The sequence below is a fragment of the Pseudorca crassidens genome, chromosome 14 (genome assembly GCF_039906515.1).
Source record: "Pseudorca crassidens isolate mPseCra1 chromosome 14, mPseCra1.hap1, whole genome shotgun sequence".
In the NCBI taxonomy this organism is placed as follows: domain Eukaryota; kingdom Metazoa; phylum Chordata; class Mammalia; order Artiodactyla; family Delphinidae; genus Pseudorca; species Pseudorca crassidens.
The window spans coordinates 12,039,231-12,111,319 of NC_090309.1; the positions used below are offsets into that span (position 1 = coordinate 12,039,231).

At 37.0% G+C, this 72,089-nt stretch overlaps 1 protein-coding gene and 1 long non-coding RNA gene across 4 annotated transcripts; one reads left to right on the plus strand and one right to left on the minus strand.

Moving 5' to 3' along the window:
* Positions 1-1,061: 1,061 nt before the first annotated feature.
* On the minus strand, positions 1,062-6,943 carry LOC137205947 (uncharacterized). 2 transcript variants are annotated; one of them, XR_010934381.1, is made up of 3 exons: positions 6,548-6,943; positions 5,710-5,930; positions 1,062-1,341 (listed from the first exon to the last, which is right to left on the minus strand). It is a non-coding gene; the product is annotated as an uncharacterized lncRNA (long non-coding RNA). The 2 variants fall into 2 exon arrangements; XR_010934382.1 differs by having other exon boundaries at positions 1,062-1,504.
* Positions 6,944-6,948: 5 nt separating this feature from the next.
* Positions 6,949-60,028, plus strand: ZC3H6 (zinc finger CCCH-type containing 6). 2 transcript variants are annotated; one of them, XM_067704388.1, is made up of 12 exons: positions 6,949-7,352; positions 26,252-26,432; positions 33,227-33,349; positions 39,244-39,520; positions 41,993-42,126; positions 47,083-47,199; positions 47,825-47,936; positions 50,176-50,285; positions 51,287-51,540; positions 53,387-53,898; positions 54,220-54,462; positions 57,562-60,028. In XM_067704388.1, exons 1-12 carry the CDS (start codon positions 7,321-7,323, stop codon positions 59,028-59,030), a joined length of 3,564 nt encoding a protein of 1,187 aa, XP_067560489.1. In that variant the 5' UTR covers positions 6,949-7,320; the 3' UTR covers positions 59,031-60,028. The 2 variants fall into 2 exon arrangements, with proteins under 2 accessions (XP_067560489.1, XP_067560491.1); XM_067704390.1 differs by having other exon boundaries at positions 6,950-7,352; positions 54,220-54,453.
* Positions 60,029-72,089: the final 12,061 nt, after the last annotated feature.

Genomic DNA, 72,089 nt, shown 5'->3' on the forward strand with positions numbered 1-72,089 from the left:
GGAGAGTTTGCTTTTAAAATTCAATGAAGCAATATCAATTTATTTGGATTTTCTTTCATCAGAGGTCTGTAGTTTTCCTCATATAGATGATGTACATATTTTGTTAGCTTTACGCGTGAGGGTTTTTTTTGTTTGGTGCTAATGTAAATGATTTGAAGTTCACATTTCAGTTGTTCATGGCTAGTATGTAGGAAGGCAATTGACTTTTGTATATTAACCTTGCTTTAATTGCTTGTTAGTTCCAGAATTTTTTGTCAATTATTTGGAATCAGCAGTCGCCAAGTGTTGGGTTGGGGGTAGGGTAGGGAAGGAGGAACGAATAGGTAGAGCACAGCAGATTTTTAGAGCAATGAAACTATTCTGTATACAGTAATGAGGGACACGTGTTACTATGTATTTGTCAAAACCCATAGAATGTACAACACAGAGTGAATCCAATGTAAACTGTGGATGTTAATGTATCAATATTGGTTCAACAATTGTAACAAATATACCAAACTAACATAAGATGTAAATAACAGGGGAAACTGTGTTTTGGGGGGGCAAGGAAACTTTGTACTTCTCAATTTTTGTATAAACCTAAAACTGCTCTAAACAAAGTCTATTAAAAAACAGTTGATAGGGGCTTCCCTGGTGGCGCAGTGGTTGAGAGTCCGCCTGCCGATGCAGGGGACACGAGTTCGTGCCCCGGTCCGGGAAGATCCCACATGCCTCGGAGCGGCTAGGCCTGTGAGCCATGGCCGCTGAGCTTGCGCGTCCGGAGCCTGTGCTCTGCAACGGGAGAGGCCACAACAGTGAGAGGCCCACGTACCGAAAAAAAAAAAAAAAAAATACAGTTGATAGGGGGCTTTTCTGAAATGAAGATGCCTAGGGTTAGTTGGGGGAAAAAAGGGTGGGTACTAAGTGCCAAGAGGATTCAGAAGAGAAAAAAGCACATTGGTTGGGAAGGCTTCTTAAAAGGGGTATATTTGAGCTTGGTCTTGAGGTAATTTCCATTAGAAGAGATGAAGTTAAATGGGCATCACACGTGGAGAGAAATGTGTCAAGGCAGGAAAATAAAGTACAGTTTGAAAAATGGGGAATTATTTAGTTTTGCTTAATGTAATGCCAGTATAAGGGAATCATGGGAAAAAACCCTCACAAGGTAGGTTGGACCAATGATAGAGAGCCTGACTTGCTTCTCTTAGTGAAGGACTGTTTGACTCCTGGCAGGAATCAGGGTCCACTTCACAGATAAGACAACGGAAGTTCTTTGAAGCCAGACATCTTCCCCAGAGAAGTTGTACTTTCCCCTGTTGTTTCTATTATTGGCAGTCACCTTCTTTTGTACATGAATCATTACTAAAAATTAAGAGGAAAATTGAATTAAGCTACCTTTAGTATCCTTTCATTGGAGGAAAGTGCTGTATTTCCAAACTCAAATTATAGGACTTCTTGGCAGTCCAGCGGTTGAGACTCCATGCTTCCACTGCAGGGGGTGTGGGTTCCATCCCCAGTCGGGGAGCTAAGATCCCAAGTTAAAAAAAAAAAATTATTACCATACATACTTTTTCACATAAAACGTCCAGCATACAGCAAAAGATAACCAGGCAACCAAAGGAAATTAAAGTGATAGGTTAAAAAAAAAAAATACAGGGGCTTCCCTGGTGGCGCAGTGGTTGAGAGTCCGCCTGCCGATGCAGGGGACACGGGTTCGTGCCCCGGTCCGGGAAGATCCCATGTGCCACGGAGTGGCTGGGCCCGTGAGCCATGGCCGCTGAGCCTGCGCGTCCGGAGCCCGTGCTCCATAACGGGAGAGGCCACAACAGTGAGAGGCCCGCGTACCGCTAAAGAAACAAACAAACAAACAAACAAAAAGCACAGCAAAATCATCAAGCAAGAAAAACTGACCTGCAAAGGCATCAGATACTAGACTTTTCAGATAAAGACTATCAAAAGCTGTACATGTTTGTGGTAGATTAATTCCCAAATGGCCAGTAGCAAAAATGATTGTAGTGGTTATGAATATTTCATCCTCAATTTGATATGTGTATGTGTACACATACATGTGTGTGAAACATAAATATGTATATTTTATATAATATATGAAATCTTCCCCCTCCCATTCTCCTACTAACACATGATATATTAATAGTAGTTAACTTTATATCTCATTACTCAAATATTTGATATGAAAGGAGTGTGACTGAGCTAAAGGAAAAACTAGAAGAATAAACATCACCCAAAGATGGAAAAGAGAGTTTTTATCCTTTTTAGGGGAAAGGGTTAACATGTTTTTGGCTAAACATTGTGTAGCTGCATCATAATAGGCAAAGGCATGACTTTGCTATTGTTTTTATTCTGGATGGAAGTTAAGTATGAGTTAAAGTGGTACATATGGGTGCCTAGTTGAAAAGTGTGTACTTGGTGGTTTTCTAGTGTGTCATCTCGGCTGGGCTGCTCTACGTTTTACAGGATTCCTATCCTTGCATGTTTCCAGTTAGAATGGGCTATCAGAGAGATTTTTGCACAAAATTTGGAAGGTGGAAGTGAAACAGCAGTCATATTGTTTTTATACTCAGGAAGTTACTGCAGGGGTGACAGATGCTGGTGCAACACATGCACATAATCATTTATCTGCTAGTTCACCTTGCTGAAATGGGGCAACAATCAGACCTTCAGCTGACACACCTTGTCACAGATCTTCCTTTAGCTTCTCCAAATTCTGGGCAAGGTATGTTTAGCTCCATGGTAAAAGGCACAAGATTCTCCTTCAAAGCACCCACATCATAAAAGTTGGATGTGGTGAGAGACTAATACAGGTTCTAGTTTGTCCTTAAGGATTCCAGTTCATTTCTACTCTCCTTCTTTACATCCAACTTCCCTTCCTGAACCCTTGCCTTGAAGATCTTAAGTTCTAGACTCAGACAAAAACTCTACAGAGATTATTTTAAACAGTTCCCACAATTGCATAAGACCAACTGCCTGTAAATCTATCTATCTCTTAGTGATTCTGCTTCTCTGACTGAACCTTGATTAATAAGACACTCTTTAATAGAAAACTAGACAGGGTGGAAGAGGAAATTAGTGAACTGGAAGACAAGTCAGAAGAAACTATGCAGAGAGACCTCCCCACCTTTAAAAAAAGAATCTATGAAAGGGACTATTAGAAATAGCAATAATAACTCAAAATGTCTAAATATAATTAACTTTAATCACAAGAAGAGAAAAAGAACAAGGCAGAGGAAATGTTTGAAGAGAAAATGCTATGATTTTCCAGAATTGATGAAACATACCAATCCACACATCAAGACACTCAACAAATACCCAGCAAAATAATTAAATGAAATTCACACCTAGACACATCATAGTGAAACTGCAGAAAAGTAGAGAAAAATTTTAAATCAGCCACAGAAAAAACAAGTAAATGTGTCAAAAAATTAGATGGATTGATGGATGGATAGAGGGAAATATAGATAACTAGTAGTACACTAAAGCAAATAGAGTAAAATATTAACAAAGTAACAAGAAACAGAAAATTGTGAGAAACCACTGGGGATCCAAGGGTAATGGTGGAGTTTGCGGGAGGAGTTGCTACTTTGAAATGTTGTCCATGGTGGGTGTCTTGGGCTTGTGATGGGGGCAGCTTGGGAGGTTCACGGGAGGAGAAAATAAAAAATAAACTTTTTTGAAACAGAATCACGAACATTTGAGAGAATTTATATTTTCTTAAGCATGCATGGAGTATTTATAAAAATTAATCATGTACATAAAACATCAATACATTTTAAAGAATAGATATTATATAGACCATGCCCTAGAACACATGATAGTTGAGCTAGAAGTTAAGGATGAAAGCTTTGGGCTATGAATTTCAGAGCAAGAAGCCAACAGGAGCCTGTGTTTATAATGACTTCTGTGAGCACTTGCATCAGTCTTGGACTCCTACCTCCAGATATATTGTTATTAAAGAAACTCAAAACCTGTTTTTAGTTAAGCCATATAGCTGAGTTTTCATTATATGCAGTCAAGTTCAATTTTAACTGAGTAAGCACCCGTGACCCCAATTAGTATCTTGATAAATGCAAACTTCACAAGTGCAAATTATTAGACGCTAAGCTCCATGAAAACAGACGTCCCAAGTAGTTTATCCACAACTCTGTGCTCAGAAAATAGCACAATATCTAAAGCATACTGACATGATCAATAAATCCTTGCTGAATAAACAAATCAGTGAATCAATACTTCTAAGATTAAAAGGTGAGGGTCAGGGATATATAGAGCTCAGCACATACCATTCCTACTACTGGAAAAAACAAACAAACAAACCAACCCACATTTCTACTGCAGGTGTACATAAGTGATATCCTAAAATAAAGACTATTGTTTTTTTGTTTTTTGCATCAGAAAATGCTTTCACAACTGCTGAGAGCTGCCTCTGAGTTCATTATCTTTGGGGAAGAATAATAAAGAATTTGGAGTCAAGTATTTAAGAAACAGGCTTAAGGAAGTTCTGATGACTTTTTTTTCTTTTTTTTCTGCACTGTGGACCTTGGGAATCTTAGTCTCCCAACCAGGGATTGAAGCCTCACTCTTAGCAGTGAAAGCTGGGAGTCCTAACCACTGCACAGCCAGGGAATTCCCCTGATATGACTCATTGACCTCTGAATTCTATGTCTGAGACAGACACCTGAAGTGTATTATGGACCAATCCTGACCTTTTCCATCTGAGGCTATCAGAGAGCATGAACTAGAGAAGGGACCACCGCCGTCTTTTCTGGAGATGGAGCCTGCCATCTGTGTCAGTATCTTAAACTCATTTGGAGGCAACATTTTGAAAGCACTTTTGCAAAGCCTGGGCTAATATGCAGGTGCTTGTTTTTCTTTGGAAAATTTCCGAAGAATGTGATTAAAACAGGTATTTATTTGTAAAGCCCACCCCACCCCACCCCCCGCCAGAGACTGGGAGACAGGCTCTTATCTTCCTGATGATTACATTTCAAAGGAATGGCTTTTAGGTCCTTGAGAAAGACAGTCCTGAATTGGAGGAGAAACAAAAGTACAGGGGGCAGGGGCCTGTGTCAGGTGTTGGCGAGAACAAACAGTAATTCTCCTGGCAGCATTGAGCTTTCTCAGACGGGCGTTTTAATGGGAGGTGGGAGTCCTCCTAAGGGTCTGGTCTTATGCTGCTAGAAGTCATGCTAGAATATAGCTATCTCTTGGGGCAGAGGTTTCCCTGGAGTTGTTATGCACAGAGAGTTCTGCAGTTCTTATGGTCCATCTTTCAATGTTAGGTAACATTTACGAGGTTGAAAACTAATGATCTGTTTTAATCTGTGATGAATGCATGCCTTCTTAATTTAGGCAGTTAAAGGTGAGGAATGCTGAGCTTGGATTAGCCCTCAACTTAAATATATTTTATCTAACATCTCTGAGCACTTTTAGATTCGAAACACAGAGCTTCAAAGGAGCACCACCCCCCGCCCTCCATACCACCCACATTGTCACTCCCTTTCAGCTACCCAAGGGAAAAGAAAAGACCAGGGCCTGATGCCCTATTAAGTGGTGTGCATCAGGGTTAGGAAGGAGGCTTTTCATCTAGGGAGAACTGTATTCATTGTTCCACACCACAGTAAACCAAAGACCCTAAAGTTCGAAAGAGATCCTGATGCCCCCAGATACAGGGGAGAGGAAAAACTGAAGTGCAAAGAAGGAACAGCAACTGTTTACCTCAAACGTCCTCGGAAAACTGCAAAGAAATGTCTCTCCTAATTAGCTACAGTAAGATCTAAGTAACACAGCTACAAGAGACAAAGTAGAGATTCTAATGCAACTCCAAACGCTCATATAGCTGCTTTTGAAAGTTTCCTAGAAATGTATTATGTCCAAACGTGGCAGGTGCCTCCAGAATTATCCATCAGTGTACATCTCCTGTCAACGGCTGCATTCAACTTAGAAAAAAAGAAAGAAGTGCGATTTTTTTTCAATACACATAACCACATTTTTTAATTGAAAATTTAATCTAATTGCATTTGCTTCTAAATGCACTGCACTTATGCATCAGCAAAACACATTTACTCAAAGGAAGTCAGATATTTGAGAGGATTAATCAATCCATCACGTTAATAAAAAACAAGGACCTTCCTTCAAAACTAAGGTAGCGCACTACAGGCCAAAATGTTGTCATTAAAAATTCTTTCTCTGAAGATCACGTTCATAAGTGCAAAGAAATGTAATAGCTAGTTGTTTTTATTTATAAAATATTCGTATGTATTTTGCATATCAACGTTTTTATGAAATCATTGAAAACCTATGATTCTTTTAACGATTTTTCTGTCATTATTAACAACCGGGTAGGTAAATTTAGTATTAAATAACAGAAAAAGTTACATGCCAAGTTTTCCTCACAACGTGATTCTGAGTATTAAACATTACAAAAAGAGACATTCGCTACAACCTTGAACGAGAAAGTACATTTCCCCGTTATTTAAGCAACCAAGGTTTTTTGTTTTTTAATGACGACTCAAAAAAAAGAATAAATGACGACCCAGCAGCCGCGAGTTATTACCCCACCCGGGCTCACAACCGCTGGCTTTAAGGGCCCGTTTGTTAGGGCACGTTTGAAACTCCCCATCACTGGGAGGCGTCGTCTCGCAGGGAAAACCTCGGACCGGCGCGGACCGGCCCCGGAGGCGCGGAAGGACCGCAGGTCCCGCGGAACGCCACCCCCACCCCCTGAACTACAAGCGCCGCCCGGCATCGCCATCAGAGACTGCCTCCTCCGCCGCTTCGCAGGGGAAGCGTGAGAGCTCGCCCCCGGAGGTGATTGACGGGGCGTCTCCTCCAATGGGCGCCGCGCTCGGCCCCGGCGGGCTGGGCAAGGGCCGCGGCACGCGGAGGAATCTCTCCTGCCCTTTAGTCCCGGGCTAGGTGTTGCGGCAGGCGCCATTTTACCGAGTCGCCTGTCGCGGGTGCCGCCATGTTGGTGAGGAGAAATCACCGTTACGGCCACTGTCCAAATCCCCGCGTCGCTGCGCGCCGCCCGCCCGCTCCCAAGCCTCAGCCACCGGCGGCGAATAGAGACTAAAGCGGCAGCGCCGGCAGCGCGGGGCCGTGGCCCAGTGTTTGCAGTTAGAGCCCCACCTCTCTGGCGTGGTTGTTAATAGACTGGAAAGTCTGTGTCTGTGTCGCTCACTAGTAACCGTGAGTTTTTACCACTTCGTCACCTCCCGGCGGCGGCCGGGAGCAGGTACCCGCAGGCGGCGCAGGGATCCTCCCCGCGCCCCGCCGCCGCCGGCCTCGCAGACCTGCCCTCCAGCCCCGCCCCGTTCTTGACCAAACATGACAGACTCTGAACATGCAGGGCACGACAGGTCGGGAACCCTTCTTGTCTGTCTTTCTGTCGGCTGAGAGGAGGGGTCTGGGGCGGCGGGAGCGGGCCGGGGCCGCGCGCCTCCTGCATGACTTAGACGTCTCTGTGTGGCTCCGTCCGTCCCATGACGTGCGCCCGGATGGAGAGCCCGGGCCCGCGGCCGCGGGGAGGCCGGCCCGGCCGCGCCCGCCTCCCCGCGCGGGGTCCTTCCCGGCCGGCCCCGCCCCCGGCCGCACGTGCGAGCCCCCCGCCCCCGGGCGGGCTCGGCGGCGCCGGGCGGTTCCCGCGCGCCGGCTCGGGGCTGCGGTCCAGCCCGCGCTCGGAGGAAGCGGTTCCCGGTGCGGGGCCCGGCGTCCCCGTCCGACGAGGACCCGCCAAGAATTGTCAATAACTGGTGATTTATTTGACTACTACCCTAGTACACTCCTAAAAATAAACATGAGTGGTTTTTCGGTCTTTTTCTAGGAAAATTTTAAGCAGCTCCTAAAGGCCGTGTATCTGTACAGGCTTACCCCTCGCAATTTGAAATGGCAAGTTTCAAATGTTAACACAAAATAGTTAGACTTTGCAAACCTGAGTGTAGCACAGATCTCTCCTAAAGTAAAAACTCCATGGATTGTCCAGTCTAGCCCGATTTTCTAAATGCTGTGATGTATCATTTGAACATTTAACTGAGATTCTGATTTTTTATCTTTACTATGGCTTAAGAGACCCATTCTTCGTTCCGTTTAACGGTTTGCGGGTATTTACTATTTTAAATAGCGCAAGTAGCATCCTTAAGTTTCGGTTAGGTTTTGAATTCATATTGATATCCATCTTAATCGTTAGAAGAGAAAGGGTGGGCTTTCATTCATTAAAATTGCTGGAACAAAATCCATTGCATCTGATTCTTATTTAGAATATTTAAAAGGTCCAGAACCCGGCAGTTACTCCCTTGTGAATAGCATTAATCAGAAGTATACATTGTACTCTAGGCTGTATACAAATTGCTGAAGTTTTACCTGTGAAGTAATGTGACCTGCTTTGGTAAAGTATACCAAACACTTTTTCTTTTTTTTTTTTAAATCCAAAAGCAGAAATCACAAACATTACTGAAATTTGAAATATCGAAATATCTGGCAACTTTGAGAGGGATAAAAATGTTATTTTAACAACCTTGGTACCGTAATAATAAATGTAGACGGCCAGAAGGCAAGTTAGTTAAACGTGTCGTAATTTTTAGAAAGTCAAAAATGCTCTTAAAAAAAATTATGGGTATGTAAGCTTGCACTTGACACATTTTTCATGATTATTTTACATTATCCTGTTATTAAAATGAGAAAATTCTTGGAATGGGTTAACTAATAACCTGCGAAGTTTCCCACTCTGAGTATCTGTGGACAAACCAATGATGGGGTTTTGCTAATGCAGCCTAAAATTCATTCTTTTGTGTGAAAGAAGGAAATCTGTTCTCTGTTAGTTCACAGAGAAACTTCAATATGTAGAATTATGTATTCTACTTAAGGAAGCAACCATGTTGCCAAATTCAGATATCGAATTTTCTAGTAAGGAACTGTGATGCTGGACTTTAAAAAGAATTTGAAATTTTAAAATACTGAATTAGAAATTAAAAATAAAAATTTAAATAATTCTTTGTAAGATATATAACCAGCTTGGCGATAGGAAGTAGGGATTAAGCAGTAGTGTATTTAGTCTTTTTTTGTTTTATATTAGGAGTAAGAAAACTATTTTCTGGTGATTTCTGAAGCAAAAAGATTAGCTCTGTTTTAATTTATCCATTTGTTAAGTGACAGTATTATTCTGAGGCAAGAAGGTTTATCTTTTTCACACTTTTTTAAGTCAACCTACATGAAAAACAAAACAACTATATCTAAAAACAAAGTGAACTAGGATTCAGGAGAAATGGTTCTGGCTCCAGCTTTGCTACTACTTAGCTTTGTGAACTTGAGCAGGCTTAGTTTCTTAATTGTTAAGAGGGTTGTATAAGAATTTTTCGACTTCTACAGGATCAGTGGTTCTCAACCTTCTCTGGGGAGGTTTTTAAAAAATGTTGAAATCGTTTCCATTGGTCTGAGCTTTAAGATTTTTTAAAGCTCCTCAGGTAATTCTAACATGTATCAAATTGAGAACCACTATACTAGGTCAATATTAGCTAATCATCAGAATCACTTTGCGGAATAAAGATTTTTGTCCTGTCCAGAGCAACTGAATCAAAATCTCTAGGTGGGAAAAGAAATCTCTAGGGGAGGATTGTGGTAATCTGTATTTTTAATGGGCTCCCTGGGTAATTTTTAAGAAATTTGGGAAAAAATGGACTAATCTGTGGAATCCCAAAATATTCTGTGCTTTCATACTATAGTTACTTTATACTGTGATAAAACTTTCGATGAGTTAAATGGAGAAGATATATGAATTCTGGTATTTGGAGCTTGGCATTGTCTCAAGGATATTCTTTTTTTGTCATTTTTGAAAATTAAGATATTGGAAAAAAAGATACAGGAAAAAAGTTAAATCTATGATTTTTATTTACAACTGCTATAATTATACAAATTAAAATATTACTATGATGGTTTACATGAGAATGAGATTCTACATGTAAATGGAAATTCACAGAATGAACAATTTTTTCTTTTAAAAAATTGTTTTCTTGTACGTGTTTTATATGGTGAACATTTTGCATAAGATTTGTTTGCCAAATTAGTTAACTTAAAAAAAAATACCCATTTGTACTTTCCTTTAAATATTTTCATGCCTGGAGTGAAAACATTGTATTTTTATAAAGTGTTATTAATATAAAAATACCTATAAATGAACTTGTGACTATGTAGACTGTTAGAAGAGGACTTATGCATAGATCTTTAGAATTAATAGAGGTGGAGAAGGAGTTGGAGCAAGTCAAAGGGAGATAAAGGTCTTGTCTCTCTTTGCATTCAGTTCTTCCCTTTCAGCCAGTTCTCTTAGGCACAGCTCCAGCCACCTAGCTTTATATTTCAGCTGGATGTTGACCTAATTAAAACAACTCACAGATAACTCTTAAAGGCTAAATAGTATGAGGCCCTGCTCTGGACACAATACAGTTGAGAAGGAAAGATAAATATATGCCCAGGTAATTGTTACATATTTTTTGAAATATGCTAAAGGTCAAAAGTTTTAAGGGCCTACACTGGGGAAAAGGATAATTTTAACATGATCAGTATGAGAGCTTGTGATTCTCAGAGTCTGATAGGAGGTATGGGTAATACTTTCCTTTGGGAGGAAGTTATTCTTTGCCCATGATGAACAACCTTCCCACCTTCTTTCCCTCCTCTCCCCGCTTTCCTTCCTCATGTAAACCGAGATCACCAAAACTCCAGCTAGTCAGAATTGTAGTAGTTTATATTTCCCCTTCCTTTCCCTCCCCTTCTTTTCCCTCCCCCACATAGCGATTGAAACCTTACACGGGAGAGTATGAAGAGGTGAGGGTGAAGAAGATGATTACACTTTCCATTTGTAACAGGGCTTTCCTTTGATTCGCACATTAATCCCATGAGGTAATATCGTATTGCAATGTTCAGTAATTTCTCTGAGATCCCACAGATAGAGCCTAGGTAAGAATCCAGAATGCAAACTCCTACCTGCAGTGTTAGTTTTAACTCTTCATTAAGTTTGCATGGGGAAGTAATCCAGTAAATTCTAGCCTTTACTTCTTGAATTGTTTGGGATTGAAATGTGGTATATTTAAGAGAGCTCCGTTTTCTGAATGAAACCTTGGTTGTGATCCTAGTTTTTCCTCTAGCTTGGTTAATGCTCTCTTCTTTTTCATGATTATTTTTCTTATTTGTGAAATGAGGTAGTTGAACTAGATTACTTCCAATCTCCCTTCCTACTTTAAGAAGTCAATAATTTTCATTTAAAAAGTTGCAGATGCCTTTTCTTACATCAGAGTTCACTTTGATTTCCTACACAATGTCTGGTTTTACAAACAACCAGTCAAATCATTATGCTGTACCCCTTAAACTTACACAGTGCTGTATGTCAATTATATCTCAATGAAACTGGAAGAATAAATTAACTAATTGCCTAGTGAGGGAAGGCATTGACTCCAGTAAAGGAGAGATTGGTAAATTTCCAAAATTCACAGAGTAAATCAGTGGGAGCTCAAATAATGACTCCAGAGCCCACACTTTTATGGTAGAATAGACATCTTCATCACATGAGGATGTATATGTATATCAGAATGCCAATTTATTCACGTAAAACGAGTTTTTAAGGTGTCCTAAGTTAATTATCATTAAAATTATAACGTAAAACCACATAAAAATAACAATCTGTTTATAAAAGTGGTACAAAAATAAAGAACCTAGATTTAGAATTCATGATACTCAATATTATACATATGTTGCTGTTTATAATTAATGTACTTGAATTCATTTGGTCCATATAGAAAGAACAGATATTAATGTCTTCATTTTATAGTTTTGGAAATAGATTTAGAGGGTAAATAACTTGACCAAGGTGGCTAAGCAGCTGAGAAGCACAATCTGTGTCTTACGGCATTCGGTTTCAGTACTCTTTATGTTGCCTCCATTTTGTCATAAAGATAGGAAATCTGATAGCAGATGCTGGGTTGGATTTGGGACACTTAAAAGTTTTTTTTTTTTTTGAGGTATTGATCACAGGCAATTTCATTGTAGTTCATTATAAATTCATCTTATATGACAAAGGGTTTTTCTAAATCTTAAAACATTAAAATGGAATTTATAAAGAATATTACTTTTTTCACATTATTTTAAAAGGGATTATGAAATCAATTAAATTAACTTAAATCTACAAATTTTTAACTATAGAAAACACAAGTTTCAAACTGTTAAGGGAATTCATTGAAAATTCGTAAGAGGTCAGAAGAACCGTTACCTCTTTGCTTGGATTTTCCTTGAATACTTGCAGCTGACAATAAAATGTTAGCTCACTGGTACTTGTGTGTGGGGTTAAGTTCTTTATAACCTCTACTCTTTGGCCTATAAAGGAGGTTGTGGGTTGATTTCTTTTCTACACCCTTGGAGTACATAGGAGTCTGTTTTAAAATTATGTTTTGTGCAAGCAAATGAAAATGAAATAGAATAACGCATCTAAGTTAGAAATACCTACATATTTGACTTTATATATATATTACATATATATATATATATATATATACACACACACCATTTTTTTCCCCGAATGCCAAATGTCCAAGTGTGAAAACCAGTATTTGACTAACGCTAGGGCTGAAGCCATAGATTAAACTTTTGAAATATGTGAATAAATCTGAAATATTGTCCCTCAATTTATTATTAGAAATTTTAGAGATCTGATTTTTAAAATAGGACATTACAGTACAGTAACAATAATTTTCAGCACTGCCTCTTGTTAGGTGCTCCTGTGATTACTGTAATGCACATGATAGTGAATGGAGGGTCATTTTCAACTGAGATTAGTGGAATTCAAGATAGTTGAGGGAATTTTTTTTCCTCTAACGTTTTCTTTTTTATATATTTTTTAACTCTCTGGGGCAAACATGATTGATTACGTTGCACATAACTGGAGTTTTTTCTCCTCATGAAATTTTGAGGTAGCAAAGTTAACATTCTGTTTTTCATTTATCCATAAAAGATGTGAACTCCCAAATGGCATTTTTTTCTTGAAAGATTTATGGAATTAAATAATTAAAAACTAAACATAGTCTTTAGAAGTTATTTTGTTCAATGATGTCGATATTAGTATGCCAATAATTGAACAAAGTTAGAATTATGACATAATTTCTATTATTCTACTTTGCATTTTTTATTTAAATTTTTATAATTATTTGTCAGTTCAAAAAGGATATAATATTCTTTCTAAAGTCATCAGCTAACTCTTGCAATATTATTACACTATTTGACTATTTGAAAATTCGTATGTAAAATAGCTTTCATAATCATCAATTGTGACATTTTTCTCTTGCATTAATAATGTACGTTTATACTTCATCTAATTCATAAATTGTCAATATATAAAGCACACAAGGAGATTCTAGTTCTAAATTGCACCTAAAATATCTTCTTAACTTGGAAAGTGAATATTCAGATACTAACAGTAAATTCACTTGATACAGCCTTTTAATATATGACCTTGTTACACTAAACTAATGATCACACAATCCCTGATCATGTCACATTCAGGGATACCAGAGCTGACTTGAAGCAGGCCAAGGTAGAACGAAGAAAGGTACTTTAGTTGGATACTTCAGGCAAAGCCTATTTTGGATTTAAACAATATATATACTCCCACCACATTCCCCAAATCCTGGAGCCCCAGTTCCTCATATTATAGTTAATGTGGTTATCAGTTAATTTGGGATATTGGACACTTATATACCAAGTATCCTTTTTGGATATTATTGGGTCACAGGCAGTTTTACCCAGCTCATTATAGATTCATTCAAGACTTCTTCAACTTTTCTTTTGATATCATGATGCCTAGAAGATTGTTTTCTGGCTTTCAAATTCTAAGGGTGTTTTATTTGCTGAGATTCGTTTCAGTTGGATTTCTAGCTTCTCTGGTCAACATCAGAGGACCTAAATCAAAAGGATAAATTGAAAGGGAATGAAAGTAAATGAATTTTAGCTTAGTGAGATAGCAAAGATAGTGAATGAAATATAAAAAAGAATTTTAGGGAGAGGCCTAGTGGTTAGGATTCTGGGCTTTCACTACCGTGGTCTGGGTTCATTCCCTTGTCGGGGAACCAAGATCGTGCAAGCCACATGGCGGGGCCAAAAAAAAGGAATTTTTTAAATGTAGTCTCAAAAAAAACTATGGCAAGCTAATTCAGTTTTAATTATGTTATAGTCTCTGCTCATGGCATAAAGGATGTTTGAGGAATAGTATGGTTTTCCTTCATGATGTTAAACATACAAGTTTAAGGATGCGTTAAATAAATTTAATTTCATAAATTGATACACAGCAGTACCTATTCTAGCTGGCATTGGATGGGGGCAGGGAATTAAGCATTAGCAAAGATTTTATCAGAAACCAAATTTGTGAATTTTTTTGAAGGAACTCTTAAAATACATGGCATGCCTTCCTGTCTTACTAAATAGTTACTGATTTAGCTTTTTCTTAGTTACTTAGAATCATCATGAATATGTATTGTCATCATAATCCCTCTGAATACTAGGTATTATACTCCATCTTGTGTCTTGCTGCATTCAGGAGACTTTGGAAATATGGAAGCTTTCACACAGACTGTCATTGCTAGGTGTTGCTTAATGATAAGTAGAAATGCCCTCAGGAACAGACTCCAAAGTTAGTCTACCCCAGATTCCTTTCTGCTTCTACTTGTTTCAGATAGTTTTTCATTGTTATTCTCTGAAGGAAAATAAGAGAAATTTCCCGTTACAATCCATGCCCCTTGGATTTATAACCTTTCCCAGTTTCTGTGGAAGTACCTGTAGTCTAGCATACCCATTTTATTCAAATGCATGTATTTCAAGTAGATCACAAGAAGAAAGGAAACTTGTTGAGGGCTGTCTCCTAGGTACAGTGCTAAGTAATTACCTAACTTTATCTCACTTACTCCTTAACTCTGTGCTGGTAAATTGATTCATTACATTTTGTAGTTGAGGAAACTGAATATTAGAGGTTGAGATCATTTGTTCAAGGTTATATACCTAGAAACAGAATTTGAAGCCACATCCTTCTGGCTCTAGAACCTTTCTTCTTCTGCCCTACTATGATTATTTTTAAGTATTCAGTTTTAACATATCACAAGTTTAAAGCATTATATAGTCCTTTTAAGAAATCTGTTGTTGGTTACTTGTTTAACACTCCTACTTTAATTTCCAGGTTCAGGTGACCTCACTTTGCCAGAGCCCTGGGTCCTCATTAAATAAGAGAGGTTTTTTGCCTGTTTGATTTTGGTTTGGGTCAAAGCCAACTACCTTATTAAGTATTACACATTCTTTTCTGGATGTTGGTGCTTAGCCCCGTCTTGTTTTAATTGAATGGCAAGCCTTAGTAATAACATAGCAATTTTCGTTTCTTGCAACATTCCTCTCTTTTCTTCCCCTCTCTGACTTTGATGTAGAGAATTTCATTTGGTAGGCGGTTACCTGGACTGCACCCCTTTTTATCAGCTTGCTTGGAACCCTGAAATGAAATAGGGAGACCCATTTTCCAGCTCTCATGATTTGATCGAGTCTTTTTTTTAATCTGTTCAATAAAAAAATTTTCCTTTGAGCACTTAAAAACAGACTGTTCATTAAAAAGAAAACCCTATATCATCAATCCAACTGGTCTAGCCTGGTAGCTCTGTTTCCTGACAGATCTTAAAATAACTCCTGTGGAATTTAAGTAACTCACATTTACTCTTTTTTTAATTAATTTTTATTGGAGTATAGCACATTTACTTTACGTGTCAGAAATGCAACTTCCAGACCGCAAGTTTCTCTGTATCATCTCTTAAAATACCACCCAAATCATGTGTTGATGAAGTTTTTTTCCCCAAATTTTATTACTTTAAACATACAAAAATGTTGAAAAAATTTTTACAGTAAACACCCTCATGTGTTAGCCACCATTTGGTATGATTCTTAATCTCTATATCAGCTACTATTAAGGGGTTTAGCTATTTGCACTTTCTTCCTAAGACTAAACACATGTTGTGACTATTATAGCAACAGGGTTAAGAAAGATGGGCCTGGGAATCAGACGGCCTAGGCTGGGTTCTAGCTCTGTCATCTACTAGCAGAGGTAGTTAAGCTTTTTGTCTCCTTTCTTCACCAGTTTAATGGGGATAATAATAGTTACAGTTGACCCTTGAACAACACTGGTTTGAACTGCCTGGGTCCACTTCCACTTGGATTTTTTTTCCCAATAGGAAAGACTACGTACTACACGAACCTGGGTTGGTTGAATCTGCAGATACGGAACCATGGTTTTGAGGAACTCAGATATAGAGGGCCGACTATAAATTACGCGTGGAGGGTCGGCACCCCAACCCACATGTTGTTCAAGGGTCACCTGTATTTCATAGAGTTAACATGAGGGTAAAATGAACTGACCCAACATGCCTGGCAGCCTAGTAAGTGCTCAGTAATTGTTGACAATCGTATTATATGATGATATAAAAATAATTTTATTTTTTGACTACCAATTTGGATTGAGATGTTATTTTACTTCAGAATTAATATTAGTTTATCATGAACACATTAGCTGGAATTGAAGATAGACAAATAGTGAAATAATTAGATGACGAAAAGTATAGACGAAAAATTGCTGAGGAATTTTTTTTTTTTGCGGTACGCGGGCTTCTCACTGTTGTGGCCTCTGCCGTTGCGGAGCACAGGCTCCGGATGCACAGGCTCAGCGGCCATGGCTCACGGGCCCAGCCGCTCCGCGGCACATGAGATCTTCCCGCACCGGGGCACGAACCCGTATACCCCTGCATCGGCAGGCGGACTCTCAACCATTGCGCCACCAGGGAAGCCCTGAGGAATATTTTTAAATTATTTGTTTAAGTCATATATCCATAATCCTCTGATGGCCCCAAGCTTTTGAAAGTTTCCAGGCAATATTTTGGCCTTTATGGGGAAACAGAGTTAACTTACTACAGCTAAAATTGAATCATTTACACTTTCTGTTTGTTCATATCTAGATTTGAATGCTTGCAGGACTAAGACAACCTGGTACTGTAGTAAATGGGGACTTGTAATGCTTCTTTAAAAGATAACCTTTAGTTTTATTTGTATCCTCTATTGTTTTTCTCTATTTTGTTGATTTATGTCCTCTTATGTATTATTTTCACTCTTCTTTTCAGTTTACCCATTTGCAAGTGCTTTAGTTGAATGTATAGATCATTTGTTTTTAATCTTTGTTATTTCCTGAAAATGTGTTTAAATAAAAGCATAAATCTCCCTCTAAGGACTCCTTTTCTTTGTTCAAAAGGTTTTTAATTTAATAACTTCATGGTGTACTCTGCACAAAATTTATACTGGGAAGTTCACCAGGAAGTTACATTGCTTGAATTTAGATGTTTCTTTATTATGCTACTGATACATTCATTACTGCATCAGGTAATTATAATGCCTTCTTTGAATAATTTGAGGCTTAAATGATTGGGATTACGTGCTGCTATGATAGAGAATATTAACATATTATTCATTCATATCCTTACTATTTTTAAGGGAAATCTTGACCCAATTCAAAGGAATGGTCACTTCAGCAATAATGAGGTGACATTTTAAAGGTATAAATCATGGGAATGTTTGTAATATTCACAGAGGATTGCCTGAAAGATAATAGTCTATTCATTTCTCGATATTAGTAGCTTTCAGCTAATTTTTTTTTTTTTTTTTGCCTCAACACTGTTGGAGAAAAAACATTCCTATCAGTAACAGAGTGATTGTATTCGAGTGGAGTGCGTCTAGTATCAGCATCTCCATATCTGTTCCATTCTTCTTTTGGATTGTTGCAGTGGCATCCTACTTTTGCTGTATCTGTTTTGTCTCTCCTCTAGATCTGTTTTTCACTCTCAATTAAATTTGTATTTCAAAATGGAGATCTAATTACAATGCCAAAATTTGTATTTCAAAATGGAGATCTAATTACAATGCCTCCTTTCCTGGAAAAAACACGTTCAGTGTTTTTTCATTTCTCTAGGATAAACTCCAAACATGCCCAAAGCCCTGCATGATCTAGTGCCACCCATCACTCCAGTATAATTATGAACCAGCTTCTCCCCTTTCCTCTATGATCCAGTGACACTGGCCTTGTCTCCGTTCCTGCCTCACTTCTCATACAAAGAAATTTTGCTCATCCTATTTTCTCTGTCTGCCAGAGGCCCTTCCCTACCCCTATTCTCCTAGGCTAACTCATCATCTCAGTTCATTCATGACTTCCTCAGGGAAAGCCTTCCAGACTTCCCTGACATGACTTTTCCCTATTGTGTACACTCGTAGCACTTTTACCTCCTTCGTATATGGTTGTTATTTTATATTTATTTGTGTGATTCTTTGATGTCTGTCTCCGCCATCACTAGATTGAAAACTTCATGAGAGAAGAAAGCCGTGTCTTTTTTGTTTACCATCGTATCCCCAGTTAGTAGTGAATAAATACGTTAAATGAATGAATGGCACTTTTTTTTTTTTTTTGCTGGGAGGGCAGAAGATTCTTATAAACATATAGTTTTTGAGAAATGCTGCTCTAGATGCTGTGGTTTTCATCCCTGGATTAAATCAGAACACCAGACAGTTGTGTACTTGGACAATATTACTTTGTTTCCTCATATAATTGCTTCTTCTCAATTCAACTTTGGCATCATGCCCTTGGTTCAAATTGGGGTATGCTGTAAGTGATAAACTGTTGTATGGACACTATTGAAGATAGTGTCCATTGTATCAAGTACTGCCCATTGTATCTGATAATATTTATAAGGACTCAGAGGAGAAATTTCTCTCCCTTCTTCCAGAAACAAAATTGTGCTTCTCTTGAGCAACTGATCTGTTCTTGTCCTAAAAGCACTGTTGTCTTATACCTTATCCTGTTTCCTAAAGCTCAGGGTCAAATTTGCAGCTTACATCTAGAAGTTAGTCCGGGATTTCTGGCATGCCGCTATGTAAACTAATCTTAGTCTTAGCACTGTTTTAAGCTTTAGAATTTTAACTGTGATTTATTTACATATTTTACAGTTTGTTCAATAAAAGTCTCTATAAATAGCTTCCAAGGAATAATAGAACTCTATCAGAACCTTAAAAAAAAAGGCAAAATTAATCTGTTAATCTGCTTGCTGGCTAAGAAACAAGTTCAGTGGGTCTCTCCATGCTGAAAGTGGAAGGGATAAAGAGGAGTATAAAATGTTTATTACATATTGGGAGGAATTCGAGATATTACGTTCTGATTGGTTCATTTGGGAAATAGAAATTCTTCCTTTTGATTTTTTTCTGCTTCTGTCACAAAAGCACAGGCATTGCTTTATGACGATGTCTGAGGAGGGATATGAAAGTGTCTGTTAGGCTCAAGGACACACAGCACTTTTTTTGTATGCGCATGTTGGGAACTTGGCAGAGCTTTAACAGTCTCCCCTTGTCCTACTCACGTAAACAGCAAGTTAACGTGTACGCTACGATCTTGTAGGAACTCTGATTAAAAAGGCCTTGGCTTAACTGAGTCCCTTTGTTCTCCTTCTGTTATAAAAATAAATTTTTGTACCATCTCATGAAATAACAGCTGTGCAGTAGCATATCTGACTCTGGAGACCAGGCATTGAAAGAAAAGTAAGAGTAGCCGTGACTGTTAAAAGGAGAAACTGGAAGGCACTTGAGAATGATGACCAAAGATTCCTCACTTGACCAGGAGGTTAGATGTTAAGGCTCCTGCTGAGTCCACATTTGATAGCCAAGTTGTCTTTTAGTTTGAGTATAGATTGGTCAACTTTCCTTATGGAATTATTCCATAAGAAGCAGGAAGTATCAACCATATTGTATATTTTTCTTGGCTTGCCAGGAAGAAGTCCAGGGCCATGCTGTGATCTACAACCACGTGGATCAATGACTTTAGTTTGTTGTACTTTTAGGGCTTTACAGTATTATTTATTCTTTCAGTCAATGTTAACAACACATTTTTGATATATTTTTCCAAGTTATATGACCCCCTTAGTTGAAGATAGAGCCCTAAGGATTCTAGCTTTAAGGGAGCAACAGTTTTTGTTTGTTTTTTTTTTCTCTAGGGAGATCAGTGTCCCTTCAGACACTCCCAGAGAAGCATGGTCTCCTGAAGGAGATAGGAAGGAAATACCTAAAAATGTCTAATTATTACATTGTTATATATACTTTTTATTTATATATGCAAGTTAGGTTTTGATGAAGTAAATATGTGAAACCATGTTGTTGATTCAGGAAATAAAGATTAGAAGGGCCACATATAGTTTTAAAAACAAAAGAGCAATTACTTGTAACAAAAGTAACAAAGGAATTCTGTTATCTCTGGGGTACAGATAACATACATAGAATTAAACAAAATTTGCAAAGATTGTCATAGGACTATGAAGGCTATTAGGCTAGTTAAAATATATAATTTTGCCCATATATTTGTACAAAATCCCATTCCTGAAGGAATTTGTATTTGGGTTGAGACTTTGACTAAGTTCTAAGACAGGCGTGGGGAGTAAAACAAACCAAGTGAAAATTGCCGTGGCTGTAGATAGTCATTTTAAAGGGATAAGCTGAGTTTCTGCAAACCAGTACATTCCAGAGGGTGTAAGAATGTATTGGGTAAAGGATAAGGATAAAAAGTGATTTGAAGGCTGGTAGGTATCCAGATTTTACCACTGGTAATTTGTAAAGACAAACTCTCTGAAACAAATGCTGATAAACCATCTAGGATGTAAATGTTCAAGGTCCAGTTTGGGATAAAAGCACAGAAACTCAAGTTAGGTAGCTCTTCCATGACCCCAATATGGCCAGCCAGTGTTTTCCTTGAGGGGAAATACCTAGTTTGGGAGGTATAAGGTAGGGAGTTAGGTTAGGGCTTAATCAAGAGGATCACACATAAGCTATACAGATTGAGGGAAACAATCAGAGCAGGTGTGGGCAAATCCTAGACCCAAGCAAGTTTTTTGTGACACCTGCTTACAGGTTCAGCGAGTAAGATTCAGAGAGTTTATTTCATACATAGACGACAAATTCAATATCAGCATCGGGTCAGCTTCTCGTGTCCCTTGTCCTACAGGATAACACTGAAATCAAAGAGACCAGAGGATCATAGGTAATGTGAGTGGTAGGGCACTCTTGTTGCTGAGGAACAGTTTCCATACTGCAGCTATGCAGTTTTTTTCAGCCTGCAGCTGTACACTTAGGAGTGGGCAAGGTGGAAAATCTAAGTCCTCACCGGAAGCAGGGAAGGTGGGTGAGAAATTGCCTTATAGCAGCCTCCCACGAAATAAGGAGGTGGGTGAGAAATAGCCTTGCAGCAGCACCTATCTTTCCATACTTCGGGGGGACCACAGGGCATCTGCTAAGGTTTAGGTCAGCCTGTGGTTGAGCCTTGCCTGTGTGGCCTATGTGGAGACATGTAGGGTTGCCAGGGCACTGGTACAGAGCAGTTCCTCTACATTTATCATCCATGGTAAGGGAGAAATGACAGGATGAATTAGAACAAAGCATGAAAAGTGCTACAAGCAATCATTTTCAAGCATCTAGAAAATTTGTGTTCTCTTGGTTTTAGGATAAGCAGTCTACTTCTATAAACTTGTCTACTCTGAAAAATGTCTTTTTTGTAGTGATCATTATCAGCTTATCCCAGGAAGCTTGTGTTCATGAGTAATATCTTTGTAATATCATCCATCAGGAGCACTTGTATAGTCTTTTTTTTTTTTTTTTGCGGTATGCGGGCCTCTCACTGTTGTGGCCTCTCCCGTTGCGGAGCACAGGCTCCGGACGCGCAGGCTCAGTGGCCATGGCTCACGGGCCCAGCCGCTCCGCGGCATGTGGGATCTTCCCGGACTGGGGCACGAACCCATGTCCCCTGCATCGGCAGGCGGACTCTCAACCACTGCGCCACCAGGGAAGCCCTGTATAGTCTTTTATTGAGGCTTTTGTGTTTCTTCCAGAAGACTCAGTTTCTGATCTATAGCTTGTAACAGGAGCCTTTAGGCAAGCATAAAGAAAAAGCAGACACTACCTGTGGAGGTAAGACTGAATGGTTCAGGTTAATTTATTTTAATAGCCAACAATATCAAAATGGAGAAAAGTAGAATTCTCTATTGAGGCGTATCAATTTGTAAGGATTTAGTGACTAGTTACCTCAGAATAAGAACAGTGAGGGCATTGACCAGTTTCAGAGTCTTTAATTTATACTACAGTGTATTATGATTTTCTCTAGTTGTCTCCAGTCTAGATATTTAAATCTAGAGATAAAATCTTTTAAAATTTTATTTTATTATTTTTTAAAATGACAGCTTTATTGAGATAGAATTCACCTTTTAAAGTATACAATTCACTGATTTTTAGGATGTTCCAGAGTTATGCAACTGCTACCACTATCTAATTTTAGAACACTTTTCATCACTCCTAAAAAAAACTCTGTACATATTGGCAATCATTCCCCATTCTTCCTCTAGTCTAACTGTCTTTATGGATATGCCTGAGAGAAATTCTTTTAAAGATAATTTTGTTTATTAACTGGACGGTTATGTACATGTCTGTGACATGAATATGACTCCTTCTAAAAAGGACATAATCATTCTATTATTTTTTAAAATTTATTTATTTATTTTTGGCTGTGTTGGGTCTTCATTTTTGTGCGAGGGCTTTCTCTAGTTGGGGCAAGCAGGGGCCACTCTTCATCGCGGTGCGCACGCCTCTCACTATCGCGGCCTCTCTTGTTGCAGAGCACAGGCTCTAGACGCGCAGGCTCAGTAGTTGTGGCTCACGGGCCTAGTTGCTCCACGGCATGTGGGATCCTCCCAGACCAGGGCTCGAGCCCGTGTCCCCTGCACTGGCAGGCAGGTCCTCAACCACTGTGCCACCAGGGAAGCCCCCTATTTTTACATTAATAAAAAGTCACCCATATATGGTTGACTTAGGAACTTTTATTTTTTATTTATTAAATTAAAACAAATTGGGCTTCCCTGGTGGCGCAGTGGTTGAGGGTCTGCCTGCCGATGCAGGGGATGCGGGTTCGTGCCCCGGTCCGGGAAGATCCCACATGTCGCGGAGCAGCTGGGCCCGTGAGCCATGGCCGCTGAGCCTGTGCGTCCAGAGCCTGTGCTCCACAATGGGAGAGGCCACAACAGTGAGAGGCCCGCGTACAGCAAAAAAAAAAAAAACAAAAAAAAACAAATTATCTTGGGTTTAATAACCACAACAGCTTTCATAATAGTGTTAATTCAAAATCTAGAGAATGGCAAGCACTCTTAATTACTTCTATTATCTCTTCTATTTTTGATTTTTCACAGAGCTGGATTAGTATCTGATACATTGGTAGGTGCTCAGTCAAGAAAGCTTTATTTTATTTTGCTGACAGAGCTAGAATTAGAATCCAGTTTTCCTCCTACTAAGTCTCCTTTTTCCATTATGCCACACATGCTTTCCATCTGTGCCCAAAGGTGATTTTTTAAAGCATTGGAAGCAGCTCATAGAAGTGTGGATCATTGTTCTTCATTTCCTTTTACTCTCCTTTATGTAACCAAACATAAATTTACAAATTTAAATGTGTTATTGTATGAATGTTGAAATGATAAAGAGGCTAAAGGAAAAGAAAGAAAAAATTTTAAACTTTCAGTGTTTTATGTTTAATAACAAATATAAATTCCCGTATGTCACAGGTAAAGAATTTAAGTAAAGTAGAACATAATCATGTGCAGCATTTTCAGCTTGAGTATTTTATTTAAATAGCTCTAGTCAAAAATGCTAATTATGAATTAGTGGTTTTAAGGTATGATTTAAGGAGCTCAAACTGGAGGAGAATGATGGTAAAAGAAAGGATGAACACCTGTAGATTTTGTTGTTGTTTGCATTTAGATTTTTACATGTAGACAGTAAAATGCACAATTCTTAAATGAATTTTTAAGAATTGATGAATTTTTACACACGTGTATATGTAGTAATCACCATACCCATCTATAGAGAATATTTTAACAACCTAGGAGGCTTCTTAGTACTCCTTTTTTGTCAGCTATAACCCTCCAAGAGGTAATCGCTGTTCTAACTCACATCACCATAGATTAGTTTTGCCTGTTCTTGAAGTGCATATAAATGGAGTCAGACAGTAGTCCCTTGTGTCTGGCTTCTTTTGCTTATGTCTGTAACATTCATCGTATTATGTGTAGCAGTACAGTAGTTAAGTTTTTTGGCTTTATAGTATTCCATTATGTAAATGAAACACTATTAATCCATTCACGTGTTCATGGAGATTTGGGTTGTTTACAGTTTTTTACCATCATGACTAAAGCTGTTAAAAAACTTCTTTATACTTGTCCTTGGGTGAATATATGCACTCATTTTTCTTGGGCCATAGGTATTATAGTGTTATGAAAGCTCAAAACTTTTTAAATTAAAACAGCCAGTATGCTGAACCTGCCTCACATGAAATTTTCAAGTCCACCTAAATAGACATATACCTCTGATTTTATGATGGAAACTGGAGAAAAACAACATTGACTTCACAGTCAATACAGGGTGATATTGTGTGCCTGTTCTGTAATGGCAAGGGTTATGGGTATTTTACATTCAGTCATTCAGTAAAAAGCAGGGCACCGTGCTAGGGATTAGGAGATACAGCTGTGAAAGACAGTCCCATACCCCGCTTTCACCAACCAATAAGCAAGTCATTCAGACATAACGTGTAGAGTGCAGAGATAAAGAAATGAGAATTATTAGGGGAGTGCTTAGGATGGAGCAGCTCACCTAATCCTGAGTAGTCAGTGGAGGCATCTTGCAGGAAGGGACATCTAAACCGGGTCCTAAAGATTGAATTGGACTTAGCCGGTGAAGGAGGTGAGAGGGTGGATGTTGAGAGGAGCAGGGCAATGAGAGTTTTTAAGGCAATGTTTAAGGCTTGGGGACTTGAATTGAAATTAGCTGGTGAATCAGGGACTCAATTATAAAGGGCCTTTTGGAGTCAAGGAGTGTTGACATCATCCTCAGGTCAGAAGGGAATCACTGATACTGTCTTTTTTATTATGGAAAACTTCAAACACATATTGATAGAATGGTAGAATGAATCCTTATATACACATCCCACAGTTTCAGCAATTACCAACTCATGGCCAGTCTTGTTGAGACCACTTCCTTCATCCTCAGTGGATTGTTTGAAGCAAATTTGAGATATCACATCATTGAAGATTTTTAGCAGGAGAGTGCTACATGATCAGTTTTGCATTTTAGAAATCACACATTTCTAGTAATTTAAAAGTATCTTTAAAATGCACACACCATAGTTTGTGTGCTTCTCATTTGCTTCCAGTCACAAAAGACATTTATCTTTCTGTATCACCATGTAATATTTGTAGTTGTTTGCATTTTTTCAAACTGTATGGAAACAGGATAAAATGTTAAAATTATTTTATGTATTTATCTTCCCATGTAGATCAGTTGGTTAATTTGCATTTAAAATACTGTTAGTGAACGTTGGGGCTTCTATAACTATAAAAATGTCATAATTAATATAAAGATTTGTAGATTTGGGGTTTTACTCTGAATATTTTTTACAGATTCAAGTTGAGGAATTTATTATTCTGCTTTTGTGGTTCAGGTTTCAGTAGGTAGATTACTTATCTACCTATTGAAATTTGTCTTCTTATTGAAGTTTACTCTTATGGTGAGAATTAATATATTACATTGCTTTTATTTTAAAGCTATTTATAGCTGTCTACAGGTCACTAAGTTAAATTCCTTCCTGTAGTTAGAATGTTTGCTTCCTAAAGTGTTTTAATTTCTTTCTTCCTCCCTTTCTTCCTCCCTCCCTCCCTCTCTCCCTCTTTTTCTTTCTTTCTTCTTTCTTTCTTTCTTTCTTTCTTTCATTTTTATGGTAGCTTAGTATTATAGATGGTAACTATTGCTGTATTACCTTGGGATACTATTGCATTCATGCATTCATTCGTTTACTGAGTGAGAGTCAATGCTCTTACTCTAAATCAGAGGTTGGCAAACTATGGCTGCTGAAATTGCTTCTTATGTTCTTGAAGGGTGTTGTAAAAAAAGAGAGATTTTGCAACAGAAACCATATGTGGCCTGCAAATTTAAAATGTTTACTATCTAGCCCTTTATAGAAAATTGGCCAACCCCTGATCTAAATGAGTATAACTTAAATTCTTGGCTCATGCTTTTTTTTTCTTTTGGAACTGTTTCTGTAAGATTCTCTTTAGAATTGACTTTTGAAAATTAAAATTTTCATTGTCTTTTACAGAGAAGATGGTGAATTAGAAGATGGTGAAATAGATGATGCAGGATTTGAAGAAACACAAGAACAGGAAGCAAAAGAGGATGAAAAGCAGAAAAATGAGAAAGCCTACAGAAAATCAAGGAAAAAACACAAGAAAGAAAAAGAGAAGAAAAAGTCCAAAAGGAGAAAACGTGAGAAACATAAGGTTAGTTAGAATCTACTTTTTATTCTTTTGGTAAATTTTTATGAAATATAAAACACTGAAAATTACAAAGTATAAATCATTGCCTGTTTTCTTATAAAATATATGGATTAGATCTTTTTATGTGCTTAAGAAATTTTATGAACATAAAGATTATATGAAATGTTTTAAAGATTTAAAAAATATTCTTGAGAACCTTACTGTATAGCACAGGGGAACTCTACTAGGTTCTCTGTGGTGACCTAAATGGGAAGGAAATCCAAAAAGAGGGGATATATGTATACGTATAGCTGATTCACTTTGCTGTATAGCAGAAACTAACACAACAGTGTAAAGCAACTCAACTCCAATAAAAAAATTAAATAATCAAAGTAACTTTTAATGCAAATTAGAATAAATCTTTTAAATTGATGGAAGATTGTATGCAAGAATACTGAAAGCTTAAGGAAAGAAAGTTTCATTCTCTACAGATGTAGATTAACAGCACTGGCATTGTCCATCCATTCATTTATTTATTCATTTGTAAGTATTATTGCGTGCTTGCTGTGGAAATCTCTGTGCTGTATGCTGGGGGTTATAGTAATGAATGAAATGGTCTCTGCTGTTATAGAGATTACATTGAAAAGGGAAGGAGAGAGCTGTAAACAATTGAAAAACAAATGCTATCAAGAGAGCACTTGGGTGCTGGATACAGAATAATGTGGATTGCTGTTGAGAAGAAGGGAAACCTATACTGACAGAGAAATCAGAGAAAAGTTGGCAGCAGTGGTGGGGTAGTTTTTGAAACTCCCTGAATTTCCCCCATAAAAACAGAGCAATTAGAATAGCAAAACCAAAAATTCATTGGCAGCATCTACCAAAAAATGAACTAACAAGTTATCTTCACAAACCTCAAAAATAAAAAACCACAGACAGCAACCACAGACAGCAACAAGACCAGAGTAGGATCAGCAATTGTGTGAAATGAAGCAGAAGAAAGGTAAAAAGAACTTCCAGAAAACAAACTACCAACAGGTATTCATCTCAATGCAGGAGTCCCCAGTGAACATGGAAAGCCTGTCGGCCAAACTGAGAAACAGCAATGGAAACTGAGAGGGGGCTTTACTAGCTCCCAATTCCCACATGAGTATAAGGTGACCACGTAAGATTGTATGGTGCTAGAATGGTCTGTGCCTGATGAATACTCATCAACTAAATCTCTTCTAGGACAGAGTCCCACCCTGAGGAGAAAACTGCTAGGAGTAGAATCTAAGTTGAGAGGACAAGAATACTAGGGCCAAGGAAAGAAAATGGGGGAAGGGAGCAGGGGTGGCATATCTCAGAAGATACACAGCCATGTTTTTTAATACCTCATGTGCTAACGACAGAAGAAATAACCCTAGAGAGTGAAGCTAGGAAAGTTTTCCTGGCTCCTTCCTCCTTTGACACATGAGCAACAAGATTGGACCATGACCACATTCCATATACGTTATTCTTATTAAAAAAAAAAAGAGGAAACTGGGGAGAATAATATTCTTCCAGAAAGGAAAGAATGCCCACAAAACATGAAAAACTTAACCTAACATTTCAAAATGATTTTTAAAAATTAAGAAAATAATACAGACTATGATCAAACAGCATCAGCAGAACTGGGGGAAAAGGGAATCCTTTGGTCATTTAGGCAAAAAGACCAAGCCACTTATTAAGAAAGGAAAGTCAGATTTATAGAAAAATTTTTGATATCAACATTTTATGCCAGAAGATAATGGAGTAACGTATTTGAATAAAATGCAAGCCAAGCATTTTATATCCAGCTAAATACTGAACTTCAAATATAAAGTCCTCAGAAAAGCTGTATATAATAGAAGTCAGGAAATATTATCATAAGACTTCTCATAGAATCTCCTAGAGCACACGTTCAGATAACCAAAATGACTGGTTGAAAAAGTGAGAGTGATCTACATACACTACGTATTAGTCTGTAAAGCTAAGACTAAATGATGGACATGGGGGGCAGTAAATTATGTATCGAAACATTACAGCTGTAAAAAACGTCAGGGAAAGCAGAAGAATATATGGTAAGCAGGATAACCTTCTTGGTAGTTTTTTAGTTATTAACTGAGACTTTTTAAATATACTTCAAATTATTATCCTGGGAATGAAAGAGAGGAAGTAGAAGAAGAGGTTACTGCCTAATTTCAATATTGGTCCTACTAGTAAACAAATAGTATGCAAAGAAGGGATAGGGACTAAGGTTATTGGAAAAAGACAACTTGAAAGAAATAACTGAAACAAAAATATAATCTTTCTAATACCAAAAGATATACCTCCCAACAATGCAAAATCCAACTCTAAGCTATGTAAAAGAGAAAGATTTAAAAAGTGGGTAAAACCATTGTAAAGCAATTATACTCTAATAAAGATGTTAAAAAAATAAAAAAATGAAAAGTGGGTGAAGCTATACCAGGCAGATGCAAAGAAAGAAAAGGCAGAAATCACAGTGTTGATATATGAAAAAGTCAAATTTAGGTCAAAAAGGCATTGAAAGAAACAAAGAAGGGCATTTTATAATGTTAAGGTTATAATTCACAGTGAAGATTTATTTATTTATTGTTATTTAATATCCCCTTAAACATCAGTTTTCATAAAGCAGGAACTATAGGAACTATGAGAAGAAATAGACAGGAATACAGTAATAACAGGAGATACACCAGTATACCTCTCTTAACCCAAGGAGATTAATCAAATGGATGAAAAGGTGGTAAGGATATTAAAGAAATATTATAATATTATATTATAATATTATAATATATAGTATTATAAATATTATAAATATATAGTAAGCTCTGAATCCTGAGACTATATCTTTCTCTCAAGTATACTTGGAATATTCATAAAAATAGACCATGTCATAGGCAACAAAGAAAACTCCAATTAATTTGATGGAGTAGAAATAGTACAAAGAGCAATCTCAAACCACAATGCAATAAATCTAGACATAAATAACAAAGTCGAAAAACAGAAACACTTTTGAATGCAGACTAAATCTGCCGAATTACATGAAAATAATAATAGAATTTGACATATGGAAGATAGCTAAAAAATTATCAGAAGAAAAATTATTATAGTATTAAAATCTAGAAAACAGCAAAGTAAGACAGAAACAAAAAGGAAGGGCTTAATAAAGTTATAAGTAGAATTTAACAAATTAGAATGAAAAGTCAGTAGTTTGTTTTTTTTTTTGGCCATGCTGCACGGCACGCAGGATCTTAGTTCTCCCATCAGGGATCGAACCTGTGCCCCCTGCAGCACGGGTTGGCCAAACTAATTAAGAAAAAAGGGAAGCACAAAAACAAAGTTAGATATTTTGAGGCTAAGAACTTTTAAAACCATAAAGTCCTGGTTCCTTTTTAACAGTTCTTCCTTTAATTCATCTATCTTTCCTCATAGATAGGTACTTTCAACATTTTGCTTGAAAATCTTAACTAGATCACCTAGTTCATTAGACACGTTTTCTACTTTCCATATTGCTGAATGTAACAGTGTTGCTAGATTTCTGCCACTGCATAACAAGGATCTCCCTTTTTCCAGTTTTAATAAGATCTCTCTCACTTTCCTTTTAAGTCGCCCCAAAGTCCAAAATTTTACTAACAATAATTCAGGGTGATCTTAGGCTTTCACTAGTGCCCTCTTAAAATCATTCCAGTTTCTATCCACTGTCTGGTTCCAAAACCAGTTCTACCTTTTAGATATTTGTACTGGCAGCACCGCATTTCCAGATACCAAAACCTGTATTAGTTAACTATTGCTGCGCAACACATTACCCCAAACTTAGAAGCTTAAACAACAAAAGTTTGTCTCCTAGTTTCTGTGGGTCAGGAACGTGGGCACGGCTTAACTTGGTATTCTGGCTCAGCGCTTCCTGCGAGGTTGCAGTCATCTCCTGACTAAGGCAGGATCCTCTTCCAAGTTCGGTCATGTGGCTCTTGGCAGGCCTCCGTTCCTCACCATGTGGACCCCTTTACATACCACTTCTTTGACCTCGTGCTTTGGCTGGCTTCCTCCAAAGCAAGAGAGCAAGAGAGAGCACCCAGGATGAAAACTACAGTCTTTTTTATAACCTAATCACTTCTGACAAATTCTGTTTGCTAGAAGCAAGCTTCTAAGTCTAGTCCACACTCAAAGGGAGAGGAATTAATCTCCACCTCTTGAGGGTAGGAGTAATAATGAATTTGTGGACAATTATTATTAGAGAAATGCCATTTAATTGATTTTATATTTTGCATTTTCACTTAATAGTACAGATAAACATTTTGTTGTTTCTATAAAATCTTCTAAAATACCATTTTAATTGATTGCTCTGTATTGTATTATACTTTAGTATCATTCTCTTACTATTGGACATGGAGATTTTTTGTGATAAATCTTGAAGGACAGGTAGGAATTAGCTCGTTGACCAAAGAGACACAGAGAATACAAAAGCAAAAAGGTGTGAAAAGGCTGGCATGGTTTGGGGAAGTCACTGAAGTCCCTAAATTCTTTCTGTTACTGTTTGAATATTTAAAGGGGTCACTAAATGTCTATCCTGTTAATTAGTTCTTGACTATGTCTTTTGCCCTCTTTACTCACCATGTTGTGGTGTCATGTTTGTTAAGAGTTCTATAGAAAGCATAATCACTGAGACTTGAACTTTATTTATTTTTAAAACATTTATTTATTTGGCTGGGCTGGGTCTTAGTTGTGGCATGCAGGATCTTCTTTGCAGCATGCAGGATCTTTAGTTGTGGCATGCGGACTCTTAGTTGCATCATGAGGGATCTAGTTCCCCAACCAGGGATCGAACCAGGGCCCCCTACATTGGGAGCGTGGAGTCTTACCCACTGGACCACCAGGAAAGTCCCTAGACTTGAACTTTAGTACTTACCAACCAAGTGTATTGAAAGAAATAATCCACCACTGTATTATAGGTAAAATAACAAAATTAAGGGAACACTTTCAAACACCAAACAGATGCCAAACAATAACCAAAAAAAAGAAACTCAAAAATTCTGAAATAAAAAAAGTATACTATCCTTTTCACTTAAAAATTTAATAATTTTTAATTACTCTCTACTATTTCCAGCTATTTTTAATGTAGTCCAATTTGCTAATTTTGGGTTAATAATTACTTATTACTGTAGGTGAGCCACATACATATTTTTTTATAATAGCCTTCCTAATGACTTCTTAACGTCTGTGTTCTAGACTCATTTTGGGGGGCTAGCCTGAAGAATCTTCTCCCTTAAACAGAATCTTCTCTTCTCTGATGGCTCTTCCTGAAGCAATGCCTCTGTTTGAACTTCTTCTTAAGCAAGCCTTACCCCTTTAGTGTTCTTCAAGGTAAAGGTTTTCTTTTGAGCCAGAGCTGACTTCTGCTAGTAACAGAGCAAACTTGGCTTTTAAATGGACAATATTTATTTCAAGTCCTAACCAAAAAGATTAGGTAGTTAAGCTTGAAGCGTTTCATAGCATAATTATAAAAAGATCTTCATATCACCTATCAGATCAACAAAAGCAGAATTAACAGCACCCCAAAACTAAACCCCAGAACATTTAAGAACAAGGTGGAGGAAAACAGTTTGTCTTCTTAAACCAGCATTTAAGAATGGAGTAGAAGAAAACAGATCCTTCTACTGTAAAAGTATCAAGAGGTCAATTTAGTTCAGCACATTTTTACTGAGTTTGTTCTAGTCTTAGATGCTGGGAATGCAAGGATGATAAAATACAGAGTCAGTGTCTTTGTTGATAAGAACTTCAAAAAATTTTTTTAAAGAGGGTGCTCAACCTGGGAAGGTAATTATTTTGGCTAGATGGAGGATATTTCATGATTTTTTTTTTTTGAAATTGCATTCATACTTGAAAAAGCTTATTCTTGATATTTGTCAATCACTGTCAATTACTTGTGGTTTGTATTTCATCTTTGTTCAATTTTGTGGGTTGGATTTATGTTATATTTATAATTTGGAATGTTTTGATATCTTTTAGATTTAGGGTACTTATGCAATAGATTAAGAACTCTAAAGCTGTTTTAGGTAAAAATAAATTACTTCATACTCTATTCATGTTCTAGGACTCTTTTTGGTGATGAGGAACCAATTTTATTTCCTTTAAGATTAACTTAGGGGCTTCCCTGGTGGTGCAGTGGTTAAGAATCCGCCTACCAATGCAGGGGACGCGGGTTCGAGCCCTGGTCCAGGAAGGTCCCACATGCCATGGAGCAGCTAAGCCCGTGCGCCACAACTACTGAGCCTGCGCTCTAGAGCCCGCGAGCCACTACTGCTGAGCCCGCATGCCACAGCTACTGAAGCCCGCGTGCCTAGAGCCCATGCTCCACAACAAGAGAAGCCACCACAGTGAGAAGCCGTGCACTGCAACGAAGAGTAGCCCCCGCTCGCAGCAACTAAAAGCCCGCACGCAGCAGCAAACACCCAACGCAGCCAAAGATTTTAAAAATAAAGATTAACTTAAATTTAAGATCACTTTAGAGCATAGAGGTGCAGTATTTTCTATTTGAAGTCCTTGGGCCAAAGGGATGATGGGGAAAATGCTGCCATTAAAATCCCCGAGAAAAGAGGAAGATGTACTATTCCTCAGAAAATTTCAGAGGAGTTGGGGTGGAGGTGGTCTTTGGAACAAGAATTTTCCAGTTAATACTTCAGAACCTACTAGGATAATATAATCTGTTGGTTGGCACCTCTGGCTGAAACAAGCTTATCTAGATACTAGTTAAATTTTTTTCCTTTTGTAAATGTAACATTTTTGGTTTTTCCTTCTTTTAGCATAATTCTCCATCCAGTGATGATAGTTCAGACTACAGCCTTGATTCAGAGGTCGAACATACAGAAAGTTCCCACAGAAAAAGAAGTGGTTTCTACAGGGATTATGACATTCCATTTCCTCAGGTATTGCCTTTATTTTTATTGTCATAAAATATACAGAACATAAAATTTACCATTTTAACTATTTCTTTTTCTCTCTCTTTTTCTTTTAAATTGGAGTATAATTGACCTACAACACTGTGTTAGTTCCAGGTGCACAACATAGGATTCAATATTTCTGTACATAAAATGATCACCACGATAAGTTTGGTTACCATCTGTCGCCATACAAAGATATTACATTATTATTAACTGTTCTCCCCATGCTGTATATTTCATCCCTGTGACTCATTTATTTTGCAACTGGAAGTTTGTACCTCTTAATCTCCCTCACCTATTTCATCCCCATTCCCCTCTGGTAACCACTTGTTTGTTCTATCTGTGAATCTGTTCCTGTTTTGTTATGTTTGCTCATTTGTTTTGGTTTTTAGATTCCACATATAAGAGAAATAATAGTGATATTTATCTTTCTCTATCTGCCTTATTTCACTTAGCATAATGCCCTCTAAGTCCGTCCTTATTGTCACAAATGGCAAGATTTCATTCTTTTTTATGGCTGAGTAATATTCCATTGTATATATACTGCATATACTGCATGTATATATATATATATATATATATATATATATACTGCATCTTCTTTATCCGTTCATCTGTTAATGGACACTTAGCTTGCTTCCATATCTTGGCTATTATAAACAATGCAGCAGTGAACATAGGGGTGCATATATCTTTTCGAATTAGTGTTTTTATTTTCTCTGGGAAAATACCCCAAAGTGGAATTGCTGGATATTTGGTAGTTCTATTCTTAATATTTTGAGAAACCTCTGTACTGTTTTCCACAGCGACTGCACCAATTTACATTACCACCAACAGTGTACAAGTGTTCCCTTTTCTCCACATTTTCACCAACACTTGTTATTTCTTGTCTTTTTGATGATAGCCATTCTGCCAGGTGTGAGGTGATATGTCCTTGTGGGTTTTTGTGCTTTTTAAAAATTAATTACTTATTTTTGGTTGCATCGGGTCTTTGTTGCTGTGTGCTGGCTTTCTCTAGTTGCAGGGAGCGGGGGCTACTCTTCATTGCGGTGCACGGTGGCTTCTCTTGTTGTGGAGCACAGGTTCTAGGCACACGGGCTTCAGTAGTTGTGGCATGCAGGCTCAGTAGTTGTGGCTTGCGGACTGTACAGCGCAGGCTCAGTAGTTGTGGCACATGGGCTTAGTTGCTCTGCGGCATGTGGGATCTTCCTGGTCCAGGGCTCAAACCCGTGTCCCCTGCATTGGCAGGCGGGTTCTTAACCACTGTGCTACCAGGGGAGCCCTATCCTTGTGGTTTTGATTTGCATTTCCCTGATGATTAGTGATGTTGAGCATCTTTTCATGTGTCTGTTGGCCATTTGTATGTCTTTGGAAAAATTCACTATTTTCACCATTTTAAAATATACAGTTCAATGACATTAAGTTTATTTATGATGTTGTGCAACCATCACTCTGTCCATTTCCAAAACTTTTTCATCTTCCTAAACAGAAGCCATGTACCTATCAAGCAATAATACCTAATTTCCCCCTCCCTCCACTCCTGGTAACCACTATTCTACTTTCCATCTCTATGAATTTGCCTGCTCTAGGTGCTTCATATAGGTGGAATCATGCTGTATTTGTCCTTTTGTGTCTGGCTTATTTCACTTACCATAATTTTTGCAAGGTTCATCTGTGTTGTAGTACGTATCAGAATTTCCTTCCTTTTCAAAGCTGTATAGTACTCAATTATATGTATATACCACATTTTGTCGATAGATACTTGGATTGCTTCCACCTTTTGCGCATTGTGAATAATGCTGCTATGAACGTGGGTGTATAGGTATCTCTTTGAGACCCTGCTCTCAATTCTTTGGAGTATAGACCTAGGAGTGGAATTACTTGATGATATGTTATTTCTACATTTAACTTTCTGAGGAACTACCAACTGTTTCCCACAAAGGCTGCACCATTTTACATTTCCACCAACAATGCATGAGATTTTTCTGATTTCTCCACGTCCTTGTCAAGCTTGTTATTTTCTGTTTTTGTTTGTTTGTTTTGTTTTGGATAACAGCCTTCCTAATTGGTGTGAAATGATATCTCACTGTGGTTTTGAGTTACTGCTTTTTAAAGAGAAAAATTAAACTTTCAATTTCATTCTTTGCTTTCTGATATTAAAAAAATATTTTATAAGACATATGCTACAAATTTTAAACCTTTGAAAATAAAGACTATGTCATGGATTTGTCTGTTAGGGCTGCCATAACAACATACCACAGACTGGTGGCTTAAACAACAGAAATTTATTTTCTCACAGTCTGGAGGCTAGATCTGAGTCCAAGATCGAGGTGCTGGCAGGTTTGGTTTCCTCTGAGGGCCACAAGGGAAGGATCTGTTTAGGTCTTTCTCCTTGGCTTGTAGATGGTCACCTTCGTGCTGCTTTGTCCTCACATGGTCATTTCTCTGTGCACGTGGACTCCTTGTGTCTCTGTGTGTCCAAATTTCCTCTTATAAGGGCAGCAGTCAAATTGGATCAGGGCCCACCCTAACATCCTCATTTTAACTTAATCACCTCTTTAAAGGCCCTTTCTCTAAACACTGTCATATTTTGAGGTACTGGGGGTGAGGGCTTCAGTATATGAATTTTGTGCCACCTACCTCTTCAAGTGCAAACATTATTTGATGTGTTTTAAACAGAAAAAAAATTAAAACAACATGATATACTTTATGTCTTCCTTAAATATGTTGCACTGTATGAACAGAATCTTCCATCTGAATATTATTTTGTGCTAGAAAAATCCTAATGCTCTCAGGAGCACTGAGGAGTATTCAGGTCAGTGTGCATGTATCTGAAAAACCCCAGACTTTCTGAGTTCTGGTGGGTGGGGGTCGCTAAGGCTTCCGCTTTTTCCAGACTCTGGACTCCTTTTGTTCCCAAAGATTGAAAGGATAGTCAAAAGTGCTGTTGAACCTTTTCAGATGATTTTTCATGCTGGGCTGATGCTTTCAGAGCAAAAACAGCTCCAAGTACTGCTCACTTCTGGGGATTTTCATCTACTCCATGGGAAACGGTTCAGTAATCCTTCACTAATTTGTTAGCTCTCTGATGTCTACAGTGGTCTGAAAAAAATATCTTGTCTATCTTTGCTGCATTTTTTTAGGAGGAGGACTGATCTGAATTAAATTACCTAGTCTGCCATTAGAAGAGAAAGTTCAGGATCATTTCCTTCACATATGGTTTAGTGTTGACTCACTGAGGTTAGAAAGTATATCCTAAAAATCTCATTTGATTAGATAACGAGTATCTACTGTATGACACTTCTACAGTTATAGGCCGACAATAGAATATAGTATTAGCATCTAGCTATTAAATTAGCTATTAAATTAGTACTTAATATATCTCCTTTTTCCTCATCCTTGTTCAGGGTCTCCTGTTCTCTTATTTCATGCTTAGAGTGACAGCCTGTGTAACAGAAACCAAATCTGCCCCCACAGACATTCTAGCAGGTAGATAGCCTAATAATCAATAAGCAAAGTGATTGGAGAAACTATATCCTTCAGTAAAATTTATAGTCTTTTTCATTTCTTTTATCTTTAGGAGGGCTTTTAAAAATACTTGCTAGATCCTTGCTGGTGAGTACATTTTGTTCATTCCAAATGGTGAACATGTGAAGCACGAGGAGATACTCTCCTAGAGAACTGGGGCTGCTCTGTAACCCCTCATTCATTTAGCGCTTCCTGGAGAGCTTGCACCGCATGGGTGGTGCCCTGATGCAAACACTAAGCACTGCAGCAAGCCACATTAGAGTCTGTCACTGCAGAAGAAGCCCTGAGGTTTGCATAATTAGAGGGCTATTAGGATTATTTGCAGTTGGGAAAACAAGGGAGGGATGGATTGAAAGTTTAGGGATAATTCTGCTTGAAAAAGTAGGAATTATGGAGATTATTTTTGTAAAGGATGTGAAAAATCAGAGAATTGGATTAATATTAAGACTTAAAGCTTTTGTGAAAAGCATCTAATCTCTAGAGAAAAATTCATACTCGCCCATTAACAGAGAGTAATCCTTGCTAATTAGGCATTGAAATATATTTTTGAAGAATTAATGTAATCACATTTTTTATAAAAGGAAATGTAAGTACCACTCAACTAATAAATCTTCAACTTAATCAAAGCAATTATTTTTTGTTTTATTTTCATAGTGGCTTTTTTTTAAATGTAAGAAACAGTCTTTTGGCTATAATTGTAGATCCCCTTCTGAATTTCTGAAGTGCTAGACTGAGAACAGTTTATAAACTTTAAAAATGTTGCTTAAAAAAATTTGGAAATCTAATATAATGTCTTCAAAATTTAAAACTGATGAGTTAATTGATTTTCTTGATTGCTTTAGTTATATACTTTTTCTCTATTTTATAATTGCTGAAAAGGACTTAATATTTCTCTGAATTTTACTTTTTTTTGAATTTTATTTTATTGTTATTTTTTATAGAGCAGGTTCTCATTAGTTATCTGTTTTATACATATTAGTGTATATATGTCAATCCCAATCTCCCAGTTCATACCACCACCACCACCACCCGCCCCCCCCCCGCATTCCCCCCATGGTGTCCATACGTTTGTTCTCTACATCTGTGTCTCTATTTCTGCCCTGCAAACCAGTTCATCTGTACCATTTTTCTGGGTTCCACATATACGAGTTAATATACGATATTTGTTTTTCTCTTTCTGACTTACTTCACTCTGTATGTTCTCTGCATTTTATTAAAAACACAGTCTCGTGTTGGTATTCTGCCAGGGCAGTATTTTTATATCACATTTAAAATGTACTAAACTGAAAATGAGTCATGGTCTGACTTTTTCTAGATCCTCAAGCTGTAATTATGTGCAATTTTTTTTGCGGTACGCGGGCCTCTCATTGTTGTGGCCTCTCCCATTGCAGAGCACAGGCTCCGGACGCATAGGCTCAGTGGCCATGGCTCATGGGCCCAGCCGCTCTGCGGCATGTGGGATCCTCCCGGACCGGGGCACAAACCCGTGTCCCCTGCATCGGCAGGCGGACTCTCAACCACTGCACCACCAGGGAAGCCCTATGTGCAATTTTTTTCTTGCTTTCTTATAAAAAAATTGACAATAGATATGATAGAAGTAATAAAAATATTTCAGTAAATAGAGATATACTTGAATACTATCATTAAATGAACTTCTAGGACTACAATGTATTTTTTGTTTTTACATGCTTTAGTAAAAAGCAATAAAATTAATAATGTATAAGTGCAAATAAATAGTTTCTAATGAGCAATTTATTCATTAGATGTTTTTTACTATTAGGGAAATCTCTGTTTTTTCTATTAGACCTCAAATATAAATATTTTCTTTTTACAAATTTGACTTTACATATAGTTTTTTAATTAAATATAATATGCTTAAACGTGTCATGTGGGAATTTTTGAATCTTAGGAGACTCTATATATTTTCTACCCTTGCTCCAAGCTATTTCACTATTTTTTTTTTCTGTTTTCAAAAAGACCTCTTCAGTTTTTTGGAGACGGAATTTTTGTATGACAGTATGGATTTTAAAGTACTCTTATGTGTATAAATATCGAGGCATGGAGCATGAGAAACATAAGACATGGGCATGGAAAACAAAAAGTGAGCAAGACACACTCTCCAGCAATGTTCTATGAACATTATAATGTTTAATAACATCAGAGTAGCATTTAGCTTTTTGAACTTAGTTTTAAATAGTGCCATAGATAAGTTCTAACCAAGAGGCAGAACTAATAACTGTCTTTTCCCCTTCTTTCTCCCAGCTTTCTGGGGGGGGAAAGATGTCCTGTGTTACTATCAATTCCTATATATAACTGAAAAATCTTGATAATGGTTGTGCGTTTTCACTTAGCATGGACATATATCAGGAAGCTACATGGCATCAAAGAAGAGTCAACATAACAGAAAATTTAAAAGTAAAGAATATGATGAGTACAGTACCTACAGTGATGATAACTTTGGTAACTACAGTGATGACAACTTTGGTAACTACAGTCAGGAAACAGAGGAAGATTTTGCCAGTCGGCTGAAACAATACAGGCAAGCTAAAGAAACCTCAAATACTGCTTTAGGATCATCCTTTTCTAAAGAACCAGGGAAAAAACAAAGATTGAAAGGGATCCAGCAAGGTAAGTTTGAAATTGTCTGTTTTTTAATATGAGAACCTTATTAAAACAGGTAAATATGAAGTAAAATCTTAAATTTCTTTGCCCTTTCTCATGATCAGCTTATTCCTGTGCTTCCTGAATTCGTTTTTTTTTTTATTTGTAGACCTTGAGGACAAAAATCTACAAATATTTCAATCTGCATGATATTTTAAAATTTGAATCTAAAAGATTTCTTAATATTTTTAAAGTGTATAAAAATGTAAAACAACTTTCCTGTTATGTTTTTCCCCTCCCTTCTATATGGTATCAGTATACTGAAAGAAATAACCTACCTTTTTCAGCTGTCTCTGTTACTCTGGGTTACTTTATGTTTTAGACCTGTTAAGGACAGAATCCTGGGAAGCTATTCTTTTATTAGGCTTTAAAATGTAGTGATCATCTTCACTATGTAAATGTACTCAGGACTATAGACATCCTTCAGGATCAGAAATAAGAACATAATCTAAAGAAATTTCTGGAGTGATAACCTATTCATCTGCTATATTGAGGTACATCGTCCCTGGAGAGACCAGTACAAGATTGCCATAGAAATTATGGGTAACATCAGGGTCAAATCAGCCTTAAGAACTGTCCAGTCAATATGTCTGCTTCAAGAAAACTGGAGCGAGATGAGGCTGAGGTGAAGTAGTGAGCACCAAGCCCTATGTAACTATCATTTAATTATCATTGAAAAAAGGAATCAGTTACGAGTAAATTTGGTTATTTTTATGGCTTTATTTTTTCTTGATTTCCAAGCAAAATTCCTTTGAAAAATGTGGATCTAGGCTTTGTTGAACTAAAGAGACAGGAATTTGTCTATGCATATGCTATTGTAATTAGTAAGTTTGTTCCTGGAGTCCAGACATAGTGGTGTCAGGGATCATTCCACTTGGGGAATAAGGGGAATGTAGAGGCCTTGTTCATCCCTTCCCACCTGGGGTTCTTCCTTTCAAACTCTTTCTGTTTGTTCTGTTAAAGAATTGAGTATTGCATTTTATTTTGACTTTCATTTTTCCCCCAGAATTATGAAAATAATATATGGTCAAATGTAGAAAACTTTTTCTATGTGTAGAAAAGATAACCCAGCAAAGATCAAAGATAAAACAAAAGCAGTTTGAATCCCTACTCCCAGAGACAATTACTATTAATATTTTTGGTATACTTTGTTTTTTTTTTTTTTTGGCTGTGCCACAGCTTGTGGGATCTTAGTTCCCCAACCAGGGATCAAACCCAGGCCCCCTGCAGTAGAATCACGGAGTCCTAACCACTGGACTGCCAGAGAATTCCCCGGTATACATTCGTCTAGAATTTTTTGACAATTATTTTTTAACAAAAAAACTATATACACTGTTATAACTTGTTTTTCTCCCTTAACTGTGAATTGTACCTCAGTCATTCTGATGTTAATGAGTAGATTTTAATGTCTACATTCTATTCAATTAAGTAGATAGGCCATAATTTGTCTACTAAACTGTTAGGTTTGTTTGTTAGTAATTATTTGGGATTTAAGTTGCACCCATTTTTAAAAATTCTGTGATTAACCCTGCATATTTATACACATCTTGGCAAACATTTTTTTTTTTGAGAGTAAATGCTGAAATATAGAATTGAGTCAAAAGACATAGCTACATTTGAAGATTTTTGATCCATATACAAAGTTGATATCCAAAAAGGTGATGTAGCCATTTATAACACCCCTGCCAGTGTGTGCAAATGCCAATTTCTCCAAATCCCTACCAACATTATTCTATGAGGTGAAAATAGTTATGTTATCTTTAAATTTTTAATTTCTTTGATTTCTTTAATGAAGTGAAACATTTTTCTATATATCTATTGGCTATTTTGTAGGTTTAATATCATTAGAAAACTTATTAGTTCAGTATGACTTTGATATAATGAGAAATCACTTTGTATTGTAACTTACTACCCTAATATATAATTTTAGTCATTTGAGTATCTCTTTAGAGACTTTTAAATATCAAGTTTTTCAAAAGTAAAAGACAAGTATAAATTTTGCTTGGAGATATATGTGATGTCTGTTCAACATTATCAGTAGAAACTCAATTTGCCACAAATTAATCACGAATACCTACAATGTCTTCCTTAGAGGTGAATGTAATATTTAATTCTCTTAAAAACAGAAAACATTGTTAATTGCTTATTCTAAGGAAAATTGAGAAGAATAAAACTAGATTTGACCTCTCCAGCCATGTATATGTCCTTGTTTCTTGCCTTCCTTATGTTGTTAACATCCCTTAAGAAACAAAACAATAAGGAGCAGTACCCACGAAGTAAAATGTAAAGACTGAATTAATTGTTTTCACTGAATCTAAAGGGAAAAAAAGAATACACTGTACATTATAGACTATTTAAAATAAGCTATTCCCTGTAAACTAGTAGATTGTCTAGTGTGCTGTTTTTTTAACTATCTGAAGTACATTTTAACTTTTTTAGGTATTGAACAGAGGGTTAAAAGTTTTAATGTTGCTCGTGGACGCGGCTTGCCGAAGAAAATCAAACGCAAAGACCGTGGAGGAAGGGCCAATAAAGGGCCTAATGTGTTTTCAGGAACGGATGACTTTCAAGAGGTACTGAGAATTTATATATAATGAGGAGAGGAGCTTTTCCGTTTTGTAACTTATTTGGCTGCAAAAGAAAGCATTGTGATTTTTAAAAATTTTATTTATTTAATTTATTTACTTTTGGCTGCACTGGGTCTTCGGTGCCACGCGTGGGCTTTCTCTAGTTGCGGTGAGCGGGCTTCTCACTGAGGTGGCTTCTCTTGTTGAGGAGCACGGGCTCTAGGTGCGCGGGCTCAGTAGTTGTGGCACGTGGGCTCAGTAGTTGTGGCGCACGGGCTTAGTTGCTCCGTGGCATGTGGGATCTTCCCGGACCAGGGCTTGAACCCATGTCCCCTGCACTGGCAGGTAGATTCTTAACCACTCTGCCACCAGGGAAGCCCAGCATTGTGATTTTAATGCTACTTTCCTAGTAAATGAAAATTTTCCAGTTCAGATCGAATGAGTATAGATGAACTCCAGAAAAGAAGTATTGTTTTAATTAGTTTTGATAGTAGCACACAGATGCACGTTTTGGTGCCCTCGAAATAAAATCAGTAAGTTGGAAAGCACCTCAAAATAAAATTGATATGTCTGAAAGCAAAAATGTTTGTTCTGTTAGTTCTCTGTTGTACTTTCCTTTCCTAGGAGTCACGGTCCCTAGATGCAAATGGCAATAAAATGCTAATAGCTCAATACGTAGCAGGACCAAGAAGGGAGATAGCAGTAAATTCACTTACTTATTACAGTTGAAATCATTAAAAGAGAAAAAAGGAGGTATAAATGGTTGGAAAGATGAATTTATGAATTATGTGTATAGTAGATATTGAATAAATACATGTTGAATTGAACTGAACTCTGAACAGTACATTTCAACCTTGTAGCGACTTTCTGGATTAGAGTGGTCCAATTCCTGTATTCTGCCACTGTTCCAGTAAGATTTGATTGAATTGTACAGAGCAAGGGTGGGTTATCAGTAGCTGCAACCTTGATTGATAGAAAAGGGATAGTAGGGGCTTCCCTGGTGGTGCAGTAGCTAAGAATCTGCCTGCCAATGCAGGGGCACGGGTTCGAGCCCTGGTCCGGGAAGATCCCACATGCCGCGGAGCAACTAAGCCCGTACGCCACAACTACTGAGCCCACGTGCCACAACTACTGAAGCCCACGCGCCTAGAGCCTGTGCTCCGCAACAAGAGAAGCCACTGCGATGAGAAGCCCGCGCACCACAACGAAGAGTAGCCCCCACTCTCCACAACTAGAGAAAGCCTGTGCACAGCAGCAAAGACCCAATGCGGGCAAAATTTTTTTAAAAATTAAAAAAAAAAAGAAAAGGGATAGTAACATATTGTAATTGGAAAATGCTCAGTTTTCTCATTTCTGGGTTTAAAGATAATGGGCAAAGATTTCTTAATATGTACTCATTAAGGTACTACTTAGGGAGTTGTTAACAGAAAAAAGAAGTTTGGGCCCAAATGAATTTGTGAAACCCAGCACATGCTACGCTGCTCTTGGGGATTCTCAGTCAACATTAATGTATTAAACACTCTGAGCAGGTTAGGCATAAAGAAGTCTGTTTTACTTTGTTCAACCCATCATTTTCAAAATTTACTTGACCATGAACTCTTTTTCCTACACACCTACTAACATTTACTCTTAACTCACCGCTCCATGGAAACAAACTTAGAATTTCTGGGTGACTATAACCTGCCTGTCCATCTTTCTAGACACGTGTAGATGTCTAGGATGTGCTGCTTTCACTAGACGAAATTAATGTGAATGTTTTCTAAGTAAGTCTTCTTCTATATTCAGTACTTATACCCTATAAAATTATTAGTTATTAGTTATTAAAAATATTAGCTTCCAAGAAAGTGTGGCGTTGATCATGTTACTGCCTATCTCTGAGCTTCAGTTTGCTCGATCTGTAAAATTAGAGTACAGTATTAATTCTAATGGCCTCTTCAAGCATTTTAGATGTTTGCAGATCTGGGCTGCAACTAAAAGATTTCTTTATCATGTAGTAGAAAATCAAAATAAATTCTTTCTTTTACACTTATCAGATTTAGAATATGTTTCCTTTCTTTATCAAGATTAAAATATGTTATTAACACTATGTCAGTTTATTGGCTCTCATGAGAGATTTCTTCTTACGGTTCCAGAAACAAGCAGGAGTGTGTCAGAGTCCAAGGAAGCAGCTCTTGTTCAGGAGTGCTTTGGCGGAGACCCATCCAGGGTAGAGTGAACATACCTGGAGTGGCCAACATAGATTCATTTTTACCCTTGCCTTTTCAAGGAGTATAATATCCTCCAAAGGCCAGATAAATTTAGGAATACCTGCATGTCCACACTAATTTTCTTGAACACTCAAGTATAGTCACAGAACATACAAACTTTTGATGGATTTTAAAGCCTTATTCAGTCTTTTGGCCATAAAACTCCTAAAATTTTTTAGTCTTTATAGTAGCTATTAAATTTTTTTTATAAATACATACTCTTTTCCCAGTAGATCCTTTAATTTCCTCCTCCTTTTAGTATATTTAAAAAATCTTTTATGCTCTTGTTCCCTATACCAATATAATACATCCTCTAGAGTAAATAAATTTTAAAATCACCAAGTCGGTAGTTTGGTTTTTCCCTCCCTTTCTCTGTCTTTTCCTTCTCTCTCTTTCTTTCTTTTTTTTTTTCTGGCCACACCACACAGCTTGCGGGATCCTAGTTCCCTGACCAGGGATCAAACCCATGCCCCCCTGCGGTAGAAGCGCAGAGTCCTAACCCTGGACCACCAGGGAATTCCTTCTCCCTCTTTCTTGCATTGTGTTTTCTTTGAAACAGTGTGATATAGTGCAAAGAGTTCTATCTTGATTCTCCTAACATGAAACGTAACCTTTGGCAAGTCACTAACTTCAGTAATCTTCAGTTTTCATATTTGTCCAGTAAGGGTGATGAACTAGATTACTTCTGTCATTCTTCCAGCTCTTATAGTTCATAAAAGATCTTAAGGATAGAGGACAACACAACATTGTGAATCAGCTATACTCCTATATAAAATAGAAATTAAATTAAAAATTTTTTAAATGTATAGAGGACATTTGTGGTTCTTCTGTACGCTCAAGCTTAAAAGACCTTCTAGGCACTTTATTTTATCCTGAAATTTTGTTCAAGTTGCTTTAGATTTTCTAGAATACCTTGATTATAGTCAGTTTTCCCATAGTTATGGGTACTGCAGTACTTGCTACTTGTTTAAACAGAACTAAACTGGAAAAAAACAGCCCCCAGCGATCCTCCGTTAAGACAACGAGGTGTATCATTAGAAAGTAACATAGACAGAAAGAGTAAGTTATTAATGAAACATAGGTACAACTTGGTACATTTTTCAGCGTTTTTTTTGGGGGGAGGGTGATTACCTAATATTTTTACTTTTTAATTTCAGAGTTATATTCCTCAAGTTGGCTCATTGACTTTGCACAATGCACTCTCTTTGGCTGCCTATTTTATTACAGCCACAGTTCCTTGTACAGAAGGCATATGTGAACTGGTCATTTATATCTACCTGTTCTAAGTGAGCCTAGAAATAGAAAATGTTTGTAAGTAAAATTTACGTAGATTTAAGACATTTTAAATGATCCTATCAGAGTAGAGTATAAGCAGTTTCTTTGCGTTTTCCTTGGGCAATTTGGGTATATATATGTATTTTTTTAAAAGAACCTCAAAGATTCTCTATTTTCCTGGTATTCTTGTACTTTTTTTCAGAATCCTTCTAGTAAAATGTATATTTCATCAGTTGGGAGCCCTGAGGGTCAGATTTAAGTTTAGCCATCTATTTCCTTAAGTGTTTGCTGAGAGGCAGTTTCCTGTTTTCAGTAGATTGTGCTTTGTTCTCCATCTTCTAACAAATTGAGGGAAAAGGGAAAACTGATATCACATCAGAAGAGCAAATATCAATAGTTATTAAGCTCCTCGATGTTCAAGGCACTGTGCATGCTAAGAGCCTGAAAAACAGTGATATTTTATAGCACTCATGAGTGGAAGTCCTTAGCTTGGCTAAGCTTCATACTCTCTTGCTACTCCACCCTCTTATACTTGTAGCAAAAGTTGAATAGGAGACTGAGCAGAAGAACTAAGAAAAACAGGTAGGGCTGTGAGATTTTCTACCACATACTAATTTTTCTTAATTTTCTTAATTTAAAAGTTAAAGATAATGCATCCTCCATTTTTTTCCTATAGAAAGTACAAAATAACCACACACGCAAGCAATCTATAATTTTTTAGAGATATACCTAGAGACATACACTGTTAAAGGTAGGGGTATATTCTTTTAGTCTTTTTCTTTGTCTTTATTATTATAAACTGGGGTCACATTTTCACTTGGTAAGGTATTGTGAACATTTTCTTATGTCCCCAAATTGTCTTTCCATCCCATGATTTTTTAATGACAGTATAATATTCTACCACCTAAGTGTATCATAATGTGTTTGACTTGTCTCCTAGTTTTGGATGGGTACAGTATTTCTAGATTTTGTTTTGTGTGTTTGTTTTACTTGTAAATAATTCTGCAGTAGTTATTTTTGTGAATAACTCTTTGTGTGCCTTCCTGATAATTCCTTCAGAATAATCCTGAAAAGTACAAATTTTGTGTCAAACAGTATGGATATTGTACGTCTTCCATCAACAGTACATGAGAGTAAATATTTTATTGTACCTTTGCCAAAGTATTATTGTTAATTTTCAAGATTTTCATAATTTTATTTTGAAAAATGTAGTTGTATGTCCTCATTAAATTAGAAATAGCGTTCTTTGCAACTACTAGTATAGCAATAAGCACTTTTCTAGAAGCATATCTCTCTCCAAGTAAATGAATAGCATCAGAATGTCCAGTCTTCACTACTTTTAATAATCAATGTATACTGCTTTCTAGATTCATTTGACTATACATTTTAATACCTTTTTACTACTTCATATGTTTTATTTAAATAATTTTTTTTCTTGCAGTATAGTAAACCAGGGAAAAAATGGAAGGTTATGACTCAGGAATTTATTAATCAGCACACAGTGGAACATAAAGGAAAACAAATCTGTAAATACTTTCTGGAAGGGAGATGTATTAAGGTAAATTTATAGGGGTATCATAAATCATTTTAACTTCTGAAATAATCTTTAAAATGTAAAGTCATTTTAGGGGGTGGTTAGTTTTTTCATTTCTCATATAGTTGTAATAAAACTGGTTCTTCAAAATGTATCTTGCATTGAATACTGTATATCAGAACTCATTTAATTATATTCTGGGGCAGTAATATAACTTGTTGAAATGAGATTTTATTTAACAAACACATGATGCTGACTGTATGGCAAGTACTGTTCAAAGTAGATTACTAATATTAAATGTTTTAATCTTTACAGTGACACAGTGAATTGTAGTCACTGTTATTATCCTCATTTTTAACATGGCCAAACCAGGAGGTTAAATAAGTCCCCAGAGTAGCTCAGCTACAAATGGTGAGTGCTGGTGGAGCCAGGCAGTATCCTCTGAGGTCATGCTGACTGTGCTGGCTCTCTGCAAAGAGCCACATCCACTGTCTTGGGCAAGAATTCTAAGGACTGTTTGAATTATTATTAGCTCATTATTTAAAGACTGGAGATATGACCATAGTTCTACCATGAAACACCATGGAGAAAATTCAATTCAGTGGTTTCTTTTTTTTCCCTCTTTCTTCTTTTCTTTTTTTGTTAACAGGGAGATCAATGTAAATTTGATCATGATGCAGAGTTGGAGAAGAGAAAAGAGATCTGCAAATTTTATTTACAAGGATATTGTACCAAAGGAGAGAACTGCATTTATATGCATAATATCCTTTATTAAAAACATGTTAACCAAAATATTGTAATTTTCAAGCATCACTGAGACTTTAAAAATCATAAGTACAACCCAGAAAGCCTAGTTTGGTTTTAAATTTAAAATAGCACGTTATATAAACCAGGTCTAATCAGCCTTTGCACTTCAAAAGGGCAAACTGAATTTTTTTCTTTAGGGAAACGAAATAACTTCCCTTTGGAAAAAAATCTATGAAATAAATATACTTCATATTTAATATACTCAGCTTATAAGTATTTCAAGAGACTGTGCTTCCTGAAGGAGTAGTTCGCAACATATTTATTCTGTGATTAAATGATTATTTACTTAGGTTCATAAGTAATAAATTGTCATTGTTGGAAATTATTAAACCAAAGTCTTATCAAATCTTACCACCTAATGATAAGCACTATATATTCTTCCCTACTTCTCCCTTTGGAAATCTATACATTTCAGTTGTATTCCTACCTCTACCCCTATGGCATTTCACTATATATGGTCCTTTAAAAAAATAAATAAATAAAAATAAATAAATAAATAAATAAATAAATAAATAAATAAATAAATATATATATATATATATATATATATGTATACTGTCCTTCAGTAAGGACCTTATTTTTTTCCAAATGGTTAGCTCATTGTCCCCTCTTCACAGATTTAAAAGATCACCTTAACCATATTCTAAATTTTCCTTTGTGCATAATTCTGCTTCTATACTACTGTTACACGTTGTGCTCTTTGACCATTCCCCTCTGTAATATTATATTTGATATTTACTAGGGCAGATACTCCTTTTTTCTTTATCAAAATGTTATGATAAATTTGTCTTATTCAATCAAAGAAAATTTTTTTTCAGATTTGACGTACTTCTTTAGAAACCAGATACCTTACTGAACTGTTTCTTAAAGCTTTCCATCTATTCTTATGTTTTTCTCCATAGTCATGCCATCTGTGGGATGACAATTTCAACTGTATTGTCCATACTTCCAGAAAAATGTTAAATAATAGTGATTATGGCAGCATAATACATGTTTCAAAGATAATGCCCTTTTGCTTTGGCTGTAGTTTTAATATTGATTTTTTTTAAAACTCAAGTATGTATATCCTTATTTTACTAACAGTTTTTAATATCAAAAAAAGATCTTGAATTTTATCAGTTGCCTTTTGTATCTGCTAAGATGATCACATGATTTTTCTCTCTTGACCTTATCAATGTGATGATTACAATAATAAATTTCCTAAAACTACCCAGAAATTTCCAGAACATACACTACCTGAAAATGGTATATTTTTCACTATACTTCTAGATTTAATATTTTCTTTAGAAGTTTGTCTCTAAAATTTTAAGTAAGTTAGCCTGTAGTTTTCATTTTGGGGATACTTGACATATCAGACCCCTTTATTTTCTTCATAGATATGAGCTCTTGCTACAAAATTTATTTGTTCTATATTTTATTTTATTGAGTAAAGTAACAGAGTTTACATAATTAAATTACACTATAATATTTGCTATAGCCATCATAAATATTTTTACTTTAAAAAATTGTTTTCTTGAAAAAGAATAGATACATATATGTGTAACTGAATCACTTTGCTGTATACCTGAAGCTTACACAACATTGTAAATTAACTATACTTCAATTAAAAAAATGGTTATTGAGAAAAAAGAATATTAATGGAATTAGCTAATTATCCAAGCTTAACATTTATACTTAACATTTCGTATCATGGTACTCTCAACAAACTATTGAAACTTTAACATGACTCTTTTGATCAGTGGTGAAGGCATCTAGATTTTGCACAGAATTTTTGGCATAATTTATATTATGGTAATTTGGGAGATGATTTGTAAAATCTTGACCCAAAACTCTTTCTAAGGAAGTCTGTGTTAATTACCCACATTACTAACTCTGTTATGATAGAAGATATAAACATTTATCACTGACAGAAAAAAATAACAGGTAATATAGTTTGTACAGTCAAGTTTTTTTTAAATACAAAAGTTAAGCTCTTAAAAAAATGTTTTCTAGTTTTAATAGAGTAGAGGAGACTTAAAATTTTTTGAATGTTTTGCCATGTATTTAAAATATTTAAAATTTAAAAAATTGTGTGATTATAGAAAATTTAGTACAGTATTAGTAATAAAGTCATTGATTCAGCAGTTATGTTTTTGGGTATAAAAATATGAGAGTTTGATTTTACGTGGTCTATTCCTTAATATTTTTATTTACATGAATTTCCATGCAAGTTCTATCATAGTGGAGCAAAATGTTACCAAGGAGACAACTGTAAATTTTCACATGATGATCTCACTAAAGAAACAAAGAAACTTTTGGACAAAGTGAGTAATATTTTTGTACCTTGATTACAGATTCATTTGACTTGAATCATGTTTTATAAGTCATAGTTTATAAAACTCTGCTGAGAGATCAAGGACTTGTTTATGTTTTATTCTGTTAATGTAATGTGTTAGAAAAGCAGGAATATTGGACTAAGAATTAAGAATCTTTTGTTCTTAAAAGATTAAATTATGTGATGTATATGAAACACTTCATACCACTCCTAGTAAATAGTAAATGCTCAATAGTGGCACCTGTTATAGTATCCTTTACTTATTAATGATAGTAAGTAATACAATTGCCTTAACCTTAAAAAAAAACAGAATCTTTTGTTCTTATCATTGTTCTGCCATTAAAAAACCTAATTTTTTGAACCAGTCCCTCATAAATTTTATTTCTCTCAGTTGAGCTTCTGTTCAAATGCAGTTTATTTATTTTCCAATTTTACTGAGATATAATTGGCATACGGCACTGTATAAATTCAAGGTGTACAACATAATGATTTGACTTACATACATCTTGAAATGATGATCACAGTAAATTTAGTGAACATCCATCATCTCACATAGATACAAAATTAAAGAAGTAGAAAAGATTTTTTTCCTTGTGATGAAAACTCTTGGGATTTACTCTCTTAACAGCTTTTATATATAATATACAGCACTGTTAATTACATTTACCATGTTATACTTTACATCCCTAGTACTTATTTATCTTATAGCTCGAAGTTTGTACCTTTTTAGTACCTTCATCCAGTTCTTCCTCCCACTACCTTGGTAACCACAAAATTTGACCTCTAAAAAAGCTAATTTACTTTAAGAAATATCCTTTACCTCTTTGAACCTCATATTCTTTATAAAAAAGTAGTTAGCTATCTCTGATCTATTTCAACTTTAATATTGTATTTTTCTATTGACAAAACTAGTTTACTCAAGTCGTCACAGTTTTAAATGTGAGGAAGAAAGCTTGTTTTGAAATAGTAATCCTTGCCAATTATTTTTAGGTGTTGAATACTGAAGAAGAAGCTACAAATGAAGATGAAAGAGAGTTAGAAGAACTTAGAAAGCGTGGCATAACTCCTCTTCCCAAACCGCCTCCAGGAGTTGGGCTTCTGCCAACCCCACCAGAGCATTTTCCCTTTTCTGATCCCGAAGATGATTTTCAGACAGATCTCTCTGATGATTTCAAGAAAATTCCATCTCTCTTTGAAATAGTTGTAAAACCTACTGTGGATTTAGCACATAAAATTGGGAAGAAGTAAGTTAAATTTTTCAAAAAATGGCTGCATTTTCCCCCTAAAAATTCTTATTAAGAAACTAACTTGTATTCCATGTCAATCATATAATTAAACTTAGGTAGAGGTAGCAGATGTCTGGCATGCACCCCAACTGCTGCTTCCCACTTCCTTTTTGCCCCACCCTCTGCTGCCTGCCATGCCATCAGTGCTTTTCTGTACAGAATCCTTAACACAGCTTCAGAAACCTCTCCACACACTAATCCTGAAGGGCACTGCCAGGTGGATGGAACTGGCATTCCTACCACCTTGTTATGAGGCAGGACTGTCACTGATAACATCTTCAAATAGTGGGTAATATGTCTCCAGCATATTCATTCTTTTAGAGAAGTCGTTCCTTGGGCTGTTAGAGGAAAACCTCTGGATAAGGCTGCATCCAGGTTTGCATTTTCCGGTCCTGTTTCCCATCCACCAGGGTCTGTGCACCTGGGCTCTAAGTCCCATTGTTGATTATTCTTTTAATCCTGAAGACTCGGGGAAGCAATGAGATCTCAGCAATTGAGGAATAAGAAATCTGTAGCAAATATCACAGTTAATATGAGCCATTAAAAGTATTTCTATTGGGCTCCCCTGGTGGCGCAGTGGTTGAGAGTCCGCCTGCCGATGCAGGGGACATGGGTTCGTGCCCCAGTCCGGGAAGATCCCACATGCCGCGGAGCGGCTGGGCCCGTGAGCCATGGCAGCTGAGCCTGCGCGTCCGGAGCCTGTGCTTCGCAATGGGAGAAGCCACAACAGTGAGAGGCCTGCTTACCGCAAAAAAAAAAAAAGTATTTCTATTAAAGTCAAGAAGAAGACAAGTCTGTCCACTGCTTGGCTAAATATTATAGATTAGATCCTAGTCAATGCAAAAAGAGAAAGATAGAATAGATATGATTAGAAATGGTGGGGCAGACTCATTATTTGGGCATTTTCCCTTAGTAAACCCAAAGGAATCACTGACAAAACTATTAGAAGTTGTACAGTTGTTCCTGGGTGTCTCAGGAGGATTGGTTACAGGAGCTCCATGGATACCAAAATCCACAGATGCTCAAGTCCTTTATATTAAAATGGTGAAGTATTTGCGTATAACCTTCATACATACTCCCGTATACTTTAAATAATCTCTGGATTATCTGTAATACCTAATACAATGCAAATGTTATGTAAATAGTTGTAAATACAATGTAGATACTATGTAAATAGTTGCTGGAGTACATACAGCAAATCAAGTTTTGCTTTCAGAACTTTTTGCAATTTTTTTCTTCTGAATATTTTCGATCTGCAGTTGGTTGAATCTGTGGATGCAGAACCTGCCGATATGGAGGCCCAACTGTAATTAAATTAGTAAGATGCCCAGAAAGAAGAGCAACATTCAAAAACTAAAATCTTTTCATGTCAAGCAATAACCAATTAGAAATTATAATACAAGCAGTACGTTTATATAGTATAATTCTAATTTTGTTATAAAAAGGTCTGTGTGTACCTAGAAAAAGGATTAGAAGAGAACCAATCAAAAAGTTTATCTCTGGGTGATAGGATTAGAGATGAATCATATTTATCTTTGTATTTTTCTATATTTTTGAAAACATCAATATTAAGTTTTAGAACAGATGATAGTAAGCAGCAATTTAGAAAACTTGTGTGCTAAAATGAAGGCAAGATACATATGTTGGTGTTTCTACTTATAGATAATATGGAATAAATTGCTTCTTAAAAATATAGTTTTCTCTTCTGATACTGTAAAACATTCAACCAATATCTATTTAGAAATGTAACATTCTTGTTTGCCTCTTTTCTTTGAACTAAGAAATATTATTCTTTTGTCTACAGGCCACCAGCATTTTATAACAGTGCCTCACCACCAGGACCACAATTTCAGGAAAGCAGCCCACATACTCAACATATGTATAGTTCTGGGTCAAGTCCAGGTCCCGGACCTAATATGTCTCAGGGACACAATAGTCCTGTGATGCACCCAGGCTCCCCTGGACATCATCCATGCGCAGGACCTCCTGGTCTACCAATGCCGCAGAGCCCACCTTTGCCGCCTGGTCCACCTGGAATTGTAGGCCCTCACAGTCAAGCGGGAGTACTTGTTCAACCGGATACACCTTTGACACCACCAAATATGAGTGGTGCTTACCATTGCCCTGGCTTTCCAGAACACATGATGAAAGTACCTAGAGAGAATCACTGTTCTCCAGGTTCATCACACCTGCAAAGTCCTGGTGAAATGCAGCTCAATACCAATTATGAGTCCTTACAAAACCCAGCTGAGTTTTATGATAATTACTATTCACAGCATGCTGTACATAATTTTCAGCCACCCAATAACTCTGGTGGTAAGCTTACCTTTTGAAATAACTCATTTCTAATTTAAAATATCTGGAGTCCTATTTTTCTTTAAAAGCATGGAAAGAATGCATGTTTTAAATAAAGCAACGTAAAATGTGATGAAATTGAAACATTAAAATATGATTTAAATTTAACCAAATATTTGTAACAATAGACCTTTAGATAACCTTGAAAAGTGCTTACAATCACATAATAATCTGATAATCAAATGTGATATTACTGTAACTCAATTTCTTACAACTCACAGTGGTACTTGTCTAGTGGAGTTTTACGCTAAATCAGTGTCTCTTTCCGTGTTATGTATGTAGATGGGACGTGGCATGGTGAATTTGCCCAGCATCAGCCTCCTATCGTTCAAGACTCACCTACCCGCGGGAGTGGGTCTGACAGCAGCAGTAATGTGACAGGCCATGGCCCCCTGCCTGCACCAGGTCTCCTCCCTGCAGTGCAGAGAGCTCTTTTTGTTAGACTTACTCAGAAATACCAAGAAGATGAAGAACCAGGCAGCACCCAACCTCAGAGGGCACCAAGCAAGGAAGAAGGTGTGTCAGGTGGTATGATAGCATCTTACCTATTTGGATCACTCAGTTCCTGAAATGGTCTTGAATAAGTTAAAATTTGAAAAAGGAGTTCCTGTGAACTATCTATTCTATTTCCAATTTATCTCATAGCTCCTATCTTCTTGGGATTGATTGTAGTTTCCAGTGCCATTGATGCATTAGTAGTTAATTGCAAAGGGTTTGATTTGAAGCAATAAAGAGACTGAAGCTGGAGTGTGAGGCCTGGGCAAGCAGACTTGCTATTATGCCTTTTTTCTTTTTTCTTTTTTAAAGAAAATAAATAGAACAGGAACAAGATACCTTCCAGTTCAGGAATTTTAACCTGTAACTCAAGCTCAAAGTTATTTGATTATTAGATTTTCATGGGCAGAGGCTGTATACTTCAGGTTCTGCTATGTTATTAAGGAATATTATTTTTAATTTAAAAGACTACGTGGGGACACTAAGTTTCCCTTAGTATTTTTGATATTGATATGTGTACAGCAATTAGTTAACTCAGTTAAGGGCAGAGAACTTTAAATCACCCAGTTCTTCTTATGAATTACAAAATTGATGTTTGGCCACTCTTAAACATGAAATTTAGGGCTTCCCTGGCAGTCCAGTGGTTAAAAGACTGCACTTCCACTGCAGGGGAGATGGGTTTGATCCCTGGTCTGGGAAGTTTTGCATACCTCGAGGTGCAGCCAAAAAACAAAGCCCCATGAAATTTATGAATAACTATGTAAAACTAGATAACACTAGGTAGCTACAAGCTATTATATAAACATTGTTATGTTTTCAAAAAAGGTGTTATTAACTCTTCATTTATTTAGCATGACAGGGAAATGAGGAATTTCTAATAAGTTAATTCCTGTAAAATTTATGTGTACTCTTTTAGGTGCTAATTTTATTATTATTTTTTTTGCGGTACGCGGGTCTCTCACTGCTGTGGTCTCTCCCGTTGCGGAGCACAGGCTCCGGACGCGCAGGCTCAGCGGCCATGGCTCATGGGCCCAGCAGCTCCGCGGCATGTGGGATCTTCCCGGACCGGGGCACGAACCCGCGTCCCCTGCGTTGGCAGGCAGACTCTCAACCACTGCGCCACCAGGGAAGCCCTTAGGTGCTAATTTTAATACGCAGCCATTTTAATGGTAATCTTTCTTTAAAGTAACAAAGCTTTATGTTTTCATAGATAAGAAAATTAAAACTTTTCTACATGATATAAAATTTTATACTATAATACTATAAAATTGGTAATGTTTTATGAGGCTTGTTTTCTCGGAATACAGAAAACTTCTTAAACAGCTAGGTTTTTTGTGTTTTTGTTCATTGTTAGAAATTTTATTGCCTTTATAAATTTTATTTGTCCTTTGATAAAATGCTCATAGAAACCTCTTAACTATCATTTTCTGTCTAATATCTGCTTTCCACTGACCTTTCTCTACTGTTCTACTTTCTTTCTGCTCTATATTCATTCTTATTCCAAAAAGAATTTAAGACTGCTTATAAAATACATTGATATGAAAGTGAAAATAAAATAGCATCTTACCTATTTGGATCAGATTTGGATTGTCTTACCTATCTGGATCAAGTACCAAATTCTATGAGGAGTGAAGCTCCTATACAGAAATATTTAAAATAACTACAACAGCTGAAAGTGAATCACAAGTCTAGCTCTAGACTTCCTGGAAGTCAAAGGAAAAAAAAAAGAAAAGAGATCCGGTGTCTAGAAGTAGTTTTTTCAGACACCGAGATATGAGTAAAACTTTTTGCCATTGTGATATAATATTGATATATACTATTTTAAGCCACATCCCCACCCTAAATACGAGTGCTTGTTTTTGTTGTTGTTGTTGTTTTGGTTTTGGTTTTGGCTTAAACAACAGATATTTATTGTCTCACAGTTGTGGGGGCCAGGAGTCTGAGATCTAGGTGTCGGCAGGGTGGATTCCTTCTGAGGGCTGTGAGGGAAGGATCTGTTCTACGTATTTTTTTTTTAACATCTTTATTGGAGTATAATTGCTTTCCCGAGTGCTTGTTTTGTAGCACTGTTCTGTTCAAACTAAGTGTGTAGCACTAAAGTTCGATGTTGTGGAAACACATTAGTGAGCAGTGAGATGAGGTAAAAGTGAGAATATATATGCTGTTCTATTGATCCAAGATATTCTAGGATACGTATGAGTATGTGTACATATGTTCGTGTATGTGTATATATATATGTATATATATATATACATATATATATATATATACACATATATACATATGGCCAATTCAGAGATAACCTGTGTGTGTTTTAATGGAGAGGAAGGAGACTCGCCCTCCTGAAGCATCAGTTTTTATTCCCTTCTCTACTAGAGAGAAGACCTCTGATGGTTAAGCGTCTTAACATTGTGCCTAATACACTAGGGTTACATAGGCTTTAAGAGTAAGGCCCAAAGTGTTCTCGTAAAGTTAAAGTATATAAATTTTAGGCTATTAGTTTTCTTTGTTGTTTTTAATTTAATGTTTGAATAATTAATATATTCACACAGGTCAAACATCTAAAAATATAGTATGAGTGAAAAGTCCCCACCTGAGCCCACACTTGCTCGGTTCTCTTTGCTTCCTTAACCATCATTGTTAGTGTTTTGTTTTCTTTCCAGGTATTTTTTTTTTATAGCCCTCCCTTGTTATCCTGATAAATCCAGAGCTATGAAGTTTAAGGGATTAAGCTATGAAGTTAAATCCAGAGCTATGAATTAAAGAGAGCCAAAACATTTTGGTATTCCTTTTCAAGAGTGTTTTCCCTTCTCCCCCAGCTCTGTCTTACCACACATTTCTGAGCTCCCTTTGATCAGTTGGAATTAAAGGTTCAGACTGTTCTCTGACTAGTAGGACATTACACAAGTTCTAATATCATACTTCTTTCTTTATAAAGTATAGTGACTGAATTGTTGATTGTTATACCACATCTTATCTTGTTCCAGTGTTGAAACTCTGTCATTTCTATGATGCGTTTTCTTGAAGTTAGACTACACTTATTCAGAAATAGTATATGTGTTTTTTTCATCTTAATTAAGGCCAAATATGAACGCTTCATTCTTTACCATAGTTTTTGTCTGCATTTAGATGATACTGTTAACTGGTATTCCAGTAGTGAAGAGGAAGAAGGAAGCAGTGTCAAGTCAATACTGAAAACATTGCAGAAACAAACAGAAACTTTAAGGAGTCAACAACCTTCCACAGAACTCAGCACTCCTACTGATCCAAGACTTGCTAAAGAGAAAAATAAAGGAAGCCAAGTGGTTGACCCTAGACTTAGGACTATCTCAAGGCAAGACGTTAGAAAATCTTCTGAGTCTACCCCACTGGATCTTAGACTTGCGTGGGATCCCAGGAAATTAAGAGGGAATGGAAGTGGTCACGTAGGTTCTTCTGTTGGTGGAGCAAAGTTTGATTTACATCATGGAAATGCTGGCCCTAATGTCAAACACAAAAGAGGAGACGATGACGATGAAGATACAGAAAGAGAACTGAGAGAAAAAGCTTTCTTAATACCTTTGGATTCTTCCCCTGGTATAATGCTCCAGGATCCAAGGTCACAACTGAGACAGTTTAGTCACATTAAAATGGATATTACCCTAACCAAACCCAACTTTGCAAAACACATCGTGTGGGCTCCAGAAGACTTACTTCCAGTCCCTTTACCTAAACCTGACCCAGTATCTTCAATCAATTTACCTCTGCCCCCTCTTATAGCTGATCAGAGGCTCAGTAGGTTGTGGAATACAAAAAGTGATCTTCGTCAAAGCACAGTGCCCACTGATGCAAAACTAGCAGGCAAGGCCAAAATTAACACAGCAAACAGAGAAGGCTACCTAGAACAATTTGGAGACGCACATAGTTCAGGAAGTAAGTTAGGAGACCCTAGGCTGCAAAAAAGTTTTGATCCTAGACTTCACAGACTGCATAGTACAGAGTCTCATCAAGCAGTTATGAAGGATTCACATACATCAAAGGGTGCCCCTCATGTAGCCAGATCAAACTCTGGTTCATCACAGCCCTTAGGGGCAGTATCTAGCAATTCTGGTCCTGGGGCTTTGCCTCCATATGCCCCTAAACTCTCATCTTCAGCTGGCCTTCCCCTGGGAACTCCAGGTTCAGTCCTTAGTGCTATTAGTTTGTATGACCCTAGGGAGCATAGTTCATCATCTACATCAGAGCCAGCAACAGAAAATGCAGAGAGCCAGAAAAAAAGTGGTGGTTTAAAAAGTAGTGATAAAAACGAGCCTCCTACTGGAGAAGCAGTCCTACCACAGAAAATCGCTCCAAACGTGGACGTCCCTGTTGATGGGCCAGCTGACCCAGAGGCAGATATTCTTGGGAGTTCCGGTACCGTTCAGGTCCCAGCAGTGCACAGTCTTCCGATTCAGGCATTAACAGGCTTAATTAGACCCCAGTACAGCGATCCAAGACAGTCAAAGCAGCCGGGTCAGGTGAGCCCCACCCCAGATGATGACCCTCGTAGAGCAACAGATGACAAATCTCTGAAAGAGGTTTTTAAAACTTTTGATCCAACTGCTTCACCGTTTTGTTAGCTATTGTGTAATTAAGCAGTTCTTTTCACTCTTGTGACTATTGCAGTCCCCTGCTGTTTTGTAACTGGTTTACCTCTATAGTTTATTTATTTTTAAATTATAAACACTTTTCAGCTGCTAGTATCAGAACCACATGAAGTTATATCCTCTAAAGCCTGTGGTATTTTATATAATATTTTTATAATTTTAAGAGACTGTAGTAATTGACATAGAAACCTATATATCACGTTAGCTTCAGTAAAAGTACTTTTATTGTAAATAAACCATCATGAACTCAACACTCTGCCTGAATATATGCCAGTTGTCTTTCATAATCAGTGTTTAGATAAATGATTACCACTTTTATATGGTTATTAGTTTCAAGCAATATAATGTACATTACTTTTCAGAAACAGTATTTTGACTAGGATCCTATTTGTCAACACAGAACTGATTAATATGTAATGCTGACTGCTAGCTAAAATGTAAAATGAAGTAAAACATTTTTAAAATCATAATTAGCAGAGCAGTTCATGTTTAAGGGCATCACTTTTATTAGTACTGGCAATATTATTTGTGTAAATGAAGCATTTGAATGTTGTACCTTTTAAAAGTATTTTATGGTATACTGTATCATAGAAGTTGGAGATATATAAATAGAATGTTTTGCTAAAATGAAAAATTCCCGAGTTCTCTAACATAACTTTTTAATTTTTCATATTAATAGTTATGAGTTACTGCTGTGTTACATTATGATGTTTATGCGTTTCGATGTTTTTTGTCTTTAGCAGCATAATTTATATTACTTTTTCAAATGATGTAGCTGCAATAATTGTATTCATCATGACTTTGGCAATTTTTAACAAAATTTTAAAAGATCCAGTGAGTCTGTGGTGATTATTTCATTGATAATGTTTTAAATGTCCAGGTTCTATATTTTTTCTTAAATAGCGAGAAAACACAGAGATGGTATAGTCAACTGTATATGGCTACCAATAAAGAATCTCTTTCAGATCTCACCTGACTGGCATTCTATAACAGAGGAGACTGCCTGGTGTTTTAATGTATTCAATGTCGTCATAGTTTGGAAACCTCCTGAATTGATTAGAGGTTGTATTTTTATGAAAAATAATTTGTACTCATTCTTGTATATTTATTGCGGTATATAAATAATGGCAACCCTACCTGTTTTATACATATATTATTTATAACTAAAACTAAGTAGTACACTTAGTTTCAGGCTAAGTGTATATATTAATATCTTGAACTAGAGGTATGTGACAGTATTTGCTAGTAACAACTCTAATAAGTAACTTGAAAAGGAGTATTTCATTATAAAAGATAATGGAAGTAGAGGAAATCAGTCCTTGAGAAGTGATTTTTAAAATATACAGCAAAATATTTATGTGGGAACCTAACACTCAGATAGCATATGGTTTAATACTAATGTATATCCTTTCTATTCCCTTCTTCACTTTTTACTTTTTTTGCCCTGATTCCGTGCTTAAATGGGGTTGCAGTTAAGTGAACAAGAATTCTGCCTGCCTACCTAAGAAGTTCATTGTGTTCTAAGTGGAAGGACAGTTGTTCAAGGGAATGTGAGTTCCTACTATTTATACTTTGGTTACATTGTAGCCTAAAGTGGTTCTGGATAATGTTTTGGGGTTAAAAAATGCAGTTTAAAGCCATGATAGAAAGAATTTTTTGACTTACTATCCAAATGAACTTTATTGTTAATTGAAAAGTCAATAAAATGGATAAAACTGACCAAAAAAAATGTAGACACATTTATATTCCTAAGAATAATATTCCTTTATCAGGATAAAATCAGTAAAATTGCTGAATTTTAGTAATTAAATTTAAAATTTTAGCAAATCTTTAATTCATGATTTTATAATTATTGTAGGTGATGCTGTTTACATTTAAAATATCACACAAAAAAAGATAATTTGGATGTTAAAGATCAAAATGGAATCCAAATTTTTTTCCAGATTCTTAACAGAAGATCCTTTTTACTAAGAGAGATATTAAAAGATTAATTTAAAAGTAAGATTTAAAAACCATTAAAACTTACTTACTAAGTAAGTTCATTTACTTAGTATTCTTGAGCCCCTATTACATCGGCTAGTGGCCTGGAGGCTATTTTACAAGAAAGTTTGAACTTACCTTCAAATTTAACAATATATTTTTTATGAAAATGTTTTATTTATGTTTAAAATAATGATTTTTTATTTGTAATGCTTTTTAATTGAGATAACTTTAGGGAATATTCTATTATATCCTATCAACCTGGATTATCTTAATATCCTTTTTTCCCATTTTCTTACCAAAATTTAATAAGTAGCCATTCTCTCTAATTAATAAGCTCCTTGTAAGGTGAATTGGTGTTTTTAGAATCCATCTAATTTGATTTACACTATTACACTGAAAAGTACATTATGTCCCTATTCTTAGAAGCCAAACATTTACAGATAACAGAAATAACTGTGTCTTTAAAGAGTCTGCTAGACTCATTGGTTGAGATGTAACTTAACTATTCATACTGGTTTGTGAGAGTTTTATACCTGTTCCCTTTGATGTTGAATAGAGTGGGATATGTCAGGGTGTTGAGTTGGGATATCCAGATGATCATAATTTAGATTGAGCAGCTACTTTCCCGTGTCTTGTTTAGTTTGCTCCCAACTCCTCTCTCTGGAGGTTTCCTAGTTAGGACCTCATTCTGAATCTTGAAAATGAACCAAATGTTGGAGTGATTTCAAACTCTGCCTCAGCAGTTAGGTCTGTTGCTGTACAGACCCTCTGTGTTACCCAGCCATATGCACTAAACCCCAGAATTAGGTTGCAACCAAAGTAGCCTAATTATGAAATGATGTTTGCTTAGGTTTGTTTGTCTTTTAACTTGCCTTAGGAGTTTAGTAGTTTTCCTTGCTAGTCGTACTTACTTTAAGAGTAGAAGAATAGTTGATTAGTAAAAAAAAATCCTGTATGAGTGTTCGTATAAGCTACTTGCTGAATTAATTAGAAGAGAGAGAGGGAGGAAAGGAGAACTTATGAGGGCTAGAGGTTTATGACAATGAATTCATATTCTTGTTCTGAATTGATTTATAGGTGTTTTATCTTAATGTCTAGTTCGTTTTCTGTGAAATGGGTATAATTTTGACTGTTTACAGATTTGATGTAAGGAGTGAAGTAATTATCATTTTTAAGTATTTGTAAATATAAAATTGCTTTATGACTTGCACAAACGTAATCATTACGTTCCCACTGGGTTTGCATTAAGTTGTACAGATTCCGAAATAACATGATATGGTTTGTGTGGTGCACCAGTTCTATGAAGTTTCAGACGATACACATTTGAGACACAGTAGAATTGCCTGAGAAGTTGTTTCAGAGAATATTAACCCATCAAGTTGGCAATTTCCTTAAACATTTTGTGTATCAGTAAAACACAGGACTTTCCTATTTTAGAGCTCTATGGACTTGTAGTGTCTATTCAAGATCTGACCGCTCTGCCCATTTTATGCAAGTTGGATATTGATGGAGGGTGAAAATCCTCTGATAGTCAGTGTCGTGTGACGTATTTGCTTGAATCATAGCACGTGTGTTGTGGGCGAAGTGGCCAACTCAGTCAGTATAAGGGCTGTTAGCTTTTAGAAACACTAGGGATGTTTACTCCCACCTCTTAATATATATTTCTGCAAGCATGTGACATTGAGGTCTTTCTTAGTGACCATTTGCTTGATATTGATAAAGGTACATTTTCCTTTGGTTAATGGCATCTTGACGTTCGGAAGTTCCTACGGATCTAGATGTGAGGGCTTGTCAATGTATTTCCATTTGCACAGGACAGAGTCTTACGGTGGAGATGTTCTCCCTGAGCTCACCCTTCTGGGCTGAGGGCTACACCTCAGAGGGGTTGTCTGTGCTAAAGGCTGTACCTCGGCGAGGTGGTCTGCAGTCAAGCAGTCCACTGATAGGGTGCCTGCAACCTTCAATATTGGGCTTTCTGTGAATTTCTAGAATGAAGGGTTGTAATTATCTTTTCAGAAATGGTTTGGCAGCACTTGATGCTGTTATGTTCAAAATTTAGTGGTCATTAGTAAACTTAATTAGTTTAAATAAGGCTGAGTTTAGGAAATTAAAGCTTTGACAAAATGTAACCAAACAGGGTCTGAGTGTTTAAAGCTGTTTTTCTCACTTATGTGTTAGGACTTGGTATTTATGTAATGTCTCTTCCCGAAGTAGCTTACGTGATTTGCAGAACCAGCGCCAGTAGCTACCAATCGCTGTTATTGCTGGCGTTATGTTTTCGAGTATGTTATTTATTAGCAGCGTCTGCCAGTTGTAACAAAGTCCAAATTAACCTGCCTTTCTTGGAAAGGACACATACCTAAGAAAGGACTTTAAGTTAATGTCAACATAACATTTAGAATTTCTCATTTTAAAATAAGAAATAAAAAGCACATTTTAAACTGTATTTTATGCTTTTGGAGGCAGAACCCATATGTGTCTCCTTGCTTCTCTGTTTTCCCATTGCAGCAAGCCTAGTGCTACGCACACCGTGGGTGCTTTGTTCCCAACGTCCATCCAAGTTTAGATTTTGCAGGTGCTGTCATCTGTTAGAGTAGATGTGACAGAGCCATTCCATGATCGTATTAGAAAGAGTACAATAATAAATTATACCTCCTTCAGTGGACACAGGGCACCAACCTTCTCTTTTTTTGTCTCCCCTCCCCACCTCCCACCCAAACAATGTGAAAGTAGGGTTATGGCAGCTTTACTTAGGAGTTATATGTTTCTACAATAGTTCGTAATTCTATGAGTCCTCCAGACTTACAAGATAATTTTACTACTTCATTGTGGAAGTTTGAATAGATCAGTAATTTATCCCCATAGATCTATGAAGGGTTCTTTCTGTAATCTGAAAGAACTCCATGCTAGAGTCTTATGTTTTTATGTTAAAATATATTTCTCTAATTTCCCCCTTCCTATTCTCCTCAAAATTCAACCAAAATTATGAAGATATGCCTAACCTAGTGAATTTCCAATCGCATTTTATCCTAAGACCATTAACTTAACCCTTTCAGGTCATGAATTGGACTCTAAATCTGGGTCTTGTGTCTTGTCCTTAAACACCCTTCCTTACCCTTTAGAACAGAACAGTCATGTGCTACAGTTGTGAGCATAAAGGAAATCCGTTTTTTCCAACAACTATGAGTTCTTGGAACAATATCTTGTAGCTTGGTTTATCATTGGATCTCTTGTTTTTTAAACTTAGAATTTATGAGAAAAAAGTTAATATATAGCTTGTTATGGCATTTTAGAAGAAAATCTCCGGCTCCACGCTCCTTGGCTCATTACTCTACTGATTTTAATACCTCTGTGAGGTTTTAAAGGTTGAGAGGAATGGCAAAATTTGTGTTAGATAATATTATTTTGTCAGTGATGTGATATATAGGTTATTGTAAAGGAGTTAAATACACACAGACCCAATTTTTGAAAATTAGTCATGTTCTTCCCAAACTTCCATTACAAGCAAGATCTTGGGGTTTGTTGTCCGTGATAGACTATACATTTTATGTGCTTTTTAAGTAGAGAAGGTGAAAAATAATTAACTAGTATTGCAGATAAGAGGTCTTAGTCCACCTATATTTTATAGGAATTTGCCCTCCAAATGTTTGAGAGAGAAGTCACATAAGATAGGAGAATATCTTTTCCTGAAGTAGAATGAAATTTCCTTTAAAAGTGACAATCAAGAAATAGTCATTTCTATACTTACTTGCCAAAGTTTTTAAAAAGTTTATGTTTCTTACCGTAAACCCAGTGCTCCTCCACCAAGGATTCAGAAAGGGCTCAGTATAAAGCCAGGGTTCTAGGCCATTTTGCTTTTAGTCTAGGGCTGCTGAGCTTGCACATGGTAAGGGCATTGATGGCACTTGTGTCCTAGGATGTCATGTGTCTGTGTGTTTGGTAGGAGGTGGTGTTGTGTCCAGATTCCTGGTCGCCCACTTTCTATCAGATTTACAAGCACCATCTGTAAGGTAGGCTGAAATCCAGATTAAACCTATGCAGTATGAAGTAGTGGGGTTTTTTTAACTTCCTACTGTTAATTATTTCAGTTCCCCACATTGTATCTCAAATGGTGGGGAAATGCTGCCTTGACTGTTTCACTTTGGAGGGTTTTAATAGATGCCAATTTAGTAGATTAACTAAATTATTAACCTACTGTCTGTTCAAAAGACACCAGCAAAGGGTGTACTTGGCTGAATTGATAAATTATTCTACACGAGGACTAACAAATCCCTTGGTAACATCAGGAATATCTTTTTTTTCCCCTTCTAATTTACTAAAAACTTTTCCAAGTTGCATTCTGTTGTTGCAAGTTTCTGTAGTTTTCTTCTGTGACATCTTTCTATTGTCTGACTTTAAATAAAAATGTTTCTAATAATATCTGTCTGGCAGTGCATTGCTTTGCTTTAATAAATCTTCAGTAGTTAAAGATAGGGCATTGGGGAGCCGTGTACTCGTATGAGAGTTTGTAAATGGAACACCTCCAGGTCTTCCTGAAAGAAGGGGACAGCAGTAAACTGTCCTTCAGGTTATCCTTAGTGCACAGAGAGTGTGCTTCACTTAACCACAGAGATTAACAGCATTTAAGGCCCTATCCTGCGTAAGGGAGTACCTCCTACATTAGCTTAAATCAATTTTCTGTTAAAAGATCTGAATCTGAGAGGTTGCTAGCAAATGTGATGCTTTGGTGTAGAACAAGAGCTCTTCAGGGTCAAAATAGGATCTCATTGCAGGAAAGGCTCTCAGAGAGCAACTGGTCATTCTTCCCTCCAAGATCAGGAGCAACAAAGAAGTGGCTAGTCATGCTTCCCTCAAAGGTCAGGAAGTATCATTAAAAGGTGTTTTCTGACTTCTGTTCTAGTATGTTCAATGGCCAAGGGCACCCTGTCTCAAATAAGGGAACCTAGTAGATTACTGGATTTAATTACGGAGCAACTCAGATTATCAGAAACTTCTTCCTTGAGAGCTAGCGTGATCTGGTCCTGGTGCAGTCTCTCCTGAGCAGTGCAACGCGAGGCGAGTTAGGACTTCAGTGAGTATCACTTTCCTCATGGACAAAATGGGGACTCATCACTTATTAAAGAAAGATTGTTTGAGCACTTAGCATTTGCTATTATGTTTTGAGTTACAGAGATGGGTAAGATAGACTGCTTTTTAAATCAGACTTACTACAAAGTGAGTGAAGTCACAGTGCTTTGCGGCTAATATCAAATGATCAAGTGCACAAGGATATGTTTTAGAAAATGACAAGGAACAAAAAAAAAGTATGGTGGACATAATGTTACATAATTCTTTCAAAGCAAACCATGACCATCTCTAATATCCTCACATTGGTCATGGCTCTGCCCCTTAAACTTCATCCTCCACAATGGCACATTCGTCTGCCCAACATTTTAGAGCCCAAAAGTGTTTATGATAATTACAGTAAAACCTCAATAAATGATGGGCAGTGTGCTTGGGGATTAATTAAATATTCACCATGTGACGAACACGCTGGTTACTTTTTTCTACTACAATATATTCTTGGATACCCCATCAATAAAATACTCAACAAATATTTTTATTGAGATATAATTGACATGGAACATTCTATTAGTTTCATGTGTACAACATAATGATTCAATTTATATATGTATTGTAAAATGATCACCACAATAAATCTAGTTAACATCCATCACCCCGCAGTTACAAATTTTTTGTCTACTCTCAACAACTTTCAGATATGCAATACAGTGTTATTAACTGTAGTCACCATGCTGTATATTACATCCCAGGACTTATTTATTTTATAACTGGAAGTTTGTCCCTTTTGACCTCCTTCACCAGCTTTGCACCCCACCCCTCCCTGCCCCAGCCTGCCTCTGGTAACCACTAATATGTTCTCTGTATCTCTGAGTTGGCTTTTTGTTTTTGTTTTTTAAATTCCACATATAAGTGAGATCATTCAGTATTTGTCTTTCTCTGTCTGTCTTACCTCACTTAGCATAATGCCCTCCAAGTCCATCCATGTTGTCACAAATAGCAGGATTTCCTTCTTCTTTTATGGCTGAAAAATATTTCACATTGTGCATATGTACCACATTTTCTTTATCCATTCTTCCATTGATGAACACTTAGGTTGCTTCCATGTCTCAGCTATTGCAAATAATGCTGCAGTGAACATTAAGGTGCATAGACCTTTTCAGATTAGTTTTGTTTGTTTGTTTCCTTCAGATAAATATCCAGAAGTGGAATTGTTGGACCATTGGTAGTTCTATTTTTAATTCTTTAAAGAACCTCCATACTGTTTTCCGTAGCGGTTGAAGCAATTTACATTCCCACCAGTAGTGCACAATGATTCTTTTTTCTCCACATTTCCACTAACACTTGTTATTTCTTGTGTTTTTGATAATAGCCATTCCGACAGGGGTGAGGTGATATCTCGTGGGTTAGATTTGCACTTCTCTGATGATTAGCAATATTGAGCACTTTATCATGTACCTGTTGACCATCTGTATGTCTTCTTTGAAAAAATGTCTGTTCAGATCCTCTGCCCATATTTTAATCAAATTGGTTTTTTTTTTCTTTTGCTATTCAGTTGCATGAGTTCTTTATATATTTTAAATATTAACCCCTTATCAGATGGATGGTTTGCGAGTATTTTTTCCCATTCTGCAGGTTGCCTTTTCATTTTGTTGATGGCCGATAAATATTTATTGACTGAATGGACTAATTTCAACTTAGAAAGGCTTTGGAAAGACTCACACACTTGCAGTTATCTTCTCCTGCATGTGGAGTACCTAGTGAGTGAGAAAGAATGCAGATTGGTCTTGTTCTCAGATCTCCAATCAGCTTCTGAAGCTGGAATTAGACCAGTGAAATATGGTCACCACTGTCACATTGATGGCATCCAAGGAAGTGAAAAGACCAAAGTGTTCCTATAAAACAAAGCAAAATTCCAGCATAGGATTTATTAGCCATAACCACAGACGAGCACATGTTTCCATTGATCTTACAGGCATGTAACCTGGCAGGTCTCTCAAGGATCCCTAAGTGCTTTTAATTATCCTTAGAAGCTCATTTCCCAAAAGAGAGCCAAGCCTCTCTACATCCCTGATATCTACCTCCTCCCCCTAAGTAGCATCAGAAACAGTCATTAAAATATGTGTCATTTTTCACATTATTAACGGACTTTCTCTTTTGTCTTTTGGAGTTTGCAAACTCTTGCCTCATTGGCTTGTGACAGCCATCCAACTGGGATAGTGGAGTGAAAGAGAAGAGACCATTATGGCTTGTTACAAGGAATACAAAGAGAATGAAGGTAATATTCAGCTTTAACACTCAAAAATGGGATTTTGCAGCAATATCATAACCTGGTTTGAAATAATTATCTGAATTCCTTTATCACCCCTGCAATATATCAATGACCAGAGTTTTGCTTAAAAAGGGGGCAAACAAAAGAGAAATGTGGTGGAGGAAGGAAGCCTTTTTCTTTCTATCCCTGGAGAATTCTAAGAAAAAGCATAAGAGGAAAGGAGAAGAGGGGATTGATCAGATGGGTGTCCAGAATTGTTTTCTTGGGGGTTGTGGGTAACGAGAGCTTTGATTTCTGTCTGAGATTCTGGGAGGAGACTGTAGTGCAGAGGTCCCATCACTGATGTGGGGCAGCCAAGGTTACATGGAAGTATTTGCTCAGGATGTCCTGATTCTCCTGGGGCACTCTCAAACCTGTGTGTCCATGGGTGCCCTCTGTGATAAGATGTGGTGACCACACAGCAGAAGCCAGGGAAGGGGTCATTAAGAGCTTAAGCCATTAGGAGCCAAGGAGAAGCAAAGGCTGTGAGGGCAGTTGTCTTATGCTCCCTGGGAGCACTTCCCAAGCCGAAGAAAGGGCCACAGTTTACCCAGGTGTAGATACGGCATGAGAGGCCAGTAGGTGTTGTGGACAGTGATCAGAGCAATGGATTTCAACCAGTGGCCACTCCAGGATCAGCACAAAGCTGCCGGGCTCACTACCCCTACCCCCAAGCCAAAAAATGTGTGTGCAAACTACAGGGCTCACTACTGAACCTCCCCACCTACCCCGCTCCGCCCCCCCCCCCCCCCCACCACACACACACCCCTAGATGCCATCTTAGGAGAGACTGAATCCTACTAAGTTTTAAACCAGCTTGGACACCTAATTTTCTCCTGCTGATCATTGGGTGTGAACTCAGGAGAAAGGCCAGACAGTCTATTTTGTTATGGACAAAATAAGCAAACAAAAAACCTTTCCATATCTGAGTTGTGTGAGCTAAAATCTGCAACCCAAGAGACACTTACTGAAGAGCAGCTTACTTTCCATCAAGCATCTGGAGTTTGTAGTTCCCCCAGGCTCACGACAGCAGACGGGGCAACAGAAGTTCAGTGTTTACTCTGAGGCCTCGTCCACTATTTCCATGGAACACTGGCTCAGAGAGAGTTCACCAGATGTCCAGTTCTTACACAGAACCCAAGAGTTTACTGAGACAATATCTCATTACATGTTCCAGGAGGTGGTGTTGGCAGTTTAGTTACTGCCATCCATTTCCAGGAAGGCAGCAGACCCTGAAATTTGCAACGTGTTGTTCAAGAGGGCTTCAGTATACATAGAAAGGAAGAGTGTCATGGGTGAGGCCAAGCAAGCATAGTTGTAAGATAGGTTAGATAGAAAATTAATTTAAATGAGTCTCAGAGGAAAAATAAAGGCTATGGATAAGGCTAAACTGTGGTTTCATTTAATGAACTGAATACAAGTTTAAGTACAACTAAAATGGACATAGTTGACCTAGGAAGCAGTGAGACAGCCTCACAAAGGTTTGCATTCGTTGTTACAACTGCTCTAAGACTGGTTTGGAAATCTTAAGTTGGTATTCTATCAAGGCCCCATCTATGGGATTGGGTTGTCTCCTCAGTAAAATGATGCATTTAATTTGAGGAATGAAATTTCTTGTTCCAGATTCAAAATTATAAATATGTATGTTTCTGGATCTCTGTGTCCATTTTTTGTTTAAGTGTGTGTGTGTGTGTGTGTGTGTTGTGCTGACATACCAGATGTCCCAGTGTTTAGTTTTGGAATCGGTGCCAGTTGCCTATTAGGTCCATATAATCAGGACAAGGTACCAGCTCAGTTCAGAGTTAAATGTAGGAAGTTAAGAGAAGCACCCTAATATTCTTCTGTGAATTAAGTGTAAATTGTCTCAGGAGGCTACTAAGTCCCATGATAATGTTAAGAAATGTAGAAGGAAAAGAATGTTTTCTATCTCCTCAACATACAAGTTCCTGAGTGTTCCAGTTTCAGTGTGCAGGGTTGTGAGGAGGAGGAAGACTGGCCTGCCTGTCCACTCCTTCTAAGTCCCCTCCTCCTGCCCTCTTCTGTTTTTTGATCTCCAGCCATACCTAGGTTTTTACCAGTTTTTACTTCATTTTGTTTTAGAGAAGGGATTGTCCATCCTACCTCCCCACTTTCAAATCTTGATTTGTCTCCTCCTTCCCCTAAGGATTTGCTTTTCCAGGCATCCCTTCTCTGTTCAGTCTCTGTATGGCGGCAACTTCACCTACATGTGTGCTATATCCCTCCAGTGAAAACTACTGAACATGACTTCTGCTCTGGTCATAATGTTGTAACAGGGACTGGATTTATCCTCCTCCTTTAAACAACTAGAAAACTGGATTAAAATACATGAAATTACTCTATTAGACATTGGACCATAGTCCATGAAAGACATTGATATTTAAGAGAAGAAAAACAACTAAGGAAGCCCTGCAATCACCCCAGCTCTTTGCCTGTCATTACTTTCTGGACCACAGAGTAGGGAGGAGGATCCCAGGCAGTGCACAGCAGTCTCACTAAATGGAGGCAAAGATGGAAGCAGGAGGCAGAGGCAGCTGTGTGGCAGAGTTCTGGAGAGGAGAGAGCTAGCAGAAACAGAATTCCAGAAATATGTGTAGGGGTCCCCTTGAGTCTTTGTTGAACACTGAAATGTGAATTTGTGGAGTGAAACTCCACAAGGTTGGATAAAGAGTGGCTGGGGAGCTGTGAGTTATACTGTTCTAGGAACTCTTACCACCGCTAGGAATTGTTCAGGCTTCCTCCAGTCAGAGGGGAGAGTTCTCATTGATCACTTGAGTATGCAGCAGAGACTCCAGAAAGGCTGAAGCTTAATAGTAGGTTTAAATTATCCCTAAGGTAGAGACTACTCTCTGTCTGATATAACAAGCTTAAAAATAAGGCTCAGAAGGATAAAACTAAACCACAAGTGATTGCACTGCCTGCCAGAACAGAGCTCAACACTCTTTAAAGTGAGACAGTAAAATCCGTACATTCAACAACGTAAGATCTACAATGTCCCGCATCCAACCAAAAATTGGTAGACATGCCAAGAAGCAGGAAAGTATTGTCTTTTACTAGGAGACAGTAAGTCAGTAGAAACATATCCAGAAAGTATAGCATGATGAAATTAGCAGACAGGGATATAAAAACAGCTATTATAAATAAGTTTACATACTTAAGGGAAAATATTAGCATATTGAGGAGAGAAATGGAAGATAATTTTTAAAATAATGAGATTTCTAGAGCTGAAAAGTACATCAGAAGTAAAAAGTTCACTTCATGCAATTAAAAAGAGATAAGACACTGCAAAAGAAAATATTAGTGTACTTGAAGATGTAGCAATAGGAAGTATCCAAAATGGAGCACAAAGAAAAAATAAATTTAAAAAAACAACAAAAGAACAAGAGTTTCAGTGACCTGTGAGCAATACCAAGAAGTCTGTCATACATGTAATTGGACTCCCAGGAGGAGGATTGGTGGGGGAAGGAGTAGCAGAAAAAAATATTTGAAGAGATAGTAGAAACTTTTCAAAATTTGATGAAAGCTATAAGTTCAGATGCAAGAAGCTCAATGAACCTCAAGCACGATAAACACAAAGAAGAACACTCCAAGGCACATAATCAAATTCCTGAAAATCAGTGATTAAGGGAAACTCGAGAGACAGAAACAAAAGACATATT

Bases quoted from the DNA above. Each gene is read 5' to 3' on its own strand.
- ZC3H6 (XM_067704388.1), top strand. From the start codon at position 7,321: ATGACAGACTCTGAACATGCAGGGCACGACAG. The intron at 53,899-54,219 runs GTAAGCTTACCT...TTATGTATGTAG, and splicing joins GCCACCCAATAACTCTGGTG to ATGGGACGTGGCATGGTGAA. The intron at 54,463-57,561 runs GTGGTATGATAG...GTCTGCATTTAG, and splicing joins CAAGGAAGAAGGTGTGTCAG to ATGATACTGTTAACTGGTAT.